Source organism: Lepisma saccharinum, chromosome 22 (assembly GCF_977018435.1).
Source record: "Lepisma saccharinum chromosome 22, izLepSacc3.1, whole genome shotgun sequence".
NCBI classification, from domain to species: domain Eukaryota; kingdom Metazoa; phylum Arthropoda; class Insecta; order Zygentoma; family Lepismatidae; genus Lepisma; species Lepisma saccharinum.
The window spans coordinates 59,716,320-59,788,408 of record NC_139250.1 but is presented as its reverse complement, the minus strand read 5'-3'; positions in this window follow the sequence as shown (position 1 = coordinate 59,788,408).

The window sequence follows — 72,089 nt, the reverse complement described above, 5'->3', positions numbered from 1 at the left end:
ATCAAAGTTCAACATTTGTAGCAAAACATAAAATAACATTACAATCGAAATCCTCAACTTATGTAAAACTACGGCTAGAAAACATCCAGATTGGTACTAAATATAAAACATTTGAACCGAATAAAGAATTGTTGGACTCATTAGATATTTTAACACCTTATGCATTAGTTAATGAAGAAGAACCCCACATTTTGCTAACAAACACAAAAAAATCATCCGTTAGTAATACAGAAAAACACTCCAATTGGTTCAGCAGGAAGTAACCAAATAATTTCTGAAATTTATGACACTAACGTCAATGCGAATGCAAATAGTTGTCATAAAGTACATCATTCATTCGAGCAAGGTGACGAAAATTTAGACCAAGAAATCTTAAAACGACTCACTAAACATAGTAAATTTGATGACGTTAAACAAATTGATATAAATCCCGAACTAACAGAAGACCAACAACTCAAAATTCCAAATTTAATTTACATTTATGCAGATATCATGTATTGGATTTCTGAGTGCTTTTCTAAAACAAACTCAATGGAAGCACACATAGATGTTGCTGAATGTGTTCCTCCATTTGCTAGGCAAATTCCCATACCCATAAATTTAAGGGAAAAAATGAAAAATGAAATAACAAGACTTCAAGAACAACAGATCATTGAACCTTGTGAAAACTCACCATTTCGTCATCGCATATTCTTAGTTAAGAAACCAAATGGAACCTACAGACTAGTTTCAGACTTTTCAGAAATTAATAAAGTAATGTACAATGTTTCATATAACACTGCAGATTGCAATGACATTTTAGCACGTCTTGCGGGCAAATTTTTTTACACTACATTGGACATGGCTCAAGCTTATTTTCAAATTCCAATATCAGAAGAATCACATCCAGTTACCAGCTTCGCAATTCCAGGTTGTGGTTCATTCCGTTATAAATGTTTACCTATGGGCATGAAGACATCCAGTTGTTTTATGAATAGACTAATGGACATAGTATTTAGTGGCCTTCCCGACAATTAAGTAGCCACCTATTTAGATGATTTGTGCATAGCAAATTCCACTTTTGAAGAGAATTTCTCCCTAATTCAACAAATATTTGATAGGATAAGGAAAGCAAACATGACAGTTGGAATAAAGAAATGTAAGTTCGCATTTTCAGAAACCATCGTTTTGGGACATCTTCTTTCTGCAAAAGGGATGAAAATTTCGGACAAAATCATTAATTCAATCAAGAATTTTCCAACACCTAGCAATAAGAAACACGTGAAGAGCTTCTTAGCACTTTGTTCTTACATTAGGAAATATGTGTCCGGATTCTCATTTTTAGTGGATAACATATATAAACTTTTGAAAAAGAACGTTCGGTTCACGTGGACAGAGCAGCACCAGAAAGAGTTCGATGAACTAAAGGATAAAATTCTCAGTTCTCCCGTTCTCAAACCGTATTCTCAAAACAAGAAGACCTACCTCATCACCGATTCGACTAAAGTTGGCCTCGCAGCCAGCATTTGGCAAGATTCGGAAGACGGAAGCTCAAGCCACCCAGTTGCCTTCGCGAGCCGCAGATTAACCGACACAGAGAAGAAGAAATCAATATTTGAACTAGAATTTCTCGCAGTAGTGTATGGAGTAAAAGCGTTTAAATATTATTTGCTAAACAGCCATTTTACTTTAATAACTGATAATCACTCCATATCCTATTTACGACAAGCATCAAATTGACAGGTCCATTGGCACGAAGAGCTCTGGAACTACAGCAGTTTTCCTTCGATGTGAAACATGTCAAGTCATCAGAAAATGCCCTTGTAGACACTTTAAGCCGCTATCCAGCATATGAAGCTCCTCCCGACAGTGAAGACAACCCTGAACTAATTTTCCACCTAGAGGACGAAAACTTCAGCATTCGACAACATCAAGAAGACGATCCATTATTCGGCCCTATCATTAAAGTCATCAACAACGATCAGTAGTGTGATTTGTGATATAACCATTTCGATAAAGTATGAAACCCCCTCATGCAGATTTGGCTACACTTAAAACAAGCTCAACATGCCCATATGAGCTTTTCGCTCAAGTGTGGAACCCTGTCTAATCCAAGATTTTTGTAAAAATGCCCTCGGGAATTTCCCGGGAAAGTATGATCCCCCTCAGATTGATTTGTCCACACTTACAAAAGGCACTTCTGTCAGATTGTTGTCCATAAGCTTGTCAAAAATATGCCTTTTTGATATTGTTTTGACTACACCTAAAACTAGGCCAAAAATTCTCATATAAGCCATCCACACCCATCCACACCCACACATATTTACTTCCGGTCCACTTCCGGTTACTTCCGGTCCACTTCCGGTTATTTCTGTAGTAGATGCAAAATGGCGGAGCTGACTCATCCGGAAGATTTATAGCCTTTTATGCTGTATATTTTAAGGTGCCTTCACGATAAAGAGATTTTGCATTACATATCAGCTAGTATTGTGAGAGTGGCTGAAGAGTGTGGGTATGTTGTTGCAGTGCTCCTCATATTTTTTAAAAAACACAAAAATATAGCAGATTTGTATAAATTGAATTATAGGTTTGTAGTGTAATTGATGATATTACTGGGACACTTATAGCGTAGAAAAGAAGAGCTCATAAGATTAAACAGCCCGATTTGCCCACACTTAAAATTATGTCAAGTACCCATATGATTTTATTGTTTATAGTGTGTTATTCTGTCAAAATCCCAAGAATCTTGAATTCTAGTGTAGAAATGAAGAACTCCCCTCAGACAGATTTGCATATGTGTGTAAAAGCTACATCTCTCAGTTTGTTGTCCATAAACTTGTCAAAAATATGCCCAACTTGATATTGTTTTGACTACACTTAAAAACTAAGGCAAAATGCCACTCTCACCCACCCACCACCATTTATATTTACTTCCGGACCGGTAATATGCAAAACTCTTCTAGAATTGTTCTGTGACTCTCTCATTTCTTACATCATAAACATATGATTTTTCACCTATGAGAATAACACTACATATGGTGTCATCAGGGAGTGTATCCTGGAATTCACAGATAATTTTAATGTTTGTCCTGTCATTAACCACAACTTGTTTCCTTTTTGAAGTGTTGATGACAAACATGGGTCTCTGTGATTTGAATTCATCTGGTGTGTAATACATGTCAATATTGCCAGTAGTGACCCTCTTGTATGCTGTAAATGCTTCATATAATTTAAGGAAATCATCCTTGGACATGTCTAAATTATAATTTTCTCTAGGGAATACCTCATTTCTACCATTTTTAAGATATATGTTCTTGATGTTGCAGTTATCAAATGTACTTGAATTTTTTTCCTGATTATTGTGTCTTCCAGTCTGAAACAGTACCACCACAAAATCCGGCATGTCATATTGTATACTGGAGAATGAATTTGTAGCATGAAACTCATAATAAGTACCAGATGCGGGCTTCTGTACACATTCATATGTATAAAATTTTAAAGGAATCTGTGGATTTTTTATTATATCTGCTTTGTATTTAAGAGCATAACTGGATTCATATTCAACAACCGGGATTCTTAGTTCCATAGTCTGAATAATGCATTTGCCTTCATCAGGTAAGGTATTGGGCAGAGCTTCCCCTGTAGAGTTTAATGTACTGTACCTCATCAAAGCATTATTATCATTGGCAGCTCTTGTAAATGTAATTATTAAACCACCCTTCCACATAATATATTTGTAATCTGAGAAGAATCCTGGTAACAGGCGCATGGGGAACAGCACTGTGTGGCTTTTAGATATAATTTTATCACCAGCCTCAAATCCACCTATTTTATTGTAAGAACCTTCATTTTTGGATAATTTTAGTGTGGCCAAAGCTGTGGAGGTAATGCCGGGATAATCTACTTTGTTTATAACAACACCATGTTTTCTGATCTCAATTTCAGAGAACAGATGTGGCACAAAATTCTCCACCAAACTTATATTTGAATTTGCCGGATAATCTGTACCATCGAGCTTTACAACATCAAATTTGATGTATAGATCTGCTCTGTGGGTGTGTACAAAGCCATCTCCTACATCAAGATCAACCTCAAACTCTGTGTTGGGTTGATTTAAATTTGCAAATGTCCTCCTGTTTGGGGGGAATGATTGTAGCTCATAACTCTCAATATTTTTCATTTTTTTGTATGTATTTTTATTTAAATATTAATCTCTATGATTGCAGTTGTTGTGGCTCCAGCAAAATCAACTAATTCTTCTTTTTTATTAGTGACCATCAATTCAATGTTATCTATTCTATTATGGCACACAGGAAAATATAATGTTGGTGATGGAGTGTAGATGATGGGCTCCATAAATTCAGAATTAGGTTTAAATGTTGCAATGATGCCAGTTTGTTTGTGAGTGCCTATGCCATTTGATTTGGTGATCATACCCTCAGCCACATTACAGTGAATATTCAGAGTCTCTATGGCTTAGAATTTAGGTATATTAATAGCAGTGTGTTTGATGGCTGGTTCAAGTTTTGTGTTGTTCTCAAATCCTAACAGGTCTCTTATAGTACCCAGATCCACTGTTTCTGTAGCAGATACAATCTCTACTCTGTGAGTGACAGAATTTTGAATTAATACTATACCTCTGGGTAACTGAGAATTTAAAGTGGACAGATTATACTGCCCTGGAGGGATGACAATTTTTTGATCACCAACTGCAATTTTGTTGTTGTGGTGTGTAATATTATGGATCAAGTACATGCCATAAAATGCTCTGAGAGCTATTGTTTTGGGATATATTATATCATCATGTAATCTAAGTTTCAATATTGAATTTTGGCTGGTGAGATGGAATACCCCCATGATGTTTTAAATACCACAAGGCTTTTTGAAAATCTTCAATTGATGGTTTATTTATTTGAGACAGATATCTAAGAACAGATAAACACAAATCTCCACAATTAACATCTTTGAAATTTTGAACACGGGCATTATTGCAATAAAGGTTAGCTGATTTTAGATATTTTACTAAATGTTCAGGTGGAACACCTCCAAATGAATCAAACACAAATGCCTCATTTTTTAAATATTTAAGATAACAGATCCAGTGAGTGCCCTGATTTTTGTACTTATCCAAATTAACAATGCCACACTCTTTGTTGAGTGGTTGCTCTGGCAAAGAATCAGACATGTACACACCTCTAAAATTTTTGATGCCCAGTGGCTTGATTAAAGCTTCAATATCTTGGTTTGTAAGCGGCTCGTGTTTTTTTTAAACTTATTCATGGCTCTCTTAACACCTTTGCCTTGTTTCTCCATGGCCAGGTTATGGCGCTTTATTTCATCCAATTCTGCCTTATTTTTCTTGGCATCTATTACTGTTTTTGCTATGGTAGCTGATTCCCCAGCCAAGCTCCCAACAGCCCCAAGTGCTGCTAAGATGGCCGGGATAGTAAATATGAAACATGTGATTTTTTTCTAGATTGTTGTAATTTTCTTAATTGGGGGTACTAAGCAACAATTTCATACCAAAAGCCCTTTGCAAGACAAGAGCTTTTTTTCTTGCGCTGCTTTTTTGTTAAAAGACTATCAATAGTTTTAAGAGATTTAAGACCTGCATAAGGTATTTGATACATAACACCCTTGGCCTTCATTCAAGGTTTATTATATATATATATTCACAACCCCCACCCCACTTTTTGTTTGGTGTTCATAGCTATGGTGGTCCCCAATGCTGCTATTTTTTCACTTAAAGAAGCATCTTTGCTTACAAATCTACCAAATGCAGCCTCTTCTAATTTCTTGTCTGCAACATGTCTCTTGTCAAGTTCAGTATGTGTGTTGTATGCTATGTCATGGTCTCTGCAAGCAGCATCTAGGGGATTAACACCAGGATCATCTCTGTTTAATCTATGATCCAATTTTGTGCCTGGACCACAATACTGATGGCCTGGAAAGTGTAGTTCAAATGGCAGCTTGTTTATAATGTCATTAACCAGTCCCCGGCCCTCAGAATTATTCCAAAATTTAGGTGGTAGAGTATTAATAATTTTTATAAGATATCCAATCCCCTTAGTGTCATTCACTATAAAATTAGACAATTTTGTGCTTATCATGTCCATAATTCCAACCTTTTCATTGTAAAAATTGTGGTTGCCAGCATTTTCCTCCCCAGCTATCACCAGCAACCTATCTACAACTTTCCTGACATCATCAACCCATACAAATTCTTTAGGCAGGGTGTTGTATTGTTTGATTCCACTGCCTGTCTTAATTTGTGACCATATGGGCTTGATTAAATTGTTGTATTTTAACACTGCTAGACTTGACTCTTTTTTGTGTGGGATCATTGTTCTGGTAGATGGCATCTGATTTTATTAATATTTCTTTGTAGTGCTCATAACCTTGATCTGTATAGCTGCCAGGCCTTTTCCTAGTCATCAGTTCCCACAATCCAGGTGTGCCGGGATATTTAACAAAAGCACCTCTTTCTCCAAGATGAGATTCTGAATATACAATTATATCATCTCCCATAAATGTTACTCTGAAATTGCCAATTCTATGTATGATGTTACCATCACGTTCTGTGTCAGCATATAAGCCAAAGACCTCATCTTTGTTGTCTTTAGGTGTGCTTAAATATTTTTAAGCAAGAAGACCCAATTCAATAGGATCCTGTCTAGCTTCAATTCTTCGAGGAGCAACAGGACTAGGTGTATGAATACTAGAAAGTGGGGTGATTGGATAATCTAATATGTTCCTTGGAGCTACAGGTACAAGCTCTGTGATCAAATCTTGATTTTGCTCTGTAACAGTTTTGATATTTTTACCAAATTCAGTAATAGCATCAATAATAGGCAGTTCTGTTTGTTTGTGTTGTTCATAAATTCCTCGCTTCTCTGATTTCCATCCCTTAAATCTTTATACAAGATAATCTCTTAATTTAAGATCATCAATGATTGGCCTTTTCATGGTTATTTATTTATGTTTCAATGTCTAGAAAATTGTTGATTTTATTTCTGTATTTGCCACTATTGGGTTTTCTTGTCATATCAATTGTGACAAACCCATAACTGTCCTGGTTCCAGCACCTGCTGCAAAACTTAGAAAAATCATTGTAGCTCAAGTCCCCACCTACATATTCATCATGTATGTGTTTGAGGTTGGTATGATCTTGATGAAACACACATATAAAATTACTGTTGTCTCGGATCAGCTGCTTGGGTATTTTTGAAAAAGTCGTGCAAGGTAGAAGCAATCAATGTTTTTGTGTCGGCCCTGTGTAAAGAAATTTCTAACCTTGTTTTGAGTATCCAGTATAATGTCATCAAACACAACAACAGAATTATCGAGACATTCATGAAGTGGCTTAACATCTGATTCAAAATTGGAAATATCCAGTCCATCATATAGCTTCATCAGCTGCAGATATTTTAATTGTTCCAAGCTCTTAGAGAAGACATACAAGTGCCTATTTTTCCAGTCTAACCAGTTGGGTGCCAATAAAAAATTATCAATCATTAGTGTAGTTTTACCACAAGCCGATGGCCCAACAATAAGACATCTAATATTTTCAGGCAGCAACTTGCCATTTCTCTTAATCTGCTGTTCAGGTTCTGGCAGCCTTTTTATAACATCCCAGGTGCTCATATTATCACTTTGTCTGCATCGATCCAGCTGTGTTCTGGAAGTCCTAGCCATTTGACAAATAACTTGTTGACTTTCCTGCGGATGATTTTTTCTACGAGATATGTGTCAGGCTGTTTAGTTTTGCTGAGTTCTTCTTCATAGAATCTGCCTTTGAAAATTTCTCCTCGGTGGTCTTTTATTATATATGTGTTAAGGGTCCCAGGTTTAACTTGAACCACTGTAAATAATTCAGTGCTCCAGTTTCTTGTAAAGCCACTTTTGAATAAGTGCTTATATTTGCTGATTCTTACTTGATCACCCACCCTGTATTTGGCTTTTCTTGTTGCTGGCTGGTATCTAGGATAATAAACAGTCCTGATCAATTTTTGCTCATCAGATGAAGTTACTTCAGAGGGTTTCATGTTGATTGTGGAATGGACCGAGTTGTTATATTTATTTAGAAGTTCTGGAAGAATATTAATCCATTTATAAATACCTTCAAGTGTAAATTGTTTATACATAAGATTTTTTAGGGTTTTGTTGAATCTCTCTACAATTGACGCCTTGAGATCACTGTAACTTGAATAATGTTGTATTGACTGGCTTTTAATAAATTGTTGGAACACAGAATTATAAAATTCCTTGCCATTATCTGTTTGCAAATAGCGCGGTGATCTTCCACTCTGATTGGTGATTGTCCTGAAGGCTTCTGTAACACATTTTCCAGTCTTGGATTTGAGTGGCACAGCCCAGGCAAATTTTGAAAATGTGTCTATTACAGTGAGTAGATACTTGTAGCCCTTGTTGATTTTGTCTAAGTTTTTCAGCTGTGCACTTGCCATCTCAATCAAGTCGCTCTGCCATAAATCATCTATGCCTTTTGTAACCACTGGCAGTCTCTTATAATTATGTCTGGGTTGTCTGTGTAATCCATCAACAATAATTTGTCTAGACATAATATGTAAACAGGAATATTGCAACTATGGTGTGTTCAGCAGCTGATACTACAGGATTTTCTAAATATAATTTGTCTCCTATTTGTATATGAAATTCCAGAGAGCCATCATCTTCAGCATAAGATGTTTCTAATGTATTGGGATCTGTAAAATCCTCTAACTCTACACTGGTGATTTTTGCTTTGTTGTCAGCATTTGTTATTGATAAGGTGGGGTAGTGGTGTGCCTGTGGTTGAAGCCAATATTTGATCTTGATTGGTCTCAGTGTGCCCCCAACAAAAAACTGGTAATAAAATTGTGCAGGGGACAGCATATATATTTCGGCACCTTTGATGGGGATGCTGTACAATTCAAGAATTACTGTATGTTTTGTATTCTGAATTATGCCTGTTATTTATTTTTCTGCTGTAAGCAATCTGCTTGTTACAGATTCAATGTGCTCATTGGTGGTCCTAACAACATCATCATGGCCTGGCTTGATTTTATGTCCACAACAAGTTTCTTGTATTGTTGCACAATCTCTTGAAGCTGGGTGGCAAAAACAGACAGAGCATTTGCTTGATTGGATTCCATGGTCCCTAGCTGTTGCTTGATATTAGCTACAATTTGCTGCAAATTTTCAATAACTGCCAATTTTGAATTTTGAGCAGTAAGATCATGGACCTGTCTTCTGATATCCTCAAACAGGGCATGCAGTTCATTAATATGTTGATTAGTTGGTAGAGTGGCCAATGTCTGAGTAAGTTGTTTCATCTCTGTCTGGATATTCTTGATATCTTCTGATTTCAAAATGCGATTCACAGCTCTCTTAAAATTTTTAAGTTCCTGTGATGTAGGCAGATTTGATACAGTATTTTGCAAAGAATCAAGTGCCAATTTCACATTATTTAATTCAGTTGTAAAATTTCAAGCTTTGTTTGGATATCATCGATCAAGTGATGAAAATGAGATAGCTCAGATTCAGTGTTGAGGTTTTCAAGCTTTGTGATCTGTTGCTGGACACTGACAAGTGTGTCTACAATACCAGGCAGGCGGGATTCATGTACATTTGTCAAATCACTTTGCACTGCTGCTATTGTACCCTCAATATGGGTTATGGTACTTTGAATTTTTCCAAAATTTTCATATGTTTCAAGTTGCAGCTTGATGTTTGCAACACTCCGAGTTATTGCACTCAAAGCATCAGAAGATGGCAAGTTGTTCATAAAATTTTCAAGTGTCTCAATTTTTTCTTTAACCTCGGCTATGGCATTGTTCAAGGGGTCCAGATTAGGTATCTGGAGTGATTGAATCTGTTCCTTTAGAGTAGAAATCACTAGATCAAAATCTTCTTGTGATTTTATGCTTTTGACAATTGTTTGGAGCTGTGTCTGGACATTATTTATCTGCTCTTCCAATTGCTGTTTCAATTGCTCAGAGTTGGTGGCCTGGGTCTTAAATTTGGCTTGAAGAGCTGCTACAGCCTATTCTAAACTTTGAAAATTATCTGATGTGGCCAAGTCAGTATATTTTTAAAGCAGCAATTTGAGTTCTGAGTCAATTTTAAGAAGAGGGTCCATGCATTGTGATTGTAAATTTGTAATTTCTAGTTGAAGACTGGCATTGAGTGTGGTTTGTAAAGCTTGCAAATCACTTCTTAATTTCTTGACTCTGACATCAAGCATCAGAATCTCATCACTGTGATCTTCTTGTCTTGTATGGCCAAATATATCATTAGGCATTTTTGTTTTAGTGGTTATTTATTATTGAATATCTGATTCTTAATTCTATAAAATAAGGTATAAGCTTGTCATATGACCCCGGGACCTCAATATATAAGCAGTCACCAGCAGAAACAGTATATACAGTGCCAGAAACCATGTTTGAGTGCTTAAAATCTATAAATATTTCTCCCTACTGAAATCTTGACATTACCCTCAGGGGTTGTAATAAATTGCAATTGACCACCTACAGGTAATTGGTGATAATTTAAATTATTGTTAAATATGTACAATGTTTTACCTGTTTCATCATCAACATCTGTAAGTATGCTGTTCAGCTGAATAATTAACAAAGCACTTAGTTTAGATATCATATCAGAAGAGGGATGTGGTGTTGGCAGGTCCATAATAGCCTGTTTTTTGAACCCAAATAAGTTCATAGGCATGTTTATTTATTTCAAATCATGCTCTGTAATTGGGCATTGATTACCACTTTTCAAATCACAATCAGCCCATAGTAGAGTATGTATGCCACATGATAAAATGCATCTCTTATCATCATGTGGGTCCAGAGCCACTTTTCTTACAATATTTGTAGTCAACAAGTGATCCACACTCTGAATTCTATTTTCTGATGTTCTGATTGTGCTACATGATTTGAGGCAATTTTTGTAATCTTCAAATTCAAGCTCTTTGTCTACAGTCACTCTGCCAATGCCCTTGGCCTTTTTGGCAACAGCGCCACTACATGTTTCAAAACTGTACATCTTGGCCCTTAACCCAGCAAATGCCACAATAACATCACCAAGTGTCACATCTTTTAACTTGCCAGGCACCTTTTTGTTGTGGTTTTTAATTTTTGAATGTTCAGTGGTATCAAAATATTTAAACAATTCAGGCTGTGCCATATCTTGATAAACATCTTCTGTTTGAATATCAAGAACAAAACTATCTGTGTCCATGTACATCAGTTTTACACGATCCTTATAAAAAGGCTTCAACACATTATAAAACAATTTTAACATGTGTAATTTGGCCAATTCCAATATCACAGCCCCTACATAAATAGGCTTATCAAACTTAATATTTGTTTTTTTCATGTTGAAAAGTGCCATATTCTCATCATAAATTCTTCTGTAATTGAAGTTGGGCTTTGCAATAAATTTTTTGCTCCGGCTGGGGTCAGTAATTATTTTAACATCAATATGTTTTCTGACATTTTCAATTGTTTTGCCATACACTGAATTGACCATCAATTTAAACAAGATCTTATCAAATTGGCTCATTGCAGATGTTCGAAGCTCTGTGTTTGTATCAATATATGGTTTCAACCATCTTGAGTGCCTGAACCTTAAGACTTTTCCACCTTTGGTCACTTGAACACCATGATTCATCAGGAACTGGAGGTTTTTGTGATATATGACATAATCCTGTTTCGGCTCTAGAGTCATCATCACTTTCTTCTGTTTAGAGCCAGGTGAACACTTACCCTCAGGAATTGGGGGCAGATCAAAAAATTTGTTGTGTAAATCATCAGGAATTGTCAGATCAACCTCTAAGAACAGGCCATAGTTACTGTCATCAAAATCCTGAAGATCTTCAATATTAAAATCTTCAACCCACTCAAGCCCTGCATATGGCAGTTTTTTCATCATAGCATAACCATAAAGGCTGTTGGCATCTACATACAGTATATAATTTGATGGCAGTGCTGGATCATAATCAGGAATATATTTGTTATTTGCTCTGGCATATCTCTGATAACATTGCACCATGCCTCCTCTTATACATTGTTCCATAAACAGATACATATCTTGATCCTGGATCAGATCCAATTGCATTTTAGTGTTTAAAAACATTGCAGACCATGCTAGGCCCGGAGCACTGTAAAAATACATTGGATCCAGCTTATAATTTTCCATGGAAGATTTTCTGAATGCCTGCAGTATATCAGCTAAGAGGGTCACATCAAGTTTTAAATAAGCCTTGTGATAATCACCAAATGTCTGGCACTTTAAATTGTTCCACATCAACTGGGCATGGTGATAATCTTCATCGGTGATTCCAGATGCTTTGATTTTGCTGTGAAACTCTTGTTTTGGTGGCAGAGAACACTCATCAAATTTAGAATAATCTGTAACATAATCATATGGATATACACCCTTCCGCCTAATTAATATCAGCTCCTGATTTGGAAATTGTGATTTTGAATTGATCATCAGATAATTGAGTGGCTAGTGTAGCCAGGCTAGCAGACAGAATTATGTATGAATCAAGAAATCTTAAGTTAATAGGAACACCATTAACTTTAATTATTTTGCTAATGGCAATATATTTTTCATTATTTAAAGCTGAAATATTTAAATTCTGCTTGTCAAACCCCTCGTACCTGATCAAATGATGAAAATCATAATTCGATGCACCATGGCAAAATATAGGGACAAATTTTGGTCTCTGGATCTTAATATTACAGCTATTACACAGGGCCATTAAGAATTTACCATCTGTATGAGAATGGTGTTTCACCTTGATATTTGTATCTGAAAATTCAGAATCACATACCGGGCATTTTTCTGCATTGTTGAAATCTTCAATCTGTTTCTCTGTTAAAGGCAACATGGGTTTTGATTTTAATAAGACATTAGATGCTATGTCATGGCACTCATTTTCTATTCTATCTGCAAATTCTTTGATGGCATCTGCTCCCATGTATAAATCTTCTTTACTAACAACACCATCCTGTACAATCACATAATAAAAACTAGAAGGTTCATGTAACTGGTATGATGTACTTGAAGATTCCTCAGGATCTGGGCTGCAGAATGCAAGGGGTTTGAGGTTTGATTCAAAATCACAGACTATATATGCTGGGTGTTCCAACAGGGCTTCAAATTGTTTTAATTTGGCATTTTTACTTGTATTAGGCATCACCATATGAAGAGGTTTATGGTTGCCACAGTATTTCAGATGCTCAAGTAACTTGTTTTTAGCAATTTCTGCATTCTGTTCACAAACACCATTCACCATTTTTCTACCCTCAAATACAGTTAAACATCTTCTACACAACTTGAATATTGTATTGGATTTGCCTTGTTGTTTTCTGAATAAAGCTTCATGACTGCGTATCAGAGTGTAATGATATGTGTCATCCCCTTCAATTAAGAGCAGATCAATCGGAACAACAGAATCATCATCAAGTGTACTGATTCTGAGAGGATTTATCAAGCAATTGCCACGGCCAGTAGAACAAATAAATACATTAATAGATAATTGTTTACCATTAATATCCCTGGCCTTTTTTTAAAAATTTATCAATATTCTGACAGACATTGGACATTCTAAACCCTCCATTGCTTCATCAAAATCATTTTCATGTTGTTTATAATAAGTTATTCTCTCAGGATTCCTTGAAACTGGATACAAAGCAGCTAAAATACACCACAAAAAGCATTTCTCATCATTATTTTTTATGTTAACCACGGCTGTTTTGTTTTTATATTGGCAGGTAATGGCAGATATGTAGATCCTTGTAATGGGCTGAATGCAGAAATATTAATATATAACTTGTGTGGAGATCCGCATAGGCTCCATCCTGATTCTTTTGCTGAAAATTCAGAGTGTTTAATAATCAATTTATCTATCAAACTGCTTATTATTTTGTCTGAATTTGTATTTGAATATACAGGTACAGTTTCTGTTATGTGGGGCTGTGTAAATTTTGTGCCATTTGCTTTCTTATATTGTGTAAACAATTTGAGGGACAGCTTATAAGAGCCATTTTGTGCATTTAGAATTGCCTGCACATCAGGATTTAAACTGTTCAAAAAATTCTTAATACCACATCTTGGCTCTGATTCAAACCGGTAATCCCTAAGTTGGCCATTAAAACTGCTAAGGATAGGTTCATAGCGTGGTTGCTTTGCCTGTCTAGCATTAACAGGTGTTTCATGCTTCCTTTTCAGACCAGATGTAGATGGTTGTGGGGGCAATATTGATGACTGTGCAGAACAAGTACCTTTATGTTTATATGTGAAGTATTCCACGCTATATTTTCTATGGCATTTAGGGCATATTTTTGTGGGAGTTCTATATTTATCTGGATTACAATTCTTTTGATGCTTAGCCCAATTGGGGCTGGATATATTCTTATTGCATTGAATACAATATTTTTGATTTGGCATTTTTGTTGTTGTTTATTATATAAGATTTCCTGGGGTCCAAATCAAAACTTTATACTTAATAAAAAATATCAGTTGGGTTCAGCAGTGTTCTTTGTGTGTGTGTGTGTGTGTGTGTGTGTTAATATTTTTGGATTTGGTATTTATATAAAATTTCTTGAGGTTCAAATCAAAACTCTATACTTAATAAAAAATATCAGTTGGGTTCAACAATGTGCTTTGTGTGTGAGTGTGTGTGTGTGTGTGTGCGTGTGTGTGTGGGTGGGTGTGTGTGGCATTTTGCCTTAGTTTTAAGTGTAACCAAAAAAAATATCAAGAGGGGCATATTTTTGACAAGTTTATGGACAACAAACTGAGAGATGTAGCTTTTACACACATATGCAAATCTGTCTGAGGGGAGTTCTTCATTTCTACACTAGAATTCAAGATTCTCGGGATTTTGACAGAATAGCACACTATAAACAATAAAATCATATGGGTACTTGACATAATTTTAAGTGTAGGCAAATCGGGGCATATGAACTCTTCTTTTGTACACTAGGATTCAAAATTCTTAGAATTAAGAGCATATCACACTTGAAGAATTGGGGAATAAGGGCATCTTGGCATAATTTTAAGTGTGGGCAAATCGGGCTGTTTAATCATATGAGCTCTTCTTTTCTACGCTCTAAGTGTCCCAGTAATATCATCAATTACACTACAAACCTATAATTCAATTTATACAAATCTGCTATATTTTTGTGTTTTTTTAAAAAATATGAGGAGCACTGCAACAACATACCCACACTCTTCAGCCACTCTCACAATACTAGCTGATATGTATTGCAAAATCTCTTTATCGTGAAGGTACCTTAAAATATACAGCATAAAAGGCTATAAATCTTCCGGATGAGTCAGCTCCGCCATTTTCCATCTACTACAGAAATAACCGGAAGTGGACCGGAAGTAACCGTAAGTGGACCGGAAGTAAATATGTGTGGGTGTGGGTGGGTGTAGGTGGGTGTGGGTGGGTGTGGATGGTTTATATGAGCATTTTTGGCCTAGTTTTAGGTGTAGTCAAAACAATATCAAAAAGGCATATTTTTGACAAGCTTATGAACAACAATCTGACAGAAGTGCCTTTTGTAAGTGTGGACAAATCAATCTGAGGGGGGTCATACTTTCCCGGGAAATTCCCGAGGGCATTTTTACAAAAATCTTGGATTAGACAGGGTTCCACACTTGAGCAAAAAGCTCATATGGGCATGTTGAGCTTGTTTTAAGTGTAGCCAAATCTGCCTGAGGGGGGTTCATACTTTATCGAAATGGTTATATCACAAATCACACTACTACGATCCGACGCAAGATCCAGGAGTAGTACGAGCAACACAGTATTACGTCATCAAAGACAACAAACTGTACAGACGTCATCGATACAACAAAACAGAGGAACTTCTCTTGTGCATTCCACACTAATTAAAAGATGAAATTTTCGAGAAGATTCATTGCAGTGAATACAATGCAGCTCACGCTTCACCATCTTCCACGTATGAAAATTTCAGGAAAAGATTTTACTTCCCAGGATTAAAACGATGGGTGTACATGAAATCAAAAGTTGCCTCGAATGCCAGATGTCGAAGAGAGATTTCGGACCAAAGAAGCTCACCCTGCAGACGTTCGAATCGATCGCCACCCCAGCCAGGAAGTGGGTCATCGACACGTGCGGTCCACTGCAGGCCACAACCAACCACTTACATCTCTACGTTCTCATCTGCGTTGATCAAGCGACCAGGTACATGGTAACGACATCTATACCTTCAGTTGACGCCAAAACGATTGCCAATGCACTAATGGAACAGATCATTTTGCGATTTGGTGTGCCAGACAACATCACTCTTGATCGTGCACCAGCGCACACTTCAAAAATCATGGAACAATTGAGTCAATTATTGAACGTCGGACTCAGATTCGCAAACACAGATTTCCACGAAACAGTTGGACTCGCCGAAAGACATATTCAGAAACTAAAGCAGTGACTGAGACCGTATGTAATGAAAACGTGTGCACAGTGGTATCTGTATCTCTTGGCCATAACGTTTGCGATAAATTCAGAAGTACACACAGGAACAAGATATTCTCCACATTACCTTATGTACGGTTACGAACCAAAGACTGCGATGGATTCATTGCTAGGAATAGATCCAAATTCGTTGCAGCACTCAAACAAGGAACGCCTAGACATATTGCAAGCGATGCGTGAACAAGCACAGGAAAATCTCCAGAAGAAATTCAAAACACAGAAAAAGTACTCAGACCAACACACACGGCATGTTGAATTTCAACCTGGACAAAAAGTGCTAATTTTAGACACTGTTCCGAAACGAAATGTACCTAAGCACTTCGCAAATTACTTCAAAATACATGGTAAAGTTCTTGAAATGGAAAATGCCAACAGCGTAGGAATAAGCTACAAGGACGGCCGAGGAAAGGATAAAATCGACACATTTTCCATAACAAGGGTCAAACCCTTCTTCGAAGAAAAGGAGGAAATACAGGAAGAAAATGATAACATCGACGAAATGTCTACAGAACAGTCAGAAACCGAAGAGACAGATGTCAAAGGGACATAATTCCACAGAAAGTCAAATGGGAAAGAACGTTGTCATTCCATCATTTCATCGTCATCGTCGCGATTAGTCAAATAGGAAGAAAAGCGACGCTACAAAACAAGCAGTCCACTCGAAGCATCCATGTTTAATTAAAACCTAAATGCATTTATTTTGTTAAATCTTATCAAAATATACAGGAACTGTCCTCTTCAAAAATAGAATTTCGTGATAACCACGCCAAACTGTCATTCGTTGAATAAACTGGTTTCTTTTCATGAAGATTTGCAACACTTGCCTCCTCGACTTGGAAGAGAGCGATATAAACAAAACGCATATATCTCCCATTACAGCGGCCAAGGAACGAAGTAGCGTGACGTCATCCTGAAAGTAACATCAAACTAACAACAAGCAACTAGCTGAAGTGACAGAAGTTTCGCATGTAAGCAGTTTCTCCAAAGCTCACATCATCTGCATTCGAAGATTACAGTGAAACACGATTAAGCAAGAAACTTATATAATAGAGCCATTAGAACATTACGAGAATAACGTGCATTAAGATATTTAGTGTAAATTCTCTACCACAATATACATACGTTTTTTGCAGAGTATACACTCCTGTTATAATTTAAATGAAATAGTGCACAAGTTATATTTGTATACAGTATGTATGAATTTACGCTCGCAATAATAATATTTCACTTATGTGAAGTTTAATGATGCTAGGGACAGGTTTTATCTTCATAGATAGCCATTTAAGTATAGTGCGCACTTGAGCGTATCTGATATCCCTTAGTACACAATTTCTGGAATTCTGGTGATTCCATATATATAACGAATTCCTCATAATACATATGAGTGAGAACAGTAAATGAATTAATTTTCATAAAGATTGATAATTCTCGTGTTTCATTGCAATAATAATAATAATAATAATAATAATAATGCACTGCCCTTCGAAACTGCGTCACATACAGCGACTGCGATATCTTTAATAATTGTAGGGACTATCTTATTTTTATTAATTACGGCATGTTTTGTTCGTAAAATTAAATCCTGTTTTTGTTGTCGTCCCCTTGCACAAAAAACAAACAGTCGACAAAAACCCTACCCCTCAAGCTTGCAGTATAAATGTCACAAATGAAGAACAAATCATTCCTGTAAGAATAGCACAAAATAGACATATCTGACCATCAACGGCACCACCCCCTATTCCTTCTTCTTCCAAACGCTGGCTAAACAATCTTGTATCGATATCCCATCACATCACTTTGATAGTATCTGTTAAGGCACATCACCACCGACTTGCACTTAGCCAATGGATTAGACACCCTGTCCAGCAGGCAGACAGTGAACTTCTAAAGCCGCCCTACACTTGGCTGATAACATGTCGATTGGTGTATGTCCAATTACTACATTCCTATCCTTATTTTCTCTTTCTCCTTCCTTTCAATGGCTCAGACCACCTCTAACAGGTACCTACAAAACCAGAGCATCGTCGAAGATCGACAGAGGAAAACTCGAGGACCAACGCTGCCAATTTGTCTTCCACCTTCTACAGAATACAACTCAAAATTTAACTCCAATTTTGGAGCATCCCCCCCCCCCCCAGATTTTGGATGGACGATGGACTTGCCGTATTGGAGAATAGAAAGATGAAAGACAAGTCAAGAAGAATGTTTCCGGAGGGTACACTTTGTTTGGACAGGACAAAGAAGGAACAGCATTCATTGAATGTGTGTCTATTACATTCAAATTGATACTGCTAAGACAGGACAATGCATCCAAGAAGAACCTTCAGTCCCAGTTGCGGAAGTTGGAAAAGAAGTGTAAGAGGTTTCTCACCTAGGACAACGTGTGATTATTACACTGTGATCTGATTCCCTGCTTACAACACCTTAGTATAGCAGGCAAGTATTTCACGAACTTGGAAATCCTTCCCAGCAGGACCAATTCGTAGCATTACATGTTCCAAACTCCAATTCAACTGAGCATCCCAGCTGCCCAGGATGTCATCAATCATTACAAGTTGCACCAAGGTGTGAAAATGAAGAAGTTCGAAGAACTGGAAACGCCAAGTTCACCACTCCAATCCCTAGTGAAGTCCCAATAGACTACATGACGTACAGGAACTACGTTCGTCTCAATTGTGCTACGAAGTCAGATACATTTCTATGCATGGACAAACGTAAACATTTCAGAACACGGGAAATCGAAATGATACTGATCTGCAATCATTGCGTGAATTCTTTTAGAAGAAACTGGTACTCTCAAGATGATCAAACAAAATGATTAAGTGAAAATAAACACAATGATACAAAATAATGTCGTATTGAACCCTTAAGGTTGGAACACAATGTGTTTAAACAGTGAATATTCTCTAAGTGATTACATAGTGTAATTATGGCATGCAGTGTAAACTATGCCTTATCAAAAGTGAATATTATTTCATTCAGATTTGTGAATGATTATAAATTTGGTTCAAGGATTTGACTATTTGAGTATTATAGTGTATAGTGCATCATGATTTAAGTTTTCATTGTCGATGCAAAGAACACCAGTGATAATTTAATATTAAAATAATCAATTTAAGGGACAAAAACATCGTCAAACAAAAAAAATATTGTGCTGGTAATGGTTATGGTTATGTATTATAATGAACTATACTAATTTTATATTCATAGGTTTAGTTAATCAACTTACTGCTTTTTGGTTCTTAATGGGTATTTAGTTTTGAATGCATTATTTATGCATAATAATTAGTATTATGGATTGGTACTGGTAAAATTTTTCTGCTTACCAGGCTTGATAGTTTCTTGATGTACTTCTATATCATTTCAAAGGAATTTTTAACATGTATGAACCAATAAATGGTACATTCAGACACGCGACCATCGGAGATAAGGCTTCTTGACAGGGGGGTATGTTGACATGTAGGTAAGAATTAGAAGGTGTACTTGAAAACGAAACATTACGGAGACAGGATGTTCTCGTCGGTTTGGAATGCAGACCTTACAAATTCCATTATTTGTCTCATCCGTGGAAAGGTACCAGCCTGACAGACGGATATGAATCGACAGGTATTGGAATTTGTATAGCGAAGCAACCGAACCGATCTGAGAAGATCGGAAGGGAATTTCAGGATCAGTATTGGATTTGGTTTTGGTGTGTGTACATCGAGGAAGAAAGCGCAGGTATGTACCTGGAGGACGGAGGCGTCATCCTCAACATAGAATGGTCTGAGCCTTGTTACTAAACCTCTCGCTAGTACCTTTTCTTACTTACACCCCGGTAATAAAAAAATGAAATAAGGGAAGGAAGAAACAATATAATCTTATTGCTAATGTGTCTAACCTATGATTTTTGTAAAAAAAGCTCTCAAGGAATTTCCCGTGAAAGTATGACCCCCCTTAGATTGATTTGGCCACGTGTAGAAGAAGCTGCATCTGCCAGATTGTTGTCTATAAGCTTGTTAAAAATATGCTCCTCAGGACACTGTTTTGGCTGTACTTAAAACTAAGCCAATAAGGTCATAAGAGCAACACCCACTTACACCCACACATATTTACTTCCGGTCCACTTCCGGTCCACTTCTGGTTTATTTCTGGTTTATTTTCGGCCTATTTCTGGTCCACTTTCGGTATACTTTCGGTTTACTTCCGGATCACTTCCGGTTTAAATTCAGAGTATTAATATGATAACCCGAATATTTTAATTGGATACCAGACCCAACTTGTTTATCTAGTACTAAGACAATGTAATATGCAGAAGTCTTCTAGAATTGCTCTGTGACTCTCTCATTTCTTATATCATAAACATATGATTTTTCACCTATAAGAATAACACTACATATAGTGTCGGCAGGGAGTGTATCATGGAATTCACAGATAATTTTAAAGTTTGTCCTGTTATTAACCACAACCTGTTTCCTTTTTGAGGTGTTGATGACAAACATGGGTCTCTGTGCTTTGAATTCATCTGGTGAGTAATATATGTCTGCATTCCCGGTTGTAACTGTTTTGTATGCTGTATATGACTCGTATAATTTGAGAAAATCATCCTTGGACATGTTTAAATTATAATTTTCTCTGGGGAACACCTCATTTCTGCCATGTTTAAGACATGTGTTCTTGATGTTGCAGCTATCAAACTTACTTGAATTTTTTTCTTGGTTATTGTTTCATCTAGTCTGAAACCGTACCACCACAAAATCTGGCATGTCATATTGTATACTGGAGAATGAGTTTGTTGCATCAAATTCATAATAGCTACCAGTGGCAGGCTTCTGGACACATTGACATGTACAAAATTGTAAAAGCAACTGTGGATTTTTTAGTATATCTGCTTTGTATTTAAGAGCATAGCTGGCTTCATATTCAACAACCGAGATTCTTAGCTCCATAGTCTGAATAAGACATTTGCCTTCATCAGGTAATGTATTAGGCAGAGCTGCCCCAGTAGAGTTTAATGTACTGTACCTCATCAAAGCATTATTATCATTAGCAGCTCTTCTAAATGTAATTCTTAAACCATTTTTCAACATAATGTCTTTGTTATCTGAGAAGAATCCTGGCAACAAGCGCATAGGAAACAATACAGTGTGGCTCTTGGTTAATATTTTATCACTAGCCTCAAATCCACCTATTTTGTAGTAAGAAGCCTCGGTCTTGGATAATTTTATTGTGGCCAAAGCTGTAGAGGTAATACCAGGATAGTCTACTCTGTTTATAACAACACCATGTTTCCTGATCTCAATTTCAGAGAACAGATCTGGCACAAAATTATCTACCAGTCTTATATTTGAGTTAGCCGGATAATCTGTACCATCGAGCTTTACAACATCAAACTTGATGTAGAGGTCTGCTCTGTGAGCGTGTATAAAGCCATCTCCTACATCAAAGGCAACCTCAATCTCTGTGTTGGCTTCATTTAAATTTTGCAAAGGTCCTCCGGTTTGGGGGGAATGACTGTAGTTCATAACTCTCAATATTTTCCATTTTTTGTATGTATTTTTATTTAAATATTAATTTCTATGATAGCAGTTGTTGTGGCTCCAGCTAAATCAACTAATTCTTCTTTTTCATTAGTGACCATCAACTCAATATAGTCTTCTATTATGGCACACACAAAAATAAAATGTTGGTGATGGAGTGTAGATGATTGGCTCCATAAATTCAGAGTTAGGTTTGAATGTTGCAATAATGCCAGTTTGCTTGTGAGTGCCTATGCCATCTGATTTGGTGATACCATCGGTCACATTACAGTGAATATTCAGAGTCTGTATGGTTAAGAATTTAGGTATATTAATAGCAGTGTGTTTGATGGCTGGTTCAAATTTTGTGTTGTTCTGGAAGCCCAACAGCTCTCCTATAGTACCCAGATCTATTGTCTCTGTAGCAGACACTATCTCTACTCTGTGAGTTAACACTATACCTCTGAGTAACTGAGCATTTAGAGTAGACAGATTATACTGCCCTGGAGTGATGACAATGTTTTGGTCACCAACTGCAAATCTTGTTGTTGTGGTGTGTAATATTAGGGATCAAGTACATGCTATAGAAAACTCTAAGAGCTATTGTTTTGGGATATACTATATTATCAAGTAGTCTAAGCTTCAATATTGAATTTTGGCTGGTGAGATGGAATACTCCCATGATGTTTTAGATACCACAACGCTTTTTGAAAATTTTCAATTGATGGGTTATTTATTTGAGACAGATATCTAAGCATAGATAAACACAGATGTCCACAATTAACATCTTTGAAGTTTTGAATATGGGCATTATTGTAATAAAAATTAATTGATTTTAGATATTTTACTAAATTCTCAGGTGGAATACCTCCAAGTGAATCAAACACAAATGTCTCATTGTTTGAATATTTAAGATAGCAGATCCAGTGAGTGCCCTGATTTTTGTATTTATCAAAATTAACTATGCCACATTCTTTTTTGAGTGGTTGTTCTGGTAAAGAATCTGACATGTATACACCTCTAAAATGTTTGATGCCCAGTGGTTTGATTAAAGCTTCAATATCTTGGTTGGTAAGCGGCTTTTGTTTTTTAAACTTATTCATAGCTCTCTTAAGACCTTTGCCTTTATTTTCCATAGCCAGTTTATGGAGCTTTTGTTCATCTAATTCTGCCTTATTCTTCTTGGCTTCTATTACTGTGTTTGCTATGGCAGCCTATCCCCGTGTTAAGCTGCCAACTGAACCAAGTGGTGCTAAGATAGCAGGGATACTAAATATAAAGCTTCCTGTATGCAATTTTTTTCTGGAATGCTGTATTTTTTTTAATTGGGAGGTACTAAGTAACAATTTCATACCATGGCCCTTAGGAAGACAAGAACTTTCTTCTTGCGCTGCTTTTTGGTTAGAAGAGTATCAATAGTCCTAAGAGATTTAAGACCTGCATAAGGTATCTGATACATAACACCCTTGGCCTTCATTGTTGGTTTATTATATACATATTCTGGGATTAACTAGCTCAATTAAGTTGTAGCCAGTTTATTTAATCGATTACAACCCCCACTCCAGTTTTTGTTTGGTGTTCATAGCTATGGTGGTCCCCAATGCTGCTATTCTCTCACTCAAAGAAGCATCTTTGCTTACAAATCTACCAAATGCAGCCTCTTCTAATTTCTTGTCTGCCACATGTCGCTTGTCAAGATCGGTATGTGTGTTGTATGCTATGTCATTATCTCTACAAGCAGCATCTAGGGGATTAACAACAGGGTCCCCTCTCTTTAGTCTATGGTCTAGTTTGGTACCGGGACCACAATACTGATATCCTGGTATGTGTAGCTCAAATGGCAGCTTGTTTATGATGTCATTAACCAGCCTCCGACCCTCAGAGATATTCCAAAATTTAGGTGGTAGAGAATTAATAATTTTTTTAAGATATCCAATCCCCTTAGTATCATTGACTATAAAATTAGACAATTTAGTGGCTATCATTTCCATAATTCCAAACTTTTCATTGTAAAAATTATGGTTGCCTGCGTTTTCTTCCCCAGCTATGACCAGCAACCTATCTATAAGTTTCCTGACATCGTGAACCCAGACAAATTCTTTAGGCAGGGTGTTGTACTGTTTGATCCCACTACCAGTTTTGATCTGTGACCATATAGTTGTTGCATTTTGCTCCACTTCTAGACTTGACTCCTTTTTGTGTGGGATCATTGTTCTGGTATAGAGCATCTGATTTCATTAATATTTCTTTGTAGTGCTCAAAGTCTTGATCTGTATAGCTGCCAGGCCTTTTCCGAGTCATTAGTTCCAGGATACTTAACAAAACTTCCTCTTTCTCCAAGACGAGATTCTGAATATACTATTAGATCATCTCCCATAAATGTTACTCTGAAATTGCCAATTCTATGTATGATGCTACCGTCACGCTCTGTGTCAGCATATAAGCCAAAGACCTCATCTTTGTTGTCTTTAGGTGTGTTTAAATATTTTTGAGCAAGAAGACCCAATTCAATAGGATCCTGACTAGCTTCAATTCTTCGAGGAGGAACAGGACTAGGTGTATGAATACTAGAAACTGGGGTGATTGGATAATCTAATATGTTCCTAGCAGCTACCGGTACAAGTTCTGGGATCAAATTTTGATTCTGCTCTGTAACAGTTTTGATTTTTTTACCCAGTTCACTAATAGCATCAATAATATGATGTTCTGTGCGCTTGTGTTGTTCATATATACCTTGGTTCTCTGTTTTCCATCCCTTATATCTTTTTACAAGATATACTCTTAATTTAATATCATCAATAATTGCTCTTTTCATGGTTATTTATATATGTTTCAATGTCTAGAAAATTGTTGATTTTATTTCTGTATTTACCACTATTATGCTTCCTTGTCATATCAATTGTGACAAAGCCATAGCTGTCCTGTTTCCAGCACCTACTGCAAAACTTAGAAAAATCATTGTAGCTCAAGTCCCCACCTACATATTCATCATGTATGTGTTTGAGGTTAGTATGGTCTTGATGAAACACACATATAAAATTGCTGTTGTCTCTTATCAGCTGTTTTGGTATTTTAGAAAAAGTCTGTACAAGGTGGAAGCAATACATGTTTTTGTGTCGCCCCTGTGTAAAGAAATTTCTAACGTTGTTTTGATTATCCAATATAATGTCATCAAACACAACAACAGAGTTATCAAGACAGTCATGGAGTGGCTTAACATCTGATTCAAAAGTGGCTATATCCATTCCATCATATAGCTTCATCAGCTGCTGATATTTTAATTGTTCTAGGCTCTTAGGAAAGACATACAAGTGCCTGTTTTTTCAGTCTAACCAGTTGGATGCCAATAAAAAATTATGAACCATTAGTGTAGTTTTTCCACAAGCCGATGGCCCAACAATAAGACATCTAATATTATCAGGCAGCAGCTTACCATTTATCTTAGTCTGCTGTTCAGGCTCTGATAGTCTCTTTATAAGATCCCAGGTGTTCATAGTATCACTTTGTCTGCCTTGATCCACCTGTGTTCTGGGAGACCTAGCCATTTGACCAGTATCTTGTTGCCTATTCTGAGGATGACTTTTTCGATGAGATATGTGTCAGGCTGATTAGTTTTTCTGAGTTCTTCTTCATAGAATCGGCCTTTGAGAATTTCTCCTCGATGGTCTTTTATTATATATGTGTTACGGGCCCGATGTTTAACTTTAACCACTGTAAATAATTCAGTGCTACAGTTTCTGGTAAAGCCTCTTTTGAATAAGTGCTTATATTTGCTGATTCTTACTTGATCACAGGCCTTGTATTTAGCTTTTCTGGTTGTTGGCTGATATCTAGGATAGTAAACAGTACTGATCAATTGTTGCTCATCACATGAAGTTACTTCAGAGGGTTTCATGTTGATTGTGGAATGGTCTGAGTTGTTATATCTATCTAGAAGTTCTGGTAGGATAGTAAGCCATTTATAATTACCTTGAAGGGTAAATTGTTTATACATATGATTTTTTTAGGTTTCTTTTCAATCTTTCTACAATAGAGGCTTTGAGATCACTGTAACTGGAGTAATGTTGTATTGACTGGCTTTTAATAAATTGTTGGAACACCAAATTATAGAATTCTTTACCATCATCTGTTTGTAGATAGCGTGGTGATCTTCCCCTCTGATTGATGATTGCCCTGAAGGCTTCTGTAACACATGTTCCAGTCTTGGATTTGTGTGGCACAGCCCAGGCATATTTTGAAAATGTGTCTATGACAGTAAGTAGATACTTGTAGACCTTGTTAATCTTGTCTAAATTTTTCAGCTGTCCAATTGCCATCTCAACCAAGTCAAACTACCATAAATCATCTATGCCTTTTGTGACTACTGGGAGTCGCTTATAGTTATGTCTGGCTGGTCTGTGTAATTCATTATCAATAATTTGTCTAGACATAGTATGTTAATAAGAATATTGCAACTATGGGGTGTTCAGCAGCAGATACTACAGGATTTTCTAAATACAGTTTGTCTCCTATTTGTATATTAAATTCAAGAGAACCATCATCTTCAGCATAAGCTGTCTCTAATGTATTGGGTTCTGTAAAAAACTCTAACTCTACACTGGTGATTTTTAGTTTGTTGTGAGCATTGGTTATTTTCAAGGTAGGGTAGTGGTGTGACTGTGGTAGTAGCCAATATTTCATCTTGATTGGTCTGAGTGTGCCCTCAACAAAAAACTGGTAATAAAATTGTGCAGGGGACAACATATACAGTTTGCCACCTGGTGTAAATGGTGAATCTTATTCTTTGTTGGGGATACTGTTTAATTGAAGAATTACTGTATGTTTAGGTTTCTCGATTAGGCCAGTCATTTCTTTTTCTGCTGTAAGCAATCTACGGATTACAGATTGAAGGTGCTCATTGATAGTCCTAACAACATCATCGTGGACTGACTTGATCTTTATGTCAACATCAAGTTTCTTGTATTGTTGCACAATCTCTTGTAGCTGTGTGGTAAAAACAGAGAAGAGGATTTGCTTGGTTGGATTCCATGGTCCCTAGCTGTTGCTTGGTATTGGCTACAATTTGCTGTAGATTTTCAACAACAGCCAATTTTGAATTTTGGTCTGTAAGATCTCATAAATTTGTCTTCTGATATCCTCAAACAGTGCATAAAGTTCATTAATATGCTGATTGGTTGGTAGAGGGGCCACTGTCTGAGCAGGCTGTTTGATCTCTGTCTGGATATTCTTGATATCTTCTGATTTTGATATGCGATTCACTGCTCTCTTAATATTTTTAAGTTCCTGTGATGTAGGCAGATTGGCTACAGTATTCTGCCAAGGCTCAAAGTCTGATTTCACAGCATTTAATTCAGTAGCATCAGCCACACGGCGCATAGCATCTTGGAGCAGGGCTATGTCTGACTGAGTAGGTGTGGATTGTTGTAAGATTTTAAGCTTTGTTTGGATATCATCGATCAAGTTATGAAAATGAGATAGTTCGGATTCGGTGTTGAAGTTTTCAAGTTTGGTGATCTGTTTCTGGACACTGACAAGGGTGTCTACAATACCAGGTAAGCGGGATTCCAAAGTTTCTTGTACATTTCTCAGATCACTTTGTACTGATGCTTTGGTACCCTCAAGATGGCTTATGGTACTCTGATTTTTTCCAAAATCTTCATATGTCTCAATTTGCAGCTTGATGTTGGCACCACTACGAGTTAAAGCACTCAGAGCATCAGATGATAGTAGTTTGTCTATAAAATTCTCAAGTGTCTCAATTTTTCTTTAACCTCGGCTATGGCATTGTTCAGAGGGTTCAGATTAGGAATATCCAGTGATTGAATCTGTTATTTTAGAGTTGAAATTACTAGATCAAAATCTTCTTGTGACTTTATGCTTTTGACAATTGTTTGGAGCTGTGTCTGGACACTACCAATCTGCTCTTCTAGTTGCTGTTTCAATTGCTCAGAGTTGGTAGCCTGAGTCTTTAATTTGGTTTGAAGAGCAGCTATAGCCTCCTCTAAACTTTGAAAATTATCTAATGTAGCCAAGTCAGTATATTTGTGAAGCAGTTATTTGAGTTCTGAGTCAATTTTAAGAAGAGGGTCCATGCATTGTGATTGTAAATTGGTAATCTCTAGTTGAAGACTGGCATTGAGTGTGGTTTGTAAAGCTTGTATATCACTTTTTATTTTTTTAACTCTTCGGGCCTTGTATGGCCAAATATATCATTAGGCATTTTTGTTTTTTTGTTTTTATGATTATTTATTATAGAATATCTAATTCTTAATTCTATAAAAAGAGGTTTAAGCTTGTCATAATATCCCGCGACCTTAATATATAAACAGTCACCGGCAGAGATAGTATATACAGTACCAGAAAGATGTCCAAGTGCTTAATTCTGTAAATATTTTTGCCTACTGAAATCTTGACATTGCCCTCGGGAGCTGTAATAAATTGTAATTGACCACCTACAGGTAACTTGTAGTGGTTTAAGTTATTGTTAAATATGTACAATGTTTTACCTGTTTTATCATCAACATCTATAAGTATGCTGTTCAGATGAATAATTGACAAACCACTTAGTTTAGATATTATAGATTGTATATCAATAGAGGGTGCTGGTGTCGGCAGGTCCATAATAGCCTGTTTTTTGAATCCAAATAAGTTAATTGGCATGTTTATTTATTTCAAATCATGCTCTGTGATTGGGCATCAATTGCCACTTATCAAGTCACAATGACCCCATGGTAGAGTATGTATGCCACATGATAAAATGCATCTCTTATCGTCATGTCGGTCCAAAGCCACTTTTCTTACAATATTTGTAGTCAACAAGTGATCCACACTCTGAATTCGGCATTCTGATCTTCTGATTAAACTCTGTGATTTGAGAAATCTTCATAATCTTTAAATTTGAGCTCTTTGAACACAGTTACTTTACCAAATGCCCCTTGGCTTTTTTGGCAACAACACCACTACATGTTTCAAAACTGTACATTTTAGCCCTTATCCCAGCAAATCCAACAATAACATCGCCAAGTGTCTCATCTTTTAACTTGCCAGGTACCTTTTTGTTGTGGTGTTGAATTTTTGTATGTTCACTGGTATCAAAATATTTAATCAATGCAGGCTGAGATATATCTTGATAGACATCTTCTGTCTGAATATCAAGGATAAAGCTATCTGTGTCCATATACATCAGTTTCACACGATCACCATAAAAAGGCTTCAGCACATCATATTAAAGCTTTAGCATGTGTAATTTGGCCAATTCTAATATCACAGCCCCTACATAAATAGGCTTCTCAAACTTATTCTTTGTTTTTTTTTATGTTGAAGAGTGCCATATTGTCATCATAAATTCTTCTGTAGTTGAAATTATGCTTTGCCGCCATTTTTTTTACTCCGGCTGGGGTCAGTAACTAATTTAACATCAGTATGTTTTTGACATTTTCTATGGTTTTGCCATGCACTGAATTGTCCATCAATTTAAACAAGGTCTTATCAAATTGGTTTACTCCACATGTTCGAAGCTCGGTATTTGTATCAATATATGGCTTCAACCATCTTGAGTGCCTGAACTTCAAGACTTTGCCATAATGCATCAGGAACGGGAGGTTTTTGTAATATATGACATAACTCTGTTTTGGTTTTAGAGTCGTCATTAGTTTCTTTTGTTTAGAGCCAGGCGAACACTCAACCTCAGGAATTGGGGGCAGATCAGAAAACTGGTTGTGTAAATCATCAGAAATTGTCAGATCAACCTCTAAGAATAGACCATAGTTACTATCATCAAAATCTTGAAGATACCCAATACTGAAATCTTCGACTCACTCAAGCTCTGCATATGGCAGTTTTTCCATCATAGCATGACCATAGAAGCTGTTGGCATCCACATAAAGTATATAGTTTGATGGCCGTGATGGATCATAATCGGGAATATATTTGTTGTTGGCTGTGCCATATCTCTCAGAGCATTGCACCATGCCTCCTCGTATACATTGTTCCATAAACAGATAGATGTCCTGATCCTGGATTAGATACAATTGCATTTTAGTGTTCAAAAACATGGCAGACCATGCTATGCCTGGAGCACTGTAGAAATAGATTGGGCCCAGCTTATAATTTTCCATCGATGATTTTCTAAATGCCTGAAGTATATCGGCTAAGAGAATCACATCAAGTTTCAAGTATGCCTTATGATAATCACCAAGTGTCTCGCATTTTAAGTTGGCCCACATGAACTGGGCATGGTCATAATCTTCATCAGTGATTCCGGATGCCTTGAGTTTACTGTAGAACTATTATTGTGGAGGCAGAGCACTCTCATGAAATTTAGAAAAATCAGTAACATAGTCATATGGGTATACACCCTTTCGCCTAATTAATTTCAGGTCCTGATTTGGAAACATAGCACATGTGATTTTGAATTTATCACCAGATGATTGACTGGCCAGAGTGGCATGGCAAGCCTACAGAATTCTGTATGAATCAAGAAATCTTAAGTGAATGGGAACACCATTAACTTTAATTATCTTGCTAATACCAATATATTTTTCATCATTTTCTGCTAAAGTATTTAAATTCTGCTTGTTAAACCCCTTGTACATGATCAGATGATGAAAATCATAATTGGATGCCCCATGACAAAATATCGGGACAAATTTTGGTCTCTGGATCTTAATATTAAAGTTATTACACAGAGCCATTTTGAACTTACCATCTGTATGGGAATGGTGTTTCACCTTGATATTTGTATCTGAATATTTAAAATCATATACCGGGCATTTTTCTGCATTTTTGAAATCTTTAATTTGATTTTTTGTTAAAGGCAACATACATTTTGATTTTAATAAGACATTAGATGCTATGTAATAGCACTCATTTTCTATTCTATGTGCAAATTCTTTGATAGTATCTGGTCCCATGTATAAATATTCTTTACTAACCACACCATCCGTTACAACAACATAATAAAAACGAGAAGGTTCATGTAACTGGTATTATGTAATTGAAGATTCATCAGGATCTGGGCTGCAGATTGCAAGAGATTTGAGGTTTGATTCAAAATCACAGACTATATATGCTGGGTGTTCCAACAAAGCTTCCATTTTGTTGAATTTGGCATTTTCATTTGGCTTAGGCATAAACATATGAACAGGTTTATGGTTGCCACAGTATTTTAAATGTTCAACTAACTTTTTTTTAGCAATTTCTGCATTCAGTTCACGAACACCATTTATTATTTTTCTACCATCAAATACAGTTAAACATCTTCGGTACAACTTGAATATTGTATTAGATTTGCCTTGTTGTTTTCTGACTAAAGCTTCAAGACTGTGTACTAGAGTATAATGGTATGTGCTATCCCCTTCAATTAAGAACAAATCAATCGGAACAGCAGGATCATCATCAAGTGTACTGATTCTGAAATGTTCTATCAAGCAATTCCCATCACCAGTAGAACAAATAAATACATTAATAGATAATGGCCTACCATTGATATCTCTGGCATGTTTTTCAAATTTATCAATATTCTGAACAGACATTGGATATTCTAAGCCCTCCATAGCATCATCAAAATCATGTTCATTCTGTTTATAATAATTTACTCGCTCTGTATTATTTAAAACTGGAAACAAAGCTGCTAAAATACACCACAGAAAGCATTTCTGATCATCATTTTCTAGATTGACACAGCTTTTTTTGTTTTAAATATTGGCAGGTAATGGCAGATATGTAGAACCTTGTAGTGGACTGAATTTAGAAATACTAATATAAAACTTGTGTGGAGATCCACATAGGCTCCATCCTGATTCCTTAGCAGCAAACTCAGAGTGTTTAATAATTAATTGCTCTATCAACCTGCTTAGTATTTTGTCTAAATTTGTATTTGAGTATACAGCTACAGTTTCTGTTATGTAGGGGTGTGTAAATTTTGTGCCATTTCATTTCTTATATTGTGTAAATAATTTCAAAGACATCTTATAAGACATTTTGTACATTTAGAATAGCCTGCACATCAGGATTTATATTGTTCAAAAAATTCTTAATATCACACTTTGGCTCTGACACAAAACGGTAATCCCTTAGTTGGTTATTAAAACTGCTATGAATAGGTGCATTGCAGAGCTACTTTGCTGGTTTACGATTATCGGGTGTTTCAATCTTCCTTTTTAGGCCAGATGAAGATGTAGGTGGCTGAGGTAAAGTAGAAGACTGTACATAATAAGTATTTTTATGTTTGTATATGAAATATTCCAGACTATATTTTCTATGGCATTTTGGTCATATTTTTGGGGGTGTACTACATTTTTCTGGATCACAATTTCTTTGGTTTTTAGCCCAATTAGGGCTAGATATATTCTTATTGCATTGATTACAATATTTCTGATTTGGCATTTTTGTTGTTGGTTTATTATATAAGATTTCTTGGGGTTTAAATTAAGACTCTATACTTAATACAAAAAATTATTTGGGTTTAGCAATATATTTTGTATAATTAATGTGTTAATATTTTTTATTATTGGTTTATTATATCAGATTTCTTGGGGTTTAAATTAAAACTCTATACTTAATATAAAATATCAATTGGGTTTAGCAGTGTACTTTGTATATTTATTGTGCATTCTTAGTGTGTTAATATTTTTGGATTTTGTTGTTGGTTTATTATATCAGATTTCTTTTGGTTTAAATCAAAATTCTATACTTAATAAAACTATGACAGGTTGCAATGCTAATAGCCTACATACACAAAGGTAGATTAAGTATTGATCTACAGTAGCACTGACCTACTGAAGCACTAACCTACCACACCATGTCGTGATGTGCATAGAAAGGCAATGAACTAATGCCGTGTGTCATGTATTGATTATGTATAACAAGCTGGGACAGATATAAGCCTGACTCTAAATATGAGGAGATTACAACAAAGAAGCTGGATGTCCTTTACAGACCTGTATGAGAAGTACTGAAACAACATGTCTATACTCTTCAACCACTTATCTATATGTAAATTCAACTCTATGACCTTACTTGGGTTTTACCGCAAAATTATATGCTTCTAGACTACTATAATTTGGCGAAGCCCGATCAGGTTCTATCCCCCGCGATGTGGGTTCCTCTGTCGATCCAGCAAAGGTAAGAAATCAGCACTGTACTCTGACTTATATAGATTTATAGAGCCAATATAAATCTTGCTTAAATAAACCAATCACGTATAAATTATTAGCCAATCAAAATCTCTGTTTTCTTAGCTATCATAATAAACAAATGCAAAATATCCCAGTCTCAATTCGATCCATCTGTCTGAATCGAAGAGACCGACAATTCACATATCCCCATATCATTGTATGCTCCTCTTTTGCTGTTGTGCCCACAAATTGGCGATTATCTTGAAGAGGTCTAATAGAGCAAGATACGGCGGTATGAGAAATATGCAAATTTCAAGATATTTTAGCGAATTACGCTAGCTTAAGCTAAGTTCGTATTGCTAGAAGGCCTTCGTCGTTGCAAGTTACCTAACCCATTCACTAGTAAAAAGAGTTAAAAATATTGACGTACTGAAAATTAAAATAACTTGTCCCCCTGAAGCGTTCATCGAGTTCAGACATTTGCACATAGATGGCTCTGTTGTTGTCGCTTATCAAATATACACATACATATATTTTTAACAAGCTTATAGACAACAATCTGGCAGATGCAGTTTCTTGTACACGTGGCCAAATCAATCTAAGGGGGTCATACTTTCACGGGAAATTCCCGAGAGCTTTTTTACAAACATCATAGGTTAGACACAGTAGGAATGAGATTATATAGACATCTTGCCCTAGTTTTAAGTATATTCTATTCAGTCTGAAAACCTCATACTTTCTCGCCCCAGTAATATCACCAATTACACTGCTCAATCTTTTGAGTATGCACACTGAATTGACTTACAGAAAAACTATCCTGATGCTACGAAAGTTGCATTCTATTTTTTTATTTACTACATTAATGCAAGAAAAATACAGAATATAAACACATAACCAAACTATCAAAACATTGATGTCTTGTAAATGTGAATTGTGCGTCACAGAGACAAAAAAATCATATTTTGTATTACCTATCTCAGTTCTAAAAGTTCACGCACAAAAATTCGTTCCAATTCGTGTTGGAGAAGCGGTATGATATTACGCAATGTTTAGTCAAAAATTTGGAATTTGTTAATTTCAATTATATTTAAGGGAAGTATGAAAGATAACTGAATATTATAGAAAATAATTACCGTTCACACTTCGACGACTTATGGAAAGTTATATATTTCAATCCATCAAGAACGGTGTTGCTTGCGTAATCTAAAGTACAATTCCTTAATGCTGTAAGGCAATTGAACAAGAAACAAAATTTCATTTTTTCATTCCTCTTCGTACTGGTTTCTCTGTAATAAATATATTTAACAAAATTAGCAGAGTGTAATATTACATAATGGATCATTGTTTGTACAAGTGGATTGGTGTAAATTAATAACAAAAATTGAATAAATGTTGAAATATTTAAATTATATAAATGAAAGTTTATCTTATTTGAATTCAAATTTCAATTTTAAGTTCAGATGGTAATGTTAAAGTATATATTATTTTATCACTACTTACCATACATATCGTGGACTTTGATTCTCAATTTACATTACAATAGCGAAAAACTAAATATGCTGAACATGGCAGTAATTTCTTTTATTAAAAACATAAACTAAACGTAACGTTTCAACCTTCTAGCAAGGTCTTCTTCAGACTCTGTATCAAGTTCAAAAGTAACAAGATACAAAAGCAGGGCATTATATATACACAAATATTACTCCCTCCAGACTATTTCGAAAGTCGTTTCTAGCAGGTGACATTCACTTGCCAACTTTACTTTCACCTAAAAGGATAAACACAATTACTTCCATATAGAATGTGGTTGGACTTTTAATCTCACTCTCTTTTCCCTTCATTTTTCCTCCTTCTCCTCTCCTCTTTCTCTCTTGTCCTTTACACTCTTTCTAACATCTTATTCCATTCTTTGTTTAACTTCAGTCCCCCATTCCAGTTCATTGTGTCTTCTTCACATTTCTTCTTTATTTAATTGGCTTCCTTCCATTTTCTCACTAGCAGTCTCCTCTCCCTTCCTATCTGCTTAGCCTCATCCCACTCTATGTCATGTCCTGTTTCTCACGTGTGTTTAAATATTGCATTTCTGTCTCTTTAAAGTCGTACATCATCCCTATGTTGTTTCAACCTGTCTTTCAGCCTTTTTTCGTTTCTGCTATGTACACACTCTGACATTCTTTACATTTCACTTCTTAGATAATCCCTTCTTCTTCCTCTTCTCTGTTTTCCTTTTTCTTCTTTGCATTCTTTGCTATTCCTAAGATGCTTCTCCCTCCCTTCCTGTAAGTTTTAATTCCCGCTTTCCTAAGCACTTTGCATATCTTTTCTGCGGTCTTCCCCATACTGCTTATTCCAAACCTTCTGTCTTTTTCCCTCTCTTCCCCTCCCTCCCTCTCTTCCAATTCTTCCCTGCCCGTTTTCTTCCTTCTTCTGTTTATGTCCAGTCTATCCTGCTTCTGATAGCCATTCTTTTCCAGCTGCTTCCATAGGCTATTTATTTTGTCTTCTTTTTCACATTTTTTCATGCATATTTTCTTGATTCTGTCCTCCATATTCTTTATAAAATTTATTTTTGTCACCTCACTTCTCTTGTGGCAGAATACCCCTGCTAAACGTTACGTTTAGTTTATGTTTTTAATAATATAAATTACTGCCTTGGTCAGCATATTTAGTTTTTCATAATCATGGAAACAAGGCTTAATGGTCTTATAATACAATAGCGAGATTAAAAATTGCTCAAGGTTTTTATTACCATACCATACCATTTCGACCATTCATATCTCATCATTTTTTAAAAGATAACAATCATATAACCACTTATTTTTCATCTTTCAGTTGCACAAGACAAACAATGAATTCAACTTAGGCTCATGTTGGGATCTTGTAGAGATTTATAATTAGCGGCGTAGAGTGATTTTTGTGTTTTCAGACATTTACAGAAAGCACTGCTACTTTTGTTCTATAATACTAAATGTGATGACTTAAAAATAGTTTTCTTAAAAAAAATGAAAGCATAATTATTTTGTTGATTGCCTTTCATGATTTCAGATAATTATTTGCCATGATAAACTACATATATTACGATAGATCTTCTTTTAAAAAATCTCATAATTTGGGCATTAATAACCATGAAGAGGGTAAGCACATTAACCGTATTTCTTATGTTAACTGCGCGGTGTCAGGTAAGTCCAAAAATTGTTTAACGAAGCAGGTTCCTGTCTTCTTTTTTCTATAATTTCACAAAATTGAAGCAAGGAAGATAAAATAAGTTTGACGTTGTGTATCCCCAAATGGAGGTTGGAGGAAATATTTGGAATTTGCACGACATTGATAACTATTAAGGCTGAACATAATATTAACATTTATTAATTGCGTTTTATTTCCAAAAAAGACAGATATTAAAGATTAAAGTTACTCGATAGTTGCTACTGCACAATACAAATTAAAGCACATCTGCAACTGGGAATTGATGAATATGCCAGAAGAAGAAAACAGTAAATTAATATGAGACGTAAATAAAATAAATACTGTAGATTAAACATGAAATTATGTATTGTATGTAGATAAAAGTTGAGCCAAATAGTGAACCACACACATATTTATGAAAACTCTTGGATTAAAAATGTTCAAAGAAATATCATTGTTTAATAGATTCATAATTTTGTCTGTGTATTCGTAACACCCTTCTTCATAAAGAACAACCTTGAACTGAGGGGTTGGGTTATTCCTCAAGCTATTCCTAAATGTTCCTAATAGCAACTTAAAAACTTCCAGAAACTCAAGAATGCAGCTGAAATGTTCAAGGACATGGAATGGATGTTCTCAATGCCAAGTGTGATATGCTTATTTCAGGCAAGGTGTTTTGTCTTTATGTAAATAATATTGAAATATTGGATATCCAACATAAATCCATATTTTTTAAAGAAAATTACATTTGTCATTATTTAATATTATATTTTGCACATAAAATATTACACTTATGTTTGATTATGAGAACTATCATTTATATTGGAATAGAGTAAGTCTTACATACATTTATTTCAATCTAAAGCATTTCGATAAATTCAAGTATTAGGTATAATAAAATCTGCAAAAAATAAATTAATGTAATTTGCATAACATAACCCAAGAACGGAACACAAACGTCCGCGACTGTTTAGTGCTGGTGCTGTGGCATTGTAATTAAACGGCTTGGGTTCAGTCTTCGATTGGAACATTGCACGGTGCTTCGAGTTCCATTTTTCAATATTAAGTTCACTTCCGGTTAGCCTTTTTGAATATAAAATCAATTGCATTAGCTAAGAGGGACATTAGAGACTTATCAATATTGCTAACGTAACGTAATTTTATTACAATAAGCAATCAGTGTTGCAAACCTAACCTAACTCTTTGAATAGAAGAGTCAAGCTTAACTTAACTTTTCAGAGAAGGGGAGAAGGGGACATCGAAGGTTAAGTATTAACCTATACGTCAAGACCAGGTCACGTGAGGATGAAATATTACGATATAACTTGACCTAACTCAATGGGGGTGACACAACAGGAGTAACGTATCACGCTATAGGCTAGCCCAAGCCACGTGATGAAAACATATTTGAGAGAGACAATTATATATCATATATTCTAAAGAGGAAAATTAGAAAGATAAATTACAATAAAGAGAGATATAAAAGAGGAGAGATAAATAAAATAGATAAGAGAATGGGAGAGGACCGAAAGATTGAAAATAAAAAGTGACAATAGACAAATTTAAAAGAGAAAAGATAGAGAGAAATACAAAAAATAAGAAAATGAGATTGAGATGTACAAAACAAGGAGTATAGAAAAATCGACAAGGAGAAAAGGTAAGATTATCTTTAGTGATTCGGAGGGGAGGGAGACAGAGAAAGGAGAGAAAATGGAAGAGAAAATCAAATAATGTATATAAGACATACAAATATAGAGAGCGAGAGAGAGAGAGAGAGAGAGAGAACAAGTTGAAAGAAATTTACGTGTGTTTCTAAATTGGTCTATGTAGTCGGAAGGATCGCATGTTTCCATCACTGTGAACGACGGACGAGTAACTCAATTCTACATCATTGGATATCTAAGAAGGAATTGGATAAAAACGTGCAATACATTTACCGAAACATCCCATTCATCCAAATACCGGCAGCAATTTAAGACACTTACAGGAAAAAGGTGTAGAACTACATATCGAATTTTAGTCGATAGGAAATCTGTAACCGAAGACCAAACTAGTTCCCAAGATATGGACGGGTTAAAGTTACAGTGGTGTAAGTCACTTTTATAAAAATAAAAATAAGGCTGAATCACAGCATTTTGCTGAACAACAAAACAGTTGTTTCCTTTATTATTTTACCTTAATCTGTCATCTGTTGACAGTTGAATGAATCTCCGATTTACTTCACGATTTCTGTTCACAGATTGACTTGTATAGATCTGGTTTGTGTGTTTAAGTGTTTTCTTTTCAAGTGACTGATACTACTGTAAATTTAACCCGTCCATATTTTCACACCATAAACTGAACCACTACAGAAATAAAAAACAATCACGTACAGTAAAACGTGTCTCAAACCGACATAACAGAGCTCTCAAACCTTACAATAACCATATTATGGATGAAAACGAACCTCTGAATTCCCCTGTAGCACCAGAAGATATCGCATGCACCATATCTCGTAAAAAGGAACAGTGCCCCAGTCTTCGACTCAGTAACTTACCGACTCGTCAAAGATACTTCAAGAAACTTTCATCCAATCCTAACCACCATATATACCTATATACTACGAACAGACTACTTCAACGACAGAATGGAAAGTATCTAAAATGCTGTTCTTCAAAACAACCAGGAAACCTGTTCACGAAGTATAGTTATACACACCAATACAGCTGACATCGACCGTCAGCAAAATCTTCGGAAAAATTATTGTACGTAAGATTGCACAAACACCTTTCATCCAAGAATCTCCTTCCTGCACATGAAGCAGGGGTCCGACCATCCATCAATCTCAACGACCAATTTCTAAGATTGATAACAACTATAACTAATCAGTATAACAAGTTCTTGCCATCGTGCTTTCTTTTATCAGGTCTAGAAAAGGCGTTCGATCGTGCCTTCTTTTATGTGATCTGGAAAAACGTTTGATAAACTAAGACATTCATAATTAATATACGTATAAAGTCGACAAAATCTAACTTCCTAAATGCTCCATTCACAATATCCATTCGTTCCTTGAAGGCCGCATGGCATAAATATATTTTAACTCGACAACATCCTATCCAATCTTATACCACACAGGATTTCCGCAGTTGCCTGTTTCATCGCCGTTCTTGTATTTAATGTATGTAACAGATATGCCCACCATGGATAACACCCGACAATAGTACTAACCACCTACAAAATGTTCTTGCACCCAGCCATCACTCACGGGTATATCGCTTGGATGGACGCTTCTGACTTCTTCTACGACCAACAGGAAATTTTTGAACGGCACGCATTTCGATTGGCTTTCCGGATTAAATTAACTTATCCCACAGTATTACTGTAAGACACAATTTTCATCTCTACCACTTTGCATCACATCGAAAGCCTTTGCCAACGATACATAAACAAAGCCATGATATCTGATATCCCGGTATTCTGGAATACCATTCATCTTGATATCCGACATGATACAGCACCTACACATATGTATAAGCCCTTATAACACCTGCTCACCATGTACTCATATTATGTGGATGATCTAGACCCTCAGAAACACGACTACATTATATCATCCACAGCAGTTATCAAGCCATATTTATCCCACCACTACAGCATAGACAGCACCAACAATACTTCGGCTCCAAATATCACAATTCATTTTTAATTTCTTCTGAACAACGCTCAAAAGTATGTTAAGACCTATGAATCATTAATCTTAATAAGAAAAGGGCCATGCGATATAAAGAGCACTTAGAACCTCCAAAACTATGAAAGACACATCACTTACAATCAAATCATTTACAGAAGTGAGTTAATTACCCTCTCAACGGTTTAACCCTAGAAAGAAGTGGCAAAGAAAACACACCCTAAAACCGGTTAGTTCATGAGAAATTTCTATTCTGAATCTAACTCAATGTGTATATTGAGATCGGTTAAGTGTGAACTAACTATCCAGCCTAACTGAAATTAACAAAATTTAAGTAACTTTGAATACGTTAATACACAATTTGTTTTGTATAGTAGTATGTCAAATTTGATAATTTTAACCAATCATTTGGTTTTCCTAAACAAATGAGGTACATTTTGCTAGATTTACCAAAATAATATTTGGTATTGGTAACCAAAGAATTGTTTACGACAAACAAATAGAACTTAAGAAAATATTTTCTTCTGATGAACAATTGTTTGGTTGATGCCTATTTAAGCAAACGAATTGTTCACCACTATTATTTTTTGCTTCATTCAAGCGAACATTTCTTTCATTATTCTATAAGCTCCCAAAAGTTGAAAATTTAAAGAAAAGAAGTTTGCTTCTCTATATCGATAATTGGGAGACGGAGGATAAATCTGAAATTCTAACCACAGCGAAAAGAAACACCTCATATTGAATATAATACTTGTATTTGGTCAAGATATATTTCCAAATAAGGAAAATATTTTAGACTAAATTTAAAAAAACATACCCGTTTCACGAAAAAATAAGCACATGTAATTTGGAAGCGAACAAACCGCAAGAAAAAAATACAAGTACATTGGAGAGTAGACACATTATAAATTTGGAACATACAGAAAAAGAGGACCTCGGCACCTCACTTACTTAACAATCTTCAGACATACCTGGCTCCGTACAGTAAACAAAGAACTATGATGAAAGTTATGTGCCCCCTTTATGGTTTTCTCTCCCCCAAAGATGAGAAATTACGAAAACAATTATGCCGGAATTATTGTAGTATAGCATGAAAACTACTTATCTGGAACTGACAATTACAATAAACCAAATGACAGAACATTCACTAATTATGAAAATTGTTTGTGAATAATTGCATTTGGAATTACTGAACAGAAGTTACAGCGACTTTCGTAAATTCTGAAAACGCTAGAATCACTAGACGTCGCTAGCAGATAAAAATATATGTTTGAAAACATTTATTTTGTATTTATTTATTTTGCCCCGATTTCAGCTAATTTTCAAAAGGGAAAATATCAAAAAAATTAAAATTTTACTATTTTTATAGCATAATAACGTTTTTTTTATCAAAGTTCAATTATTCAATTTTATAGGCCAAAATTCAGCCCACGAGCCTAATTCAGTATATTTTAAGCATTTATTTACAATTATCATATATTTTTAAGAGTAATAGATGTGTTGATGGTAATTTGAGTTATTAGCAGTGCAGTGTATATATAAAAACTTCCTAAATATACTATATTCTGATTAATTTACGTCTGAAATGTATATAATATTTTTAGAAGAAAATCTATATAAATATATATATATATATACGTATCTTGGTGTGTAGAGTTTGGTTTGAGGTGGTGTTTTAAGTCCACTTTATGCACAGTAAGGCTAATCGGGACTGGACCTACAGTTTAAAGTGGGATCCGAGCCACTTGTGCCTCCACCGGGTATCGAACCCGGGACCCCTTGATTACAAGGCACTGACGCTACCACTGCGCCATGGGGAAGGCCCTCTTGGTGTGTAGAATACTAATAACATATAAATTTATAATTATTTTTTAAATATAAATTCTTCTAACATTTTATTGAAAAAAAATTGTAATATATAAAACCAAACATTTAAAAAATATATAATTATATATATACACACACAAATCATTAAAAAATGAATAAGAAAAAGATTAAATTAAATCGAAAACAAAAAATGTGTACATAAAATATATATAACATCAGACATAAATGATGAAGCCTCAGATATTCCAATTTTTTAGATGCAATTCAAAATAAACATAAAATATGTTCCCTCAAAATAACTTTAATCTATTCTAAATGTATATAGGTTCTCATAGTGAATGAGAACAATACACTTATCGTACTCGTGTGTTAATTTTACACTATAATGATATTCTTTGTTTGTATGATATTTATGATAGAATTTGTGAAGAACTTAAGTTAAAACAACAGCAGTTCCAAGGGAGAGGTACGGGTTGGTCACTTTGTGATACAAACCATAAACTTGAATTGAAAATAGCAAAATATGTCCCTCTTGGGGGTGGATCTAGTTATATTGAATTACCCAACCAGATCAGAAACAAGAACTGTAATAAATATTCAAAATAATGACAATATTCTTTTATGGTGTCTCATAGCCTATTTTCTTCCAGTATTTGACAATAAACATCGTGTCTCTAAATTACAATTATTCTGAATATATTGATGAAGGAATTCGGAGCATAAAGCTAGAAACATTAATTTGCCTCCAACATCGCTCTGAAGTTCGCAAGTTGAACGCTCATTCACCCCACATTCCACCGGATGCAGAGCCGAGCAACAAGAATTTTCCACTTGGCTCTGCACAGTCAGCAAGGCAATGGCCCTCGCCAGCGGTGAGTGCACCTACACTGTAAATTTCAATATGCATCCAGGGATACCCCAGGTGCACAGTGGAGGTGCAAAGTCCACCAAGCTATGACCCAAATCCAATGTATAAAACCCCTGGAGACGGTAAATCGATCTCTCACTTCGTTCCAATACGACCACCAAACTGATCGACGAGAAGAGGACGACGGCCTGCTGAGAGATCGCAACACTACGAGGCGGCAACAAGCGAGAAGTCCATAAGCAGTCCGGATTAAGCCAGCCGAAGAATCTGCAAGACAAAACAAGTCGCCGAATTGCCTGCCGTCTCTTATCGTCATCTACGATCTCTCCAGCGGGCACCTGTCACCGTCACCGTCGCCGACGCCAGAAGCCGAGGGCCAGACCTACAGCAAGGGGTGAGTAGCGTTCAACACCACAGGCTCCCAACAATCCTTCATCAGCTTCCTTAAGGGTAGAGGTGGTTAGCCAAGTCAAACTTAAGACCTATCGTATTTATCTGAGCTACGTCCCGGCATGACTCGATCCCGTACCTTACCCGACGTCACGCTACATGGTGGAGATAGCCGGCTCCACTCCGTGGATTTGCATATATATATTTTTTACGTCACTCAAAACCCCATAATTTAAAATACCCGCCGCACACAGCAGCAACCCTAGAAATTCTTCTTTTTCGATAATACACTTCGTATTATAAACTCCTCACTCGTAAATGTTCTCTTCCGCTCACTATCTTTCATTTCTTGTGAATAAGTGCATAAAAAATCCCCCTCCCTAAATTCGCATGAACGAATCCCAAATTATTCTTCACGAAGAGCTAGACCGTTCTCTTTACCAGATTCTCACCGTAGCCTCCGCTATTAATTCCCCCGCTCCTTCCCCCCGAATAACCAGATCCAAGGCTCAACATCCCGATTATCCCCAGTTTCTAGGTGGTCTAGAAACACCCAAACGAAAAAAGAAACACCCAGAACCCCAAACCAGTACACACAAAACTAACACCCCTACCACCATCAATCCTTCCCCGTCAAGAATGTCAGTAAATATACCCCATGGCTTATAGGGAGGCGTCCTTCACAGGAAAAAACCCTCAAGAAGTTGAGCAGTTTTTTGAAAAGTTCGATAATATTTCGGGCGCTTTGGCGTGGGATGAAAATAAAAAACGCGAAATGTTGCCATTGTTCCTTGCAGACATAGCGCTCACATTTTTGAACGATCTCAAGAAGCAGCCAAACTTCAACACCCTCACCTTTCCGCAAATCAAGAAAGAACTAATTTCATTATTTAAAGGAAGTCACTTAGTCAGCATGCCTATCCAAATTTTATTAGAGACAAAGAAGGAAATTAACCAACCCATTCATGATTACGTAATTCGTAAGAAAAATCTCGTCCTTCAATTCTTCCCGCAAGCGACGAACCCTCAAATCCTTTCCTATGTTGTGTCGGGACTTCGATCTAAACACATCGCTGCGATAGGAGACAAAGAGTTCACCGACACAAGTTCTCTTATTGCACATCTGCAGAATCAAGAAAGGCAAGACATGCTGATTCAAGCTAGACGCAATGAGGAACAAAGTGAAGCATTGAAACTGATAGATGCCGCTAAGTACATGCACTCCATTTACGCAACAGCCTCCCCTCAGTTTCCCAGCTGTACGCAACCACAGGTCAACAACACGCATCCTTTCCCCACGCCCGCACGCTACAATATAGCAAAGTTTAAAAAACTTATGTCAGGCATAAACGTCCCAGTAAATATCTTAGCTATCAATCAATTTGAAATAAAAGTATATGAACAACACTACAATTGACAAATAGCTGTGCTTATTAATGGTGTTAATAAAAAAAATATGAAATTTATATACTGCTTCACCATCTACCAGCAGATGTTGCAAATATTATAAGATTATTATAATTACAGACAGAAACAAAAAAACATTATTGACTCATACAGAATCTTCCAGGATTGGTGAGAAAACAAAAAAAATACACAGCTTGAATAGCAATATGTGATCGATGCTTGTCAAAATTTGATGGAAGGGGTGGGAAAACATTTGAAGAGAATTTAGAGGAACATATTAAAAATTGTTCCCTCTACCCTCCCGTGATTTATTATGTTTCGTCCGAAAGTATATAACGTAGTAATTATAAATCATTGGTACGACATCCATTTGTAATTTATGCAGATTTCGAAACAATAAAAGAACGAATAAAAACATGCATCCCAGATTCGAATGCAACAAGTACAACACATACAGCTAAACATAAAGCATGTGGTTTTAACACTAAAACTGATAAACACATATGAAAAAATAAATCACCTCCAAAGATGCAGCCCAAGAAATTTATTCAAACACTTCGAGAGTGGGTTGAAATTCCTGCTCCAATTTTACATAGTACAGAAATAAACAATCTTACACAACAACAAAAATGGGAACAGATAATAGATTAAGTTGTAAATATTAAAATAGATATTTTATTTCTGATAGTGAAAAAATAAACACCACAACCATTTTAATGGAGAATATATTCATACAATTTGTAATTCATGTAATTTGCAAATAAAAAAAAACTAACTTCATTCCAGTATTCATTCACAATTTACAAAATTTTGATCAAAATTTATTTATCTGAGAATTGGGATATGATGGAGAGAATATTAATATTATACCAAGCACTAAATATAAATATATTTCCATAGAAAAACTATAAAATTAGAAAATGAAAAAGTTATTATTAAATTCTTGGATTCATATCAGTTTCTTTCCAGCAGTTTAGCTACTCTGGTGGGTAAATTAACCAACTATGACTTTGTTCATACAAAATAATATTTAGGTGACGATAAGATAGAATTGCTGAAAAGAAAAGTGGTCTACCCATATGATTTCATAGATAATTTTGAAAAAAATAATGAGACACAGTTACCATGGAGAGACAAATTTTATAACAAACTTCAAGATAAAGAATGTAGTGAGGAAGATTATGAATATGCAAAGATAATCTGGAAAATACTAAATTGCGAAACAATGGGGGATTATCACGACAAATATTTGATTTTGGATACTCTCCACTTGGCTGATGTGTGTGAAAATTTTCGAGAACGTTGTTTTAAATTATATTAAGTAGATCCTGTTTATATGTACACAACACCTGCTGTATCCTGACAGGTTATGCTTTTAAATATACAGTATTTGAAATTGGTCTTATTGATTATATCGACCAGTTAATGTTTGTTGATTCTGCTAAATGTGGTGGTATAGTCTTGTGTCTTTCAAAATATGCAAAAGCCAAAATTAAATATCTTTCTAGCTAAAAATCCTTGTCAAGCATCTAGATACATATTTTACATCGATATGAAAAATTTATATAGGTATGTGATGACTCAATCACTCCCAATCGGTAATTACGAATGGATGAGCAAGAAAGAACTTGAAGACAGGGATTTCCTAAATTGGTCTGAAGATCATCCAGAGGGTTTTTTCTTGAAAGTTGATTTGGAATATTCATTTGATCTCCATGACGATCACCACGGATTAGCTATGGCACCAGTTTCTCAGAAGGTCCCAGGTACAGAGGAAACAAAATTTTTGTTATCTTTTGAAAATAAAAATAATTATCATGTTCACTATCGACTGTTGCAATATTACTTGGAGCAAGGTATGAAACTTACCAAAGTCCATCAAGTGTTAAAATTTAAACAAAAAAAGTGGATAAAATCTTATATTGAAAAAATACAGATAATGGAATACAAACAAATTCAAAAGTTGAACAAAGTCTTTATAAATCAATGAATAATTCAATATATGGATTTTTTTTACAAATCAATAGGAAGGGTGTAATATGTAATTTAGCATCTGATCCAAAAATTATTCTAAAGCTTGTTGCTGATCCTAGATTCAAGAGTTTTACAGAAATCCTTGATAGCAATCTAACTTTTATTGAAAGAAGATACACTATTGTAAGGTGTAATATGCAAGTAGCTGTGGTTGTTGCAGTTCTTGAATTGGCTAAATTAGAAATATATAAATCGTATTACGATAATATGAAACCTAGATACAAAAATAAAATTGAAATAGCATACATGGATACTGATAGTTTTATATATAAAATAGAAACACCAGATTTATACAGTGATTATTTTCTATAAAAGTATATTTTGATTTTAGTAATTATCCAGAAAAATATCGACTACACAATCTCGAAAACCACATTATCCCTGGGAAAATAAAAGATGAGGCAGCAGGGTCTATAATTACAAAATATGCTGTTCTAAGACCAAAGATGTATTGTCTAAATATTGATGGCGAAGAAGAAATTAAAAAAGTTAAGGGTGTAAGTCGAGCATGTAAAAGAAAACTTACAATGAAAGATTTTAAAGTTTTTTTATTTAAAATGAAAACAAAAAAGACTAGCAAATTGGATGGTTTGCATAAAATAATTAAAAACAAAGTAGCTCTAAATAGGGATGATAATAAATTGCAAATATTAAATTGCAATGTCCATACTAGACAATATGGACACTATATTACAAACAATTTATGTGATAAATGTATAAGAAATAAAATTACTTTTAAATAGTATTAAAATGTTATATTTTATTATATTATATTAAAAAGTAATAAATAGTAAATATTATTAAAATTGTTCTATCACTCTTTCATTTTTTACATCATATATATATATATATATATATATATACATATACATATATATATATATGATTCTTCTACAATTAAAATTGCATTGCATATGGTATTTTCAGGTAAAGTTTCAGGAAACTCATATATTAACTTAATATTTGTTCGATCATTAATAACTACCAATTTTCTTTTGGTTGCATTTATTAAAAACATTGGTCTGTGAATTATTAACTCGTCTGGATTATAATACATATGGATATTTTCTTCAGTTACTCTTTTAAATGCATTAAATGCTTCATATAACTTGAAACAATCTTGATCTGAAAAGTTTAAATTGTAATTTTCACGTTTGAATACCTCATTTCGACCATTCTTCAGATATAAATTTTTAATATTACAATTTTCAAACTTGCTGCTATCTTTTTCCTGATTGTCTTTTCTCCATGTGTGAAACAATACAGATACAAACTCTGGCATATCGTATTGTAGAGATTGAAACTGATTAGTAATATCGAACTCAAAAAAAATTACCCTACTCTACTGGTCTCTCTATGCATTGACAGGTATAATATTGTATTGGAATTTGAGGATTTTTCAAAATGTTGGCTATGAATGTGAGAGCATTGTGCAATTCATATTCAACTACAGGCATACGTAACTCCATAGACTGAGTAACACATTTTGCAGCTTCGGGTAAACTAGCATCATTAGCTGTTCCATCTGGATTCAGAATTTTGTATCTCATTATTGAATTATGATCATTGGGTGATCTGCGAAATATGATACTTAAATCAACTTTCCACATAATTTCTTTATAATCAGAGAAAAACAAATAGCAATCTCATGGGGAAGAGTACTGTGTGACTTTTTGTTATGATTTTTGTTCAAGCTTCGAATCCACCAACTTTATAATATATACTCTCTGATTTGGATAATTTTAATATCCCCATTCTAGTGGATGTAACTCGATTTTCTTTAGTTCACTTATAGCTTTAGTAGGTGGTTGTTGGAGTGCCAGAGGAGTATGCATACTAGATAATGGCGTAGGAGGAAAATCTGCATAATATATAGCAGTAAGAGTGTGACGTCTTGTTCCAATTCGCTCTTTCTTGGCAATCCGTCACAACCCATTTTTTTATTTATTTTGGAAGTACTTGCGTTCCCTTGGATATCTACCTATAATAAAAAAAATAAGACACCCCAAAAAATACATATGTGTAAATATACAGGGAAATTCCCCTTACAAACTCCTAGGGCTAGTAGAGGGAACTGAGTAGACAATATTTGGAATAGGAACGCATGTCCGGAAACGTACCGTTTCCGTGCTACAACCATGACAATGTGTTGGATGTGCCTGTGCTGGTATGCAACCTGGTAGGCAGAACATGACGTCAGAAGATCACCTGATGGCACGTGACGTCTACCCTGCCGCGGTATCCAGCCAGGCTAACGGGTGCCGCGTACTTGATCTTCCTACAGGAAGTATTTTCCCTGTTCTTGGATGCTGTGCCATTGAACGTCCGTCAGGAACTGTGGTTTCAGCACGATGGAACGATGACGCACCGCCTCACTTTACACGTGACGTTGGGAGACATCTTAACCGAAGATTCGTGCAAAGATGGATTGGGCGAGGTGACCCAACCGCGTGGCCCCAACGATCGCCGGATTTAACGCCATTGGACTATTTCTTGTGAGGTCGTATGAAGAGTATGGTGTACGAGACTCATATAGAGACAGAGGAAGAACTAACTGCTGGCACGAGTTCTGGTCGCTGCACAAGAAACTAACGGGACACCGGTGTGATGGAGCGAGTGTACCGAAAAATGATTCGTCGGTATAATGTGTGCAACGACGTTGGTGGTAGTCATCGAGCCTCTGTTGTAGTTGAGCAGTGCCGTATGCGACACACCCAGTGTATAAGACAGAAACAAATTGTTGCGTTCCACTGTCGACACAAGGGTTATTGTGTTCAATGAATAGTACGTTTCTTTGTTGTTCCCTTAGCATTGTTACCAAATAAATTTGTTTGTATTATGTACTGTCACACATCATTCAATTCTGTACCTTACGTAACACCTCATTTGTCATGGTTGTAATAAATGATTACACTTTAGGTCATCAGGTGATCTTCGGAAGTCATGTACTGCCTACCCGGTTGCATATCAACACAGGCACATCAGACACATTGTCATGGTTGTAGCACGGAAACGGAACGTTTCCGGACATGGGTTCCTATTCCAAATATTATCTACTCAGTCCCCTCTACTTGCCCTAGGAGTTTGTAAGGGGAATTTCCGAGCACCCTGTACATATATATATATATATATCTTTAGTTGTTCTATCACAGGGGGTCGCCTGCTGTTAGGAAGAAAACCAATTATAAGACAAATCAAAATGGGCAAAGGTCAAAGTAGGAAATCCCAGTTTTTCAAGGTATTAAATAGTGCGTCGATCCAATTCCTTCTCGCATATACCGCCAGCTGGTCCGGAGTTTTGTAGCGGGCTCGTCAAGTCCCACTCCCGACGAACTAACGTGTACATGACTCAGACAACATACAACTGCTTTTTGGCCATACCAAAAAAATACCTGGTACCCAAGACATCATACTGGGAAAAGTGAAATTTACCTAAACGGCGCCCAGCGCCCTCCTTCATTACCTGAAGAAGTAAAAAGGTGTACTTTCTGAATATACCTTTTATTTCATTAACAAGTGCATTTTGGATTTCTGACAATATCAATAGGTAACAACATGTTCTCTATAAATAACTCCCTTCAAACAAGAATCTGTTAACAATTACCCCCTTGACAGTTTTCACAAAAAAATACTACGACGATCAACGTCGACCATTCTTTTATTTTACATTTTTTTAAATTTTTTTTCCCACTATCTCATACAAACACTTATCCTTTCAAAATCGATGTCCATATTCATTCCTTCCCTTAACTACTCTCATATTTTGCAGGAATTAGCCCCGGCGGTAGGAAGTTATTTGCAACTTGACTCACGATGTTTTCCAGACTTTTAAGTAAAAAAAGAGAAAGGGAAGGTGAGTGATTCAAGATTTATCAATTACAGTAATACGATAATTTAAATCCTTTTGATAAAATACTTAACTCCATGTCACGTAAGCTTCCACGTTCTCGTCGAAATTCCCAGATGTACGTAAAGATAAAGGCTTAGTCACGCCCACCTTGGCTCAGACAGCTATCACGTCGTGGAGCACCATAGCTGGAGTTGATGTTATCGCTGTCGCAGCTGGGAGAGAACACTGACTCGCTTAAAAAGGAAACCTCTGATCCGAGAAGCTAGCCAGATGGCAGTTTCGTCGATCCCATGCGAGCTTCTGGGAGACACGAAATATCTAAGCGAACTAACAATCCAAAGCATCGGGACTAAATCCTCTTATACGAGGTGGGCCGAAGAATGTGGCGAAACGGGATAAACAAGTCCCGATTCACCACAAGAGGTACCAATTCATTTATGAGATTTTTATTTTTTTCTGTTACACCCATAATATATTTACCAAGACCATTGATTGCATCAATAATTATTTGGTCTTGACGTTTGTGATATTCATAGAATAATCTATTCTCTGATTTCCAGCCTTTGAAGCCTTTTGTGAAGTACTCGCGTAATTTCAAATTATCTTCAATTTTATGTTTTGACATATTTACTTTTTTATTAGATGTTATTTTATATCGTTTAAACGTTCAAAATGTCGTTGACTTTATTTCTTAATTTTCCATTGTTAGTTTTTCTAGTCATGTCGATGGTATCAAATCCAAAATCATCACTGTTCCAACAAGATGAACAGAATTTTAAAAAATGGTTATAATTTAAGTCACCCACTACATAACCTACATAATCATAATATTCATGTTTCAAATTAGTATGATCTTGACGAAACAAACAAATTAGGTTTGTATTATCTCGTAGTACTTGTTTAGGAATTTTGGAATAAGTTTGAGCTAAATAAAAGAAGTCTATCTGTTTCTGACCACTCTGCGTAAAAAAAGTCGGATTTCGTTTTGATTTTCTAGAATAACGTCATGAAAAACTACAAGAGAATCTTTCAAACAATTATGGAGAGGTTTTATTTTTGATGCAAATATAGCTATGTTAATTCCATCGTATACCTTCATCAAATATTGAAACTGCTGAAAGCCTATTTTATAATAGGTTGATATTTCGGTTGTTCTAAACTTTTAGACATACAGGCGTCAATTTTCCGAATCTAGCAAATTAGGGGCGAGCAGGAAATTATCGTCCAGCAGAGTGGTTTTTCCTCAAGCAGAGGGACCTAAAATGAGGCACCTTATATTATCAGGTTACAACTCCCTATTTTCTTACCCGTTTCTATTAAATCTGGTAAACACTGTACCACATTCCATATTGTGTCAAATAATCACCTGGTTTACTTCTATCCAACTTCTATCTGAAAGTTTTAGTCATTTAACATACAACTTATTATTTTTCTTACGTAATATTTTCTCAATTTAATATGTATCTGGATATTTTGTTTTACTGAGTTCCCCTTCATAGAATCTCCCCTTCAATATCTCATTATAATTTTCTTTTATGATATATGTATTTCTATTCCCTTGTAAAACTTGAACTACAGTGAATAACTCTGTACTCCAATATTTGGTGAAACCCTTTTCAAATAAATGTTAAAACTTAATGATTCTCACTTGATCTCTTATTTTTTAATTTGGTTTCTTAGTAGTGTATTTATATTTTTGACAATAAAGAGTACAAAACAACATAGACCCATCAGACTTGGTCACCTCAGCAGGTTTCTTGTGAATTGTTCTGTGTATTGAATTATTATAATTATGAACCAGCTCGGGTAAAATTTGTACCCATTTATAGTTACACTGTAGACTAAATTGCTTCCTCTTGCTATTTTTAATGTTCTCTTGAATCGTTCCACTATACTCGCTTTCAAATCACTGTATGTAGAATAAAATTCAATATTACATTGTTGCATTAACTTGGTAAAATTAAAATTATAGAATTCTTTTCGTCTGTCTGTCTGTAAATATTTTGGTATCCTATTTTCACTAAATAATGAATTTAAGCCAAAGTAACACAAGTACCTATCTAGTATTTTAAAGGATTAGCCCATACATATTTACTGAATGTATCAATAACTGTGAGCATATATTTGTAACCATGATTTATCTTATGTATTTTTTTTTAAAGTTCCTCTGCTCATTTCTATCAGGTCAGCTTGGAACAAATCATCTACACCTTTCGTTACCACACACAATCGTTTGGAGTTGCGACGAGATACCTTATGTAATTCATTAAATATATATTGTCTTGACATCGGGTACTATAAGAAAATATGACATAAAATGGTTTATTTTCAGGGTATAATTGGCTCGCTTCAAATAATAATTGTTCACCAGCTTCCACATGAAAACCAGATAATTGTTCATCCTCATGTACTTTATATTTCTTGCAGATTCATCCCAATTTGCAATAGGTATCTGAAGTGCCCTGTACACAACACCTTTTCTCTGTATGGTGAAATTTGGCACATCCACATGTTTTCTCTTCTTTACATAGCCAAATTTTAAAAACCTAATATTAGCATCAAGAAAAAAATCATGAGACTGACTGTAGGGATAAAATTTCTAAACATTACCTGCATTAACATAAGTCCAGTACCCTCTTACATTTGCTGCACTCTCAAGTCTAATTATCTCAACAGTGAAAAATTGACGTAATTCAAGATCGTCTAATCTGCTTAATACTGATTCTTGTTATCCGTTTATGGTGCGTACCACTTGATCGTAGCTGGGTGATTTTCACATCGACATTCAATTTTTTAAATTATTCTTTGAGATCATGAATTTTTGACGTAAAACTTTGTAAAGCAGATTCTTGACTTGTTTCGAGGGTACTAATTTGTAGCTTAATGTTTGAAATAATCTCTTTTAGACTTTCTACATGTTTCAATTTAGTACTCTGGCTTGCAAGATCGCGTATCTGACTTCTGATTTCCTCAAACAATGCATAAAGTTCGTTTACTTTCTGGTTGGTATACAATGTAGTGATGGTATCTTGAATTACAGCAATTTCCGCTTGAATGTTCTTAATGTCCTCTGACTTGGGTAGTAGATTTACTGCTCTTTTTACATTTTTAACTCCTGGGAAGTGGATAAATTAGCTACAGTATTTTGAAGTGTGGTCAAATCTTGTTTGACAGCATGCAACTCTGTAGCATCTGCAACATTGCTCAAGCATTTTTAAGTTGGTGTATGTCACCTCGGGTAGGCGTAGATTGCTGAAATATTTGTAATTCGTTGTGAATATTATCTATGAGATGATGAAAATCGGATAGTTCAGATTCAGTATTCAGTTTTTCTAATTTGGTAATCTGTTGTTGAATTATGTTTAAATATTCGGTTATGTTTTGCAACTTGAACTTCAGAGTTTCCTGTACATTTGTCAATTCATTTCTCATGGTTGTCAAAGTGTCTTCAATATGAACTATGGTACCCTGTATCTTCCCAAAATCTTCATAAGTTTACAACTGTAATTTGTAACTGGCAACACTGCGTGCGCTGGCATTTTTTCGGAAGATGAAGGTAAATTATTGTTAAAATCTTCCAACGTTTGTAGTTTGGCTTGAACTTCTGTTATGGCCCTGTTCGTATTGCTCTTGCGTTTTGATATTTTGAATAATAGAAAGCAGTTCGGTACGAATAGTATTTGCTTGATTGTATAATTCTTGTTTTAATTGTTCTGTAGTACTTGTTCGGATTTGTCGAAATTTCTCAATATCATTTTTCAACTTGGCTATGCTCTACTCCAAGTTTTGATCATTGTCAATTGAAGCTAAATTGGTATATTTTTGGAGTAGGGATTTAAGTTCGGCATCAATTGTAATTCAGTTTAGAGATTTGTAATCTCAGCTTGTATATTCATTTTTGTAAAATTAATAAATCAGCCTTTAGTTTCTTAAGACACTCGTCTAATCTGACAATGTCGCTGGAATTATCAGGTATCTCTTGTCGCCTTCTACTTCCAAATATATCCATTATTTTTTTGTATTTTTATGTATTCATGAGAGAATAAATTATTTTTTATTCGAAAAAGAGAGGAATTAATTTATCATACTTCCCAATTATATCAACATATAGAAATTCCCCTTTTTCTACCTCGTATATTGTGTTGGGAATCATATTTTTGTGTTTAATCCTCTCCAAATTTCGTCGTATGTGTCCAATTGCCCCCTCCCCCTTCAGGCAAGACAGAGGGAGAAACAGCTATTTGAATTTTCGCTGTCACATCAATTTTATAAGACGATAAATTATTGTTGAATACAAGCAATTGTTTACCTGTATGTTAATCCACTTGATATTAGATACTATTAAGGTGGATAATAATTACACCTTTTAATTGGCGAGGAATCTCCCTAATCACATCCATGTTCATTGGAGTTCTTGTTTCTACCGGTTGAATATTTTTCTTAAATCCAAAGAGATTCATATCCATTTTTATTGGGTTATTTATTATACAATGTTTCAATCCATACACAGGTGCTCCTCCTCCATATCCGTGCGGTATTAGGCACCTTGCTTTCAACGAGGACTGCAGGATGTCATGGGTTCGATCGCTGGGGGTTTAGTCTCGGGAAATTACGACCTGTATATGAGGTCGATAGCAACCGTAATCTGGTAGCAAAGGCTTACTATAATGGCTGGGGGAATCATTGGCTGATCCCCCAATTATTTCCAACACTAGTTGAAAATCTCCACACTTGAAAGTGACAAAGAAAAGCATAGGAGGGAAACTGCCAGTCTGTATGTGAGCCAAAACCCTTCATGAGTTGTCACACACGGAGTTAATCTATGCATGATAGAATATTAAATGAGTTCAGAGAATCATGCGAATTGCGTGTCACGCGAAACAATGTACTATTCTCTCACTCCCTATTAGTGAGGAAAACAAAGGAATGTTTACTAAGACAACTATTGGTTAGAATGCAGTATTCGCTGCGGTTATTTTCCAAACTTACTGGCAAGCTACAAAGTTGGTTGACACTACAAGAGCAACTTCTCAGTAAAAGAGTGTTCACTTGTTAACTATTGATTGCAATACGAACTCTTTACTGGAGTCATATTATTGACAAACCCGCCTCAGAAAGTTGGTTGACACCATTTGGGAAAAACGCATATTTCTCAGTAATGTTTTTGATCGTCTTTCATGACATCATAAGCAGCCAATCGGAGAGCTTTCTTTAAAGAGGAAAAACCCGTTGCTTTATTGTGTTCGTGAGTATAAAGGTATATGCATGTGACTATCTCGGTTATTTCATTTTGGTATGCACTGTTGAGTAGATATGCTTGCTAAAATTAAAAAAATCATGTTAAAAAATATATATACTAGAGACAGTTCAGAGCTTCAATAACATGCTCCATCAGAGCATGAATCTCCATCAGAGCAAAGAACATGCTCTATCCGAGATTTTGTCAGCATAGCATGAAGTTGAAAGTTAAGCTTTTTTGACATGTGAAATTTCTCTTTAGTGCTAGTTTGCTTGTGTGTTTGAAATATTATATTACCAGCTTTAACTTGTAATAATTTCAAGATTCTTCAAGATTTTTTCAAGATTTCCTTAATCTTTCAATTTAAAAAAATCTTCAAGTTAGCTTTGATATATACTGGCACTTTAATTTGATATTTTAAAGAGAAACAATTCTGATGCACTAATACTATTTATTTTAAAAAAACTATTCTTCGCAATTCGCTTTAATAAGATTTAATATTGAATGCAAATATATATTTATAAAATTAACTTCATCACTAAACACAATTGTGAATGCTTTACATTCGAGGTACGTATATAAATTGATATAGCTTTTCTTCTAGAAATATTATATACATTTCAGACGTAAATTAATCAGAATATATATTTAGGAAATATTTATATATACTGCACTGCAAATAACTCAAATCACTATCAACACATTTATTACTTTAAAAAAAATATGATAATTGTAAATATACTAATTTAGGCTCGTGAAGTGAATTTTGACCTATAGAATTGAGTAATTGAAGTTTGATAAAATAAACATTTTTTTGCGCTATAAAAATAGTAATTTTTTTTTATATATATTTTCCCCTTGGAAAATTAGCTGAAATCGGGTCAAATTAAATAAATACAATTTTTTTCAAACATATATTTATCTACTGCCGCTGATTGAAAATGGGTTCGAGGTCCAGGCGCAAGCCTGGAGACAAAATAAATCAATGTCGGTTTAGAACATTTGAAGCATATTGATATAAGTGGTTAAAATAATAATTTAAAAAATGGTGACACGACAGTGGTTTGTTGAAATCATATCGATTAGAATAGAATAGAATAGAATGGCCTTTATTTAAGCAGGCGTGTTTCGGCCTCATGGGCCGTTCTTTCAACCAACAATAAATGAATAAAAAGAAAAATAAAGAAAAAACACATAATGATCATGATAATACGGTAAAGATAATAAACGATTATACAATGATAAAATAATACATTGAATAGATTAGTATATATACTATTGAGTAAAGATAAGTAATAAGTCTTAGGTAGTTCAATGTGTGTGCGGCGGGGGGTAGGTTAGGTATGCATTATATGATGCATAAGTGCAGGTGCAATTGTTAACATATGAAGGTTAATGAAGTTGTTGGGACAATAGAAAGTTCTTCAGATTTTTCTTAAAACTTTGATGGCTAATAATGTTAGTCAATGGTGCAGGAAGTTTGTTCCATTCCCTGATCCCTGTAACAATGATGGACTTGTTATATGTGGCGGTTTTATGTTTGGGGATTTTTAGATTGTGCTTCTTGCGGATATTACGTTCGGCTATGTTCTACGACAACAGATCTTATCGGATAAGTATTTGGGTAGCCACTCTTAAGTATTTTGTGCATCAAGGTGACTGTTAAGTATTTTATTCTATTGTTAATGTTTAGCCAAGAAAGTTTCTTTAACTAGGTGGATAAATGTTCCTTTCTGTTTAGGTTAAATATGAAACGTATACAACAATTCTGAATTTTTTGAAGTTTATAGTTTAAGCCCTGGGATATATTACTGTACACTGGAGCGCAATAGTCTAATGTGGATAGAACGAGTGCTTGCATAAGACGATCTTTAACACTAGCGTCCAGAGTATGTTTTAAATGATACAAAGATTTAAGTTTACCCATGCAGTTTTTCACAATAAATTCGACTTTTGGCTCCCAATTTAAGTGTCTATCGAACACAATCTCCAAATTTTTGCTTGTATCCACTTTGCTTAGCGGCATACTGCCAAGAGTTAGATTAGAAGGTGCGTTGTTGTGAAGTTTCTTAAGGGTACCATGAGTTCCTATGGTCATGAAGCAAGATATTGATGGATTTACTTGAAGAGAGTTTCTCCGTGACCAATTTGTTATAGCATCAAGGTCGAATTGAAGTTTGGTCATAGCATTATCGTAGTTTTCTGTATTACACTGAATATATATTTGCGAATCGTCAGCATACTGAGGGTAGTGGCAATATTACAGAGCGTGGTCGAAATCAGCTACGTAAATCATGTATAATAGTGGACCAAATATACTTCCTTGCGGGACGCCTTGCTGAACAATTAACCATTTAGAGTATGTGACTTCCGGTTCCCGATATTTCACACGTTGTTTCCTGTTTCCGAGATATGATCGAAACCAATTTAACGCGTTTCCGGTAACGCCATAGTGATACAGTTTGGCCAATAGCAATTCATGATTGATCGAGTCGAACGCTCTTGAATAGTCCAACAAGACTAAAAGTGTAACTTCATTTTCATCAATTCTTTACCTACATTGTCTACGATATCTACCAGCGCAGTGCAAGTACTATGCATTTTTCTGAAACCAGATTGAAAGTGTGGTAGGAAACCTTGAATATGTGAAAGTATTTGTTCATAAATTACTTTTTCAAGTATTTTGGACATTGTGGATAGAATGCTAATAGGTCGAAGATCTTTTATTTCTGTGGGGTTGGATTTTTTTAGTTACAGGTGTTACTTCGAATTTTTTCCACTATTGAGGGAACCAACTTTTGGAAAGGGAAAGATTAATAATGTGCGTAAGAGCTTCTAAGCAAAAGGGGATGCAATACTGTAAAACAGTGAGGTTTATGCCATCATAACCGCACGCTTTTGATTTCATTTTGTTAAAAATTTTACGTACTTGTTCGCTACTTACTGGGGTAAAAAAGAACGTCTCATTGTTGGGTTGCTCAAGATACGTGTCAGTTTCATCAATCACCGCTACATTGTTATCTGAGGGTGCACTCTGCTTATCAAAGAACTCGTTTACCGCATTCGGCCGAAATGTATCTGAGGAGAGCGCATTACTATTTTTATTTGGTAAAAGTCCCTGGCTTCTGAGGTTAGACCATAAGTTCTTAGCATTTTTTACATTCATATTTACAGTTTCGTTGTAGTGCTTAAATTTTGCGTTTCTGACTGCTTTTTTGGCTCTGTTTCTGAAGTATTTGTACAATAGGAGAGCGTCTGGGTCTCCTGTATTTACATATCTCAGATGAAAGAAGTCGCGCAATTTCCAGAATTTTTTTACTTGATTTGAAATCCAGGGGGCGGGAGGTTTGGTTACACGAATTTTTCGCTGGGGGGCGTGCTTATCTATTAATCTGATAATGTTATCATTCAAGGCCTCCACCGCTGCATCTACGTCCTCGTTTCTTTCGATTTTACACGATTCCACATTTTCCGCGTCTTTACGAAACTTGTCCAAGTCCATGGTTTTGAAATTTCTAATTTTGATAATTTTTTTAGGTTGTTTTGGTGCATACAGGTCAAATATGGAGTATGTTATATGGTGATCTGTGTTTCCAGGTAACTCGGTCTGCCCAATTTGCTTTACAATTAAATCTTCTGAACAAAGAATTAAATCAATTAATGACTTTGACGTCGCTGTCACTCTGGTTGGCTTGGTAATTAATTGTTTCCCGTGAACTTCCTTCCTTGATTATACTCCGAAGGAGTCTAGTACTGCTTTCGTTTTTTCTTACCATGTTGATATTCCAGTCGCCTAACGCAATGAAGTAATCGTAATTTAAGTATAGGTGTTGGAGGATATCTGCTACGTGACTCATGTGAGTATAGCTGACATTTGGGGGTTTATATGCTACCATAAGTCCAATTTTTTCCCTATCGATAGTTAATTAAATTATAAGGTACTCTACGCCGATATCATTCTTAACGAACCCGTCTAAAAGTTTCCATTTGAGCGATTTAGATATGTAAGCACACTCCACCTCTAGATTTGTTTAATCTATCTTGTCGAACTAATGTGTAATTTCCGATGTCTACTATAATATTACTAATATTCGGTTTTAACCAGCTTTCTGTAATGGCTATCAGGTCAAAGTTTAAGTTCGATATCATTTCTTTGAATTCGTCTATGGAGTTGAGTAAACCTTAAATATTTAGATGACATAATTTAAAGCCATTTTCAGATCTATTTATTTCAGCTTCGAGCTGTTCCTTCATATTGTAATTGCTGTGGCGGATATTAATGGGCGACTCATCAAAGTAACTGGAGTGAATTCTGATTGGGAGTGGCGTTTCTACACCATTGACTACATTGGTAGGGTCATTTGTATTTATCGTTGCCTCCACTGTTGGTCATGAAGTATATATTCTGTCCCGAGTGTGAATTGCATATTGGAATAACATTGAAAATGTACATACGCATAACACTTAACTAACAAAAGCTGGTGCTAGTTATCATAGTGACTTATTTCTACAATAAAATTTTTAAAAATGTATAAAATAAGTGAAAAATTTAAGAATAAAGCAGCAAAAATTAGTATAAAAATGTGAATACTGACACAAAAGAAGAAAAATGAAAAAAATGAAAATATTTTTTGATTAACTAAAAATGGGAGAAATATAGATTTTTGAGCTTGCCGATATATTCTGGGGTGAGTTAGAATACAAGCTGAGGGTTGTTTACATTTATATAACAGTCTATTATGTGACAGGTTCATGCCCTCCTTTCGCCACCATCGAGGAATGCAGAGTATTGCAAGGTTTGTATGGTTTCGCGCGGAATGTTCTCCTGCATTCCCCTCCCCTCTACTTTTGACTGGTCACCGTTGCCCGTACGTCATTGATGGTGGAAGCAGTTCGTAAAATAAACACAACCACCGTTAGGAGGGGAGTGTGGCGGGACAGTGTCACTTTCTGCTGAACTTTGCGATGTCCTCCGGGTCACTAATCCTAACCACGTTTCCGTTGTGTAGGGCAAGTACATTCCCATCGTTTGTCCATACTCGTTCCAATATTTTACTAAGCCTTACTTTGTGAAAAAGGTCCAAATTTGCTTTTGTGAGGTTTTCAGTTATGAAAATACCTGTTCCTGTAGCCTTGAGGTTCTTCTTGTTGTTGTAGACCAAGTCTCTCTGGGCGTAGGTAACAAAGCGCGCAATGATCGGCCGGGGTTTGCCATCACGTCGCGGTGCTCCCAGTCGGTGAACACGATGAAACACATTTTGGGGCACTTTCACTTTCACCTGCTCATTGATATTTTTTGAAGCAATAACTTCACACTTTTCACCCTCACTTTCATTGATGCCCAAGCACTGGAGACACTCTTCTACTGGAAGACTGTAAAGATTAGAATGTGTTGTCTTGACTCTATATTTTTTTGTGAAGATTACGAACTCTTGTCGTTTATTATATCGACTTGATGTTTGTTTAAATTTTTGTATTTAAATTATTGGTGTAAATCCGTTTGGTACTTCATAAGAGAATACATCTAGAAAATTATTTCACTATTGTTTGCAAAAAACTATTTTAAATAGATTATTGTTGGTTAACAATGTATTTACTTCTATTTATAAAAACATGAACAGTGTGAACATGAACAAATATTGTATTCTTGGCAACATCTTCCATTCGTTCCAGAAATAATTCTAAGTCTTGTGTTCGTAAAGGTATCAAAATTGCTAACATTGCTGGAATCTATGCAAGCTGAGAGGAGACAACTTTCAGTCGGTCCCTCAACAATCGAAACATAATGCGGTGAATGGCTTTCAATTTTGGAAGTTCCATGAACTTAGAAACTACAATCCGCTAATATGGATAATGTAATATAATACACACACTCAAAAACATAACAAATTGGATTAAGAATTTTGAGGAATTTTCAGATTCTGCGGTCTCAACTTGAAATGAGATTTAAAACACTGAATAGTTTTCTTTCCCACCTGGAATAAATTCGAATCAGGTGAGAGCATATCAGAAAGAAGTAAATTTCTCAGGAGTTTATGCAACATTTTATTCACAAGAATCTGTATAATATGGAACACATCTTACAAAATCATACTTTTAAGGAATTGTGGAGAAAATATGTTTCGAACACACGAAGATTTGAGGCTTTCATAAATGACAGTGTCTTCATTTAATGGTAGAATGTTAGAACGTTCGAGGGGAGTGGTTGGTACAACGTCAAACATGAAACGTTACAGTTTCAATTTCCACACAGATTACAGCTCAGTAAAAATCTATCACCCGCACATCTCTAGAAATGTTCTTTATGCTCATTATTTCCCAAGAAGATTAATGATAATTAAGTTGATTGACAGAAAATAAGATTAAAATATTTTCATTGCAACCAGGGAAGGATTTGTAAAATTTGACTCCCTAGGCTTTCTTTCGTTTTACAATCTGCTATGGTAATAATAATCGAGGAATTGTTGTGTGCAAATTAATTTGCAAATAATTGCAAACTTTCACACGTAGCATGCCTACATTGAGTTAGGAGTTAGTACTTTGAAATAAATGTTATTTCAGATTATTATCTTAGTGAAAGGAAAAATGCATAAGAATATTTCGTCGTATTATTGCGAACAGTCTAAAACAAATTTATTCAAATTATTTACTAAACTCCATACGCAATGCATCTCAATTCAATACTTAAGAGGGTTGATATTTGAATCCGCAAACTTCAAATTCTAGGAGAAAAGAAATCTCCGATGCGAGTACGTTACCAAATACTCTACAACATCGCTGGTAACTAACGTCTTGAAACGTATTGAGGATTGCGCAAGTTACCACTTTTCCATGACACGAACACCTTTTCGCAGCAAGTTGATATTAATTTTCGTTCATTTTACAGTTCTTTGCAAAGTATTGATTTATTTTTTTGATAAACTAATCGTAATAATGCCCCTTTGTGCCCAAACGTGAGAGAGGTTTCCTCCAGTTGGACCTATCGCAAGTGTAGTGTTTCCAATCTCACAACAGTTTATTTCTGATACGATGTTTAACATACTTAATCGCAAGTATTTCTAAAAATATTCGTCAGACTTACGTCTTCAGTTTTCCTCTATCAATATGTTGGGTATATATGTTTTCTGACTTTATGTTGTAACCAATCATTTAAACATTTTACAAAAAGTTTTTCTAGTTTAGTAATAGAACTTGTTGTAAATGTCGGCTACTAGCTGTTGGTACTCAACAGGAATGATGCCACGTTAACGATTTCTGAACCTATAAATATTTCAAAGAGTTCAGGTAACATTTCGAGTAGTGATCCTCTACACATTCATACAGATAACTGTAATTAATTTATTCTTGTTTCAGGGACAAACCATCTTCGGCTATCCATAAGGGTTAGTGATGTCGATAACTTTGGAGACAAATCATTTCTTAGATTCCACTTTGAACTGAACGTCCAGTCTCTCTTAGCACATCTATTCATCAATTTGACTTAGATGTTTAAATTTCACAGCTACACGTACTTATCGTTAGTCCAGGAGAAACATTCAAAGTGTAAGCCGTTATAAAGGTAAATTTCGAAAACTGCAATATCTGAAATGCCATAGATAGAGTAATCCACTTTCGAAATGGAAAAGCCGCAAAAAAATACGGTTCAATTACATCTAAAGGCAGAGTTGAAAATTGAGAGGGGCGATGATGGAATACTCTGTCACTTGCGGCAGAAAGCGACGCTACAGTGTTTGAACCAAGAAGCACCTCTGCGCAAGATAGAGCATTTACAAAACTCTTTTTTTGTTTGCAGGAGGGAGCCTACATATCTTGAAATGCAGGAATTGTAATAATCCAATTATATATTATATTAAAAATATTAATTATGTTTGGAAAATCTATACGTGATGTCGGAAATCTATTGTTGAATCAACTATCACTTTATTGTTAATAATACTAAAACTACGTGCTTATTTGAAATAGAACTCTTTTTTTAAAAAAAAGTATTACCTTTTTCCACTATTATGTAATACATAGCAAAACATTTTCAAAAATGTCAACGAGTTTATAAGTTCATATCCGTTAACATTTTAAGACTGAGTAAAGTAATGAGACAATACTTAATAAGTTTTCAGTTGAAACGTAAAATATATATCTAACTTAGTTATTTATTAAAATTATCATATCAGTGTCCAAGGTACCAAGGAACTCTTTGATAAGAGTAAACTTAGAAAAAGTGTGTAGTTTCGCCTTCTTAGCCAGTTGTGAAAATATACAATACCTTGATTTGAATCTACATGAAACATTTTCATAAAACTTTATCTTATTCACTCCACGTCATTTATACTGCTTCGCGTTCCTCAAATTGTGAAATTTTTAATTTATCTTTAATACGTATGCTATTAGGAGGTTACAATAACTTACCTTTTACTCTTAACGGATACCTTCAATTTCTTCACATATATATTCTGAGCCTTTTTCCAGGGATAAGAAATGACGAATTTAGGTAAAATATTTCTATGATTCTTGTATCTAGTGAAGCACTTGTACACAATTAAGTACAGAATCTCCACAATGCTGATGAGGCTACCACCGATAAAAACGCTTACTGTCCCACCGAAAGACGCTGGAAGATAAACATTAATAATTGTTACATCTCAAAGGAGTATTTTCTTATATACAAGTGAACTCCTACACGAGCAAAATACTCTAGAACTGTTTCGTTTTATTCAGAATTTTGTGATTTTTGTTATGTACTGTTCGTAACATCTTAATTGACCGCCCTGAGAATATTCAAACTCCAGTATTCGTAAATTTTGCAACATAGCGCATCATAGTTCACAAATAGTATCAAACTTAGCAACAGTTTTTCTTCCTAAACGAAAACGCTCTCGTGAATTTGTTTCATTCTTTCACATTCCATGAAGTTAGAGTCCAAAAATAGTAATATACAAAAATCGTAAATTATAAATACGATTGTTGATATTTTTTTAATAATATTTGTTCTACAATAAAAAGTAGTGGAATTTATGTGCAGTTGGAAACACTGAATTGGTTCTCTACCACCTGGAGAGAATTGGCATCACATTTCAATGCAATGAAGCAAATTTATCTCGATTTTATTGAAAATTACAGTAAAAATAATTTGCACAATAACAGATGATTATACAAAGTACGTCTCTTCCCTGATCTGTGGTGAAAAATAGTTCGGAAATCCGGCAAAATGTTTTTTCAACTGATATCAACTTGTCTTACAGAGTTTCACGTTAGTAAACTCCTGGAGAAGTTGGTTGGCCTGTCGTCCTGTTATCATTTTTGTCAAGAACGAAACATCGTAAGTTCAAACTTCACCCACTCCTGATTCTTTATTTTATTTTTATTGTTAGTGGAGTACGAAGTGTTGTAATAATGTAAAAGAAGATTATATTAAATCACTGAAAATATTTATGCGATACATACCTCTGGAATGTTTCTACTTAAGTTCTCAATTTTTTAGTGTTTCACTGTATTTTTTACAAGACCTCTGTATTCGTCAATCTGCTAAAGTTATGTTAGCACACATTAAATATTTATATGTTTAAAATATATGTTTTTAAAGATAATGTTGTAACCAATGTGTGCAATTTAAATTAGCCTATTTGTGCATAAAGTAGACGTAAAACAACGACAAAAACAACAGCGAAACATACACACACTATCACACACAAACCATCATACACACATTCACAAAAATACGATGTTCTTTGTTTATTTATTTATATATTAACCAGTCGCCTATATCAGAGCGAATGTGGGCCTCCCCCATGGCGCAGTGGTAGCGTCATTGCCTTGTAATCAAAGGGTCCCGTGTTCGATACCCGGCGGAGGGACAAGTGGTTCGGATCCCACTTTAAACTGTAGGTCCAGTCCCGATTAACCTTACTGTGCATAAAGTGGACTTAAAACACAAACTCTAACAATAATAGAGCGAAGGCTTCATTTACAATCAGCGTTAGAATTTGCTATTCACAATATAGTTTACATAAATACATAATACATGATACAAAACATAGTAATTATTATACACAACTTTATATAAATACGAATGCAAAAAGTTATACAAATTCAAAAGTTTCTCAAATCCAAACATTTGCATATGTATATTTCAAATTTTGAAAGGAGGAGAAAACTAAAGCCAAAAAAGAGACAAAAAATAAACAAGTAAAAATCTATGAAAGCTTGAGAATAATAAAGATAGTATACAAATACAACTATGTAAATAATAAAGAGCAATAATCAATACGAAGTAAAGCTGAGATTTGAATTCATGTATATGTATACAAAATTTAATTCTACATATATGAGATAAAAGCTATAAATTGTATGTCAGACTATAAATATGTAACTCATGAATTGTATGTGATTATCGGTATAGTATATCTAATACGTTTTTTAAACTATATAGAAAGTTTTTAATATTAAAAGCAAAATCGAAATCAATTCCATTCGAGACAATATTATTATTTTTACTTAATCTAATGATTGGAGAATTTTGATGGAATTTTGTGTTTGAGTTATTCCAGTAAAATGGTTGTCTTACTATTAATATCTTAGAATTGACCGTAAAGTTAATCAACTCTAAATAATTTTCACACTCAAGTATACCATTAATAAGTTTGTATAGTTATACATGGTCAGCCGGTTCTCGTCTTCGTTGAAGTGAATCGCATGATTATTAATTTAGTACTTTAACAAAGGAGATGCTATGTGCATATGAAGATCTCTTGTATTTTTTTAGTAAATATATCAGAAAAAAATATTCTGAGCTTTTTGAATTTTATTGATATGGCATGTCATACCCACTCACGTATTCTAATTTTGCTCGTACAAGATTATTAAATAAATATACTAAGAGTTGATATTACATAAATCTTTGGAATTTCGTAAAAAAAGCCTAGTATTTTATAAGGGTCGTTAACTATTTTCTGAATATGAATATGAAAGGTGAGTTTGTTGTTTAACCATATTCTTAAATACTTGGTAATACATTTTCTACTTAAAGAATTACTTTTAGTTAAATGTTTGTCAGTGTACCAATATAAGATACAAAGCTTTTATTGACATTAAAAGAAAGCTTATTTGTTTCTGACCAGATGTAACAATTATTTATATCTGATTGGAGAGCTGGCAGTCAGCCTTATGATTCACTCTCTTAGATATTTTTACATCCTCTGCAAAACAATAAACACTTGGAGTATTTAATTGTTCGTGGTAAGTCATTAATATATAATATAAAAATAAAGGGCCCAAATTTGAACACTGTGGTACGCCTGAGTGCAAAATGAACGGAAAACAGGGTACCTGATTATATGTTACAAATTGGGTTCGATTAATTAAATAGGAAGTTACCAGTTTTAATAAACTTTTGGAAAAGCCAAAATTTAATAATTATAAAGCAAAATTGAGTGGTATAATTTATCAAAAGCTTCGACAAAATCAATATGTATTACATCTACTAGGGATAACCAAATATGGTTAATATGATCAAGTTAGCTGTAGTACTTCTATGCGGGTAAAACCCATGTTGATCCGTAGTTATAAATGGTTTGACATTATCAAATATTTTTTATCAATAATTTGTTCAAATATTTTAGACGAAGCGGAAATGAGAGATATAGGTCGATAATTTTTTTACATCACAAGGATTACCTGATTAAAATACTTTATTCATTTTCCAAATATCGGGAAATATTTGGGTTTTAAATATGTGATAAAATATATCAAAATGTGGTACTCGTAATACAGATACATTAGCGTAAGCTTTAAATATATATAAGGAAATGTGATCCGCAAATAATAAATTTACTCGATTATATTTTTAACAGATTCGTTGATTTTGTGTTGTTAATTTGATGTTTTAAGTCCACTTTATACACATTAAGGCTAATCGGGACTGGACCTACAGTTTAAAGTAGGATCAGAACCACTTTTGCCTCCACCGGGTATCGAACCCGGGAACCCTTGATTACAAGGCAAAGACGCTACCACTGCGCCATGGGGGAGGCCCTTTAACAGATTCGTTGAAATCGTCATTAGTTACTGAGTGAATTTTAAGTCAATGAGTTACCTCAGTATAGGAAGGTTTAGGAATTGCATATGAGGAGGGAGTAGAAGAATACACACTGTTGAAATACTTAGCATAGGAATCGGTAATATCCTCACTGGACTCAAGATTTTGGTCTTCATAAGTCATTTGTTTCTGTTTACTTAAATTTCTATTTTTGTTTTTAATGAAATTCCAGAAGATCTTTGAGTTATCAGTGATATTTTACTCAACATTTCTCAAATAAGACTTGTATGCTTTACTTGTCATACTCTTTAAATATCAACGAGTCTCTATAAACATAATGTTGTTATAATAGGATAAGTCCTTATCTTCTCCTATAATATTATTTGTTCTTTAGAGTTCCTATTATTTCAGATGTAAACCAGCTTGGATATGATCTATTATATCATTTCTTTTAGCGACATACCTACTTATAACTACGTGTAGATTAGAAGAGGATAGGGCATTATGCGGACGACCTTGTCCAAGGTCATTTGATACCCTATTTTGGCCAAAATTAAGCTATATTTTCATATGTTCTGGTGGATTTAGCTGATTTGTAGGTGTAGCAAATTCTCTAACCCTACTATGAAATCTAAAACCCTCGTACTAAGGTGATTACCAAGAGCTCCATTTTATTAAATATCTAGGATGAGAATTCTAATCCTAGGGTCATATAACACACTGTTGTTTAGTTGTGATTGTATTTAACTTATGCTTCAAACAACTCTACTGCCAGGTGGCTAGACTTGTTTGAGGATGGTGCGAAGGTAGTTTTCTTAGATATGAAAACTAATGACTACTTCATTACTAGTTATTTTGAGACACTGCTAGTGTCGTAGAGGCTTGAGCATTTTACTTTATGCTCAGGAAATCACTATTCTACTTCACAACAAATTATGAAATAAAAGTAATGTAAATAGTTCAAAATCACAACACCGTTCTCTGGCGAATATACTTGTTATTTGCACTAAAATGAATACATTAGTTTATGCTCGATTTGAAGTGATTCGAACTATCACAAACTTTTTTGTTATCTCTTTTCACTTGTTTCTTACAACTGGTTGCTACGCAACAAAACGGTGTGCTATAACATTTCTTTCTTTTTCTCTTACACAAGTAGTGATTATACATTTTACAATTTGAAAACAGTCACAACATTCTCCTTCCTTCGGAGAAAAAAATTTAGAACATCGGTTTTAAAATTTTTAGATCACATGAAAATTACAAAGAAAACAAACATTCTCATGACATACATATTATCATTAATTAACACAGGAAAACTGAAAACATGTCATAATTATTTAAAACATATTAACATTTCTCAATAATTTTTTTTATTTTTTTTTTTATTACTTAAGTTTATAATTAATTCGTCCTTTCTTTCCTGAGTACAATTGAATTTCTTTAAATTGGATACATTATGTATTTGTACAGTTCCATTTCCGTCCAACGATAACAGTTCACAACAGTTACCATTGGCTTCTTTAACTAAATATGGACCAAGCCACAAGTCCATAAATTTGTGAATTCGTTTACACTCAGCACTGCTTTGTCCATGGTTTTTGACTAATACAGAGTGTCCGAAAAGTCACGCAACCCGGTGTTTACGACCGTATAACGGAATAGCGAAACGGAATGAGAAGAAACGCTTTCTGCCAAGAGAATGCCCTGTATATTAGAAAAATTTAAAGAGACAAACATATGTAAGAACATGCATGTTTTAATAACAAATAAGCAAAGTGTTGCCAAAGGCGGAAAAAAAAATTTGCAAATCGTGTATATTGATGCACAGAACTCACTGAGGTGAATTATTGCAACATTTCACAATACCAACGAACAATTTGGATGGCCATCTAATGAATTTGACAGAAAAAGAACTTTGACGAAGTTTCAAAAACATTTCAGAAGGGAATAAATGGGTTGTTCCAAAAATCGATGTTTTCACAATATTACGCAGGACACTGGCATCACTGTTGCTGTCACGTGTCACTAACAGATGTGTTTCACCTCAGGCTATCACACTAGGGCACTTTTAAAGACAAAGGAGAAAGTTGGTTATTCTCGAACATATGCAATAAATTACATACACCTTGCAACCCTGAAATGTGGGTACAGAAGAACGTGTATCAATTGTTATGTTGTCTGTGCCTTAGGTGGTTGCTGTTTGCAGCGAGCGGCATTCCAGATTGTGTCTACTTATGCTGACGTCGTGTGTGTGTTTTTAAAATGCCATATTCTACACAGGAAAGAGTGTTTATTGTTAAAGAATATATCAGAACATCGTCATATTCTTGCGTAAGAGAAGCATTTAGTGATACCCACATTTCAGGGTTGCAAGGTGTATGTAATTTATTGCATATGTTCGAGAATAACCAACTTTCTCCTTTGTCTTTAAAAGTGCCCTAGTGTGATAGCCTGAGCTGAAACACATCTCTTAGTGACACGTGACAGCAACAGTGTTGCCAGTGTCCTGCGTAATATTGTGAAAACATCGATTTTTGGAACAGCCCATTTATTCCCTTCTGAAATGTTTTTGAAACTTCGTCAAAGTTCTTTTTCTGTCAAATTCATTAGATGGCCATCCAAATTGTTCGTTGGTATTGTGAAATGTTGCAATAATTAACCTCAGTGAGTTCTGTGCATCAATATACACGATTTGCAAATATTTTTTTCCGCCTTTGGCAACACTTTGCTTATTTGTTACTAAAACATGCATGTTCTTACATATGTTTGTATCTCTAAATTTTCCCAATATACAGGGCATTCTCTTGGCAGAAAGCGTTTCTTCTCATTCCGTTTCGCTATTCCGTTATGCGGTCGTAAACACCGGGTTGCGTGACTTTTCGGACACTCTGTACTATATCATTTGTCTCTTACCTTGTGTATCTATCACTAGTTTCCTTAGGCTTAATTTTATATTTTTCCTTCAAACGAGATTTGGCAATTAAACATTTATATTTCCAAGGTACTGCCTTCAATGTCTCAGGCCAATCAATTTGGTTTAAAACAGGATCTCTTATTTCGTAATGCAAAAATAATTCATTTTTTTGGAGTGTATGCCGTTACTTCAGATACGGAGTTATTTAATAGTACCAAAACAAAACTTAAATATTTTGACCAATGTTCATGATTTTTGCTTATGTACAGTCCCGATTCCCATCGTGGTATAGTGAAGAGACGAAACTTACGCTAAAGAACAAAAATAATGCGTGGATCCTGTAGAAACAAGTCCCAAACGTTCAAAAAAGGAACACTTTTACTCAATTAAGAAAACATAGCAAAAACTTAATGCAAAGAGACTATAACAATTACATTCGAACTGTGACGGAAATTGCTGCTAAAAACCCCAAAATGTTCTGGACGCTAATTAACTCACACCGACAACACGACCGTATTCCCGTTCAAAGCTCCTGGAACGGTAAGTCTGCTACAAAGAAGGAGCGCACATCACTTTTTAACTCGTATTTTCACAACAACTTTACAAATAATACTGCTACCGCACTGCCTGAAGTCAAGCCCATCACTCCTTACACACTCTCTCAAATCTCAACTAACTGCAATGAAGTTCACGAATTATTAAAATCTCTTTCATGTTCTAAAGCTAACGCTCCTAATGATATCCCTGGCATATTTCTACAACGATTAGCCCATATTTTATCCAAACCAATCAGCATAATCTTTAACAAATGTTTTTCCGAGGGTGTATTTCCTCTTGCATGGAAGCAAGCAAATATAGTTCCTATACTCAAACACGGAAACAAAACTCACTTTACTTCTTATCGTCCGATTTCCTTAATTCCTGCACTTGCACTACTAGCCGAAAAAATAATTTCCAATCGTATCCTTGCGCATGCTACTCCGTTCCTCTCTCCCACTCAACACGGTTTTCTTCCTCATGCTTCATGTGACACAAACCTTGCTTGTTTGCTCACCAACGCGGTTAACTGCCTGAGTGCCAAGCAAGACATTGATGTCGTTTACTTAGATTTTTCTAAAGCCTTTGACTCTGTCCCTCATACACAACTCATCCATAAACTTTCAAACAGATTCAACATTCACGGTCCTCTTCTTAAATTACTCTCATCTTACTTGCACAATAGAAAGTAAAAGGTTATCATATCTGGTTGCTCTTCGTCATGGCTCCCTGTAGTTTCAGGTGTGCCTCAAGGAAGTTCTCTAGGGCCCCTGTGTTTCACTCTTTTCAAGGACGATATTCATTAATATATTTCTCCAGAATACTCGTTTTTATCGTATGCTGATGACTGTAAGTTATTTAGAAACAACGATTCAGTTGAAGACACTTGTTCCATGCAAGACAATCTCGCACACATTGAACGCTGGTGCCAAGTCTGGAATCTAAAAATAAATCCCCGGAAATCTGTTTTTATGAGGTTTACCCTCAAATCCAATTTTACAGCACCATCCTATAGATTATGCAACAAAATCA